The sequence below is a fragment of the Protopterus annectens genome, chromosome 4.part1 (assembly GCF_019279795.1).
Source record: "Protopterus annectens isolate FY-2018-M chromosome 4.part1, PAN1.0, whole genome shotgun sequence".
NCBI lineage: Eukaryota > Metazoa > Chordata > Ceratodontiformes > Protopteridae > Protopterus > Protopterus annectens.
The window spans coordinates 268810700-268882788 of NC_056734.1; positions in this window are offsets into that span (position 1 = coordinate 268810700).

A 72089-nucleotide genomic window follows, 5' to 3' on the forward strand; every position below is an offset into this window, starting at 1 on the left:
CCCAGGACACCATCTGGTACCATTGATGCTGTGTGGTTTGCTTTGTAGATGCTGGCTGTTACCTCAGCATCTGCAATGTCAGGGGGCCAGCACTCTGCTGGGATAGATATTTGGCAGTTTGGTGCTGGTGGGGAGTTTGCAAATAATCTGTTAGGTTGGATGTTGGCAATGTGTGTGGGTTTGGTGTATTGTTTGTGATATTTGAGTAATGCAGAGCATATCTGTGAATTATCACAATGGTTCCTACCATCAGTTAGGACAGCTGTGTGATTATCCTTTGTGACCTGCACAATTTGTATCATCATAGGTTCATAGGTTCATACTAGGCTATCTGCCCTGGCCATGTTTGAGCCTAGACAGACTGTGTGTGGCTTTTGACACCCCTTGCAATGTGCATATTATGCCCATTTAGGGTTTACTTTACTAGATGTGACACAGAGATGGCCCCCAGTGTACACCTACTATCTCCCATGCACTGGACCGGATTTCTCTTGTAGAGTATGAGTGTGGAGCTCAGCCTATCATGGACTGGGATTCTGTTCCAGAGTGTAAGAAGCCTCTGGGTTATGAATCTGTCCCTCCAGCACATCCTATTTATCTATGTGTTGAGGTTCAGATGTCTCACTGTGGTGTCTCTGCTGGATTTGGAGTTTCTGCAGTGGAGCATGTCCATTCATTCTGGATTGGACATGGCCTTGTACATCAGGCATACATCGCCTCTGACTGGGCAGTATGCATGTGAATTGGGCTGGGGTTTCTTCAGCCAGGCAGCAGATGACAAATGTTTGGACCCTTTATCTTCTTGGTGAGGTATGTTTCTGGTCTTTCTAACTGCTGCAGGTGTCAGGTAAGGTACATCCAAAATGGGGCATTGTTCTCAAGTATGGGCCTGATAAGAGAAGAGTATGGGGGCACAGTGACCTCTCTTGATCTACATGTGCATCCTTTCATGTTAAGGTGGGCAATATAGCAGGTCTTCCTGGCCACCTTGGCAATGTGAGTGTCACATGACGGGTTACTGTCCACTTGTGTCCCTAGTTCCCTGATTACTTCTTCCGTACATAATGGATTACCACCTATGTCATAATTTGTGTGTGCCTTGTTTGGTATTTGATGAGACATTCATACTCTGCAGTGTCTTCAGGAAGGCTGACTGGGTTCCTGGGTTTGGGAGGGTGGTCTGTAGCAGGCTGCAAACTGGGACGCAGTTTGACCCACTGTTACTTGCCCGTGGATAGTCCATGCTGCTTCTTGCTGTGGTACCAACCTGGGGGTGTGGTTATCCTTGACAGTTATTGATAGCCACACTCCTAGTGTACTTTGTTCCATGTTTTGGGGCTGTAAAGCATGGTATAAGGCATAACCTGGTAGTATTAGGGTGCTCTTCTGAGCCTTGACCCAGGTTTCTGTTACAGAACAGATATTTCCATTCTCCATGCTGAGGTGGGTTTGGTCTGCATGCATCTTGCAGTTTAGATTTCTGGCATTGGGTAGCATTACGTCCAGGTTGTTATCCCTTGTGCTACCTATGGTGGTGGGTTTGTGTTTCCAGCCTTACCTATTCAAGGCACAGTGGGGGTGACAAAAGCCTTTGCCAGTATCCACACAGCCAGGTGTGCTGGGTGCGTGACATCCCTAGCAGGTGGAGCATCATGTCTTGCTCGGCATGTCATCCCAGGCTGTCAGCCATTTGTTCCCCTTTGACTAACAGCAATACTTCAGCCAATTATTGTACTTGATCTTGTCTTCATAGTGTGGCATCATGCTTGGTGAGGGTGAGATGTTAGGCAGGGTCATCATGTTTGCATATACTAGATGGTGTTACATTGCTTAACACATGGCAATCATGCCTCAGGTGGTGCTGCAGGGCTGCCTATGTCGGATGCACATACTACACTCCCTGTACATGTTTGAAAGCAGGTTATGTCATGTTAGGCGTCCCTTTTACTATATGAGTGAGTCAGAGAGGGTTATCATTCCCAGGGTTCCTACTGAGCCAGTGTATGTGCTATGCGTTGCCTCTTTGCCAAGGCCAGGGCATACTGGGCACGCCTCCTTCTGCCTACTGGGGCAGGCTCAGGTTGTTCCTCCTCCGAGTCACGCTCTGCCTGTGATGGCCTTGGCAATGGTGGGGGGATGTTTGTCCCAGCCTTATGCTGGTCCTGCTGCAGCTGTTTTCGCAGAATCATATTATGTAGCATAGCACATACTATGACAATTTGGGTACATGTAGTTGGTGAGTACTGCAAGGCTCCACCAGATGTGTCCAGGCACCGGAACCGTGACTTGAGCAGCCCAAACACATGCTCTATTACATTTTGTGTTTGTGTGTGTGCCTCATTATGGCATTCTTGTTCAGGTGTGTGTGCTTTTCTGATGGGTGTCATCAGCCACGGCTCCAGTGCATATCCAGCATCCCCCACTAAGTGACCATGTGGGATGTCCCCAGTGGCAAATGTCTGGTACAGCAACATCAGATGCCAGATATGGGAATCATGGTAGCTTCCAGGGCAGCCAGCACACACATTCATTATTATGCCCTGGGCATCACACACGACCTGGCAGTTGATGGAGGGGAAGCCCTTGCAGTTAATGTAGGCCCTACCCCGCTCACCAGCTGGTGCCTTGATGCATATATGCGTGCAGTCTATTGCACCCACTACCTCAGGGTATTCCACTATTTGCTGGAAGAGTCGCATATTGCTGGCCAATGTCTCATGGGAATTGGGGAAATATACATGATCTCCGACATGTGCCGACATGGCATCCAGGAACTGGTGCAGTACCCTGGATGCTGATGCCTGTGAGATCCCCATCATATCACCAGTTGGTCTCTGGAAGGTACCTGTTGCTAGTATTCTTAGGCCAACACATACCTTGGTTTCCCCTGGAATGGGTTCCCCTCTGTTGGTTCTGTGTGTGAGGCGTGGCCTGCACAGCTCAACAATTTGCTGCAGGAGGTCTCTGTCCACTCTATAGCGCTCCACTATCTTCAGCTCATGAAACCCCTGGTAGGTGACCCTGGGCCTGTACACTCTTCTCCATCTCCTCACTGTGGGTTGTCTGGCAGCATTTGCATTGTCACCACCCTCAGCAAGTCTCCTATGTCACCTTATAACAGCTATGGCAGCCCCTAGCATGTTTGGTCTGAGTGCAGCTTTTTCAGTTTTCACTTCTAATAGCTTACTCCTGTCCTGCAGTGTCTCTTGAGAGAAACATACTGCAATGCTGTTTGCAGTGTTTTAAGTGCTGTGCTGGGCTAGTATTCTGCCTGTGTAATTGCCTGCTTCTAATTGTTTTCACCTGCTATCTCTACCAGTATTCCCTGCTAGCTTCCTACTATTTCTTCTGCTTCCTTTTTCCTCTCTGTTTCCTCAGGGGGGAGCAGTGCGCATACCAGCAAAAACACACTCACAGTGGCTACCACACATGCACACATGCTTACACGGACTAGAATCTGCTTATTAAAATGCGAGCACACCAGCGCAAACAGGTTTACAGATCTTTAAACAGGCTCCTACATGCTTTCTCTGCCTTACACGCACGCACTCACACTTACACGCACGCACTCTGTCTTACTCGCGCCTCCCAGCGCGCACACATGCACATGCACGCACAGCAAGAAACTTTGGTGTTAGCCACAGTGTACACCTTCCATTTCTTGACTTTCCTATGCTTATCTGTTGACACTCCCCTTTCTATGCTGTGTGACTGACATCTTTCACATACCACTTTGCTCCAATGAGCTTGATTTCTTTCTGACATTCCCCCTTGTGATGTCACCTATCTCCTACTCTGTTACTCCCCCTTATCTAACTCTTACACTACACAGAATGTGCTCATTTGCTATGTGACAGTGAGATTCATTATCCTACCACTCATTTACATAGGATTGCCTACTAATGCTTAGTTACGTGTCTTACACTCAGCTTCCCCCCTTAGCAACCAGTAAACGATGGCCATGTTGTTTTCGGTCTGCTAGTCCCTGCATTGTAAATCCATGCATTGCATAAAACCCACATTTGTGGGTTTAAAACCTTTATTTTTATGTTTTATATAGTGCAGCCCGTTTGCATGGGGCTGAGCTGCGTTTAAACATCGCTGATCGCTGAAAAAAAGTATTTTTTTTTTCATGTTTGCATCGGGTTACCGTGCCAATGGCCACATATTTGGCCATTGGCATGCTGCCTGATACATATGCACACTTTATTTGGAGCTGACATGGCTCCATTGTGTTATTTGCAGAAACGTACTCAGTTGTCAACTGAGTACATTTCTGCACCTAACACGACTCTTACATGGGCTGGTTTCAGCTTTGTGGATCGCTAATCTACCTCATTTGCATGCCTTTTGGCTGCGAGTGAGGTAATTAGCATATCCACGCCCTTCCTGTGTAAGAGACGTTTTAGCTGGTCTCTTACATGGTATTTTGGGCTGTTCCTGGATCGCTATGGCTGCATGGAGTCTTACACGACTCTTAAACTCCGTGCAAGCCATCGTGAATCCTGCCCTCAGTGTTTTTCTGTGATGTCAGAACTGTACTACTGATTTATTTTAAGTATTTCTGTGTGATCTCTGAGCTCTTGTCTAGCACTGTGTAGTAGAAAGTATTGTCTTGTGGTTTTAATTATTTATTATTAAATATTTTAAAACCTTTCAACTGTGGCTGTTTTGTGTAGAGATAATTTAAGCTCTTTAGAGTACTTGTATGCCATTGGTAAAACTGTACATAGCCACTCTAATAAGCATTGACTGTAGTCATACTACCAATTGGATAATAATATTGCACAGTAATAATTGGATACCCTTTTAAGGGCCTTTGAGTAGCTGATAAGTATTAGCTGGGTGGTGGCAGGGGACTACCATATAGTCTGGGTAAAAGGGGCACAGCTAGAGAACCTGTGCCAGCCTTCCTCAGAAGTGTCTCTGTGGTTGTGTAAACTCTTATCTCAAAGTGTGGGTGTGTCAGCTACTTGGGCAGGGACATGAAGCACTGGTTGGACAGAGAGGGTGCTGGAGATTTTAGCTTGCCCAGCTAGGCTGAGATCTCGACCCTATAGACGTGCCAGTGAGGAGTCTTATTGGAGATCTGGGGTGCAAGGGAGCAACCATCTCCGGACTGACTGTGATCTGTGTGTGCTCTTAAGGGAAATGACACTTTACTGTGTGTATTTGTTATCCTTTCCAAATATATGAGATGCCCTCTCTAGTGTTAGTGGAGAGGTTTGAGGCTACTTGATTGCTGGACCAGGGCACAGGCATCACAACTTCTCCAAAACTATTTCTTTATTTTTTTGGTGGTCTTTCAATTCCTTTTACCTTCTTTCCCAATTTTCTATAAAACTTTTTGGGTCATCAATAAATTGCTTATTTTGTACTTTTCCTTTATATTTATCAGTGTATCTTCTAAGTTTTTCTAACTGTGCTGATATTTTTAGTTATTTATTTGTGACAGTGCATGACACATCCTGATCTGATATAACAATGCACATTGCTTTAATCATGTCTATTTTTCTGAGTATTTTTGTTGCTCTGTTCTCTGTTGTATACTCTTCTAACAGTGACACTTCTTGTCTTAATTGCTTTATAGTTGTCTCTATTCAATACTTCCATGATGGTATTTGATTTCTCCCCTTTCTTTCCCTTACAACCCTGTGTTCTTGTTGTAGAATTGTATCTGTTATTAATTTAGCTGCACAGTAATATATCCTGTTTACTTCTGTTATATCACATGGCTCTCTATGGACAGTCCTAATTACTGTGTTCATTTGTTTTATCAAACTTCTGACTCTTTAGGTTATATTGACCTTAGTTAGCTATATAGAAAATTCATATGTCCAGAAAGAAAAACAGTAAAACAAATGGAAAAGTATTCTAAAGCCTGGAAGCACTGGCGCAAAACCAAAACCCCCTCAATTAGACAGAAATTCCTAGAACTATGCAATAGAGTTTAAAAGCTAATAAAACAGGACAAATTCCAGTACTACCAGTCTGCCCTAGATTCCTCCCAACACAGCCCCTAACAATTCTGGTCCTCCATAAACTCCATCCTCCACCCAGGTAAAGTCAGTACCCCTCCTCCTAACATCCCTCACTCCTCTGAGAATATTGCTACCTCATTCAACACACACTTCACACAAACCATACTATCACTAGCTAAATAACACAACCCCCCCTCTCCTCCAACCCACACCTTCAACTAGTAATCTCCCCACTGCCTTCTCTTTTTCTCCTGTACCTACCTCCAACATAAAAAAACAATTCTTAACTAAACTTAAGCCCACCAAATTAGCAGCAGACAACCTCCCAAGTGAATACCTACAAATCGCAGCTGATGCTCTGGCCTACCCAGTATCCATCTTGATTAACCAATCTCTGTCAGAAAGTTACAGTCCCACACTGTGGAAAGTATCACATATAATTCCCCTCCACAAAGGTGGCCCCTCCACAGAATGAACCAATTACAGCCCCATAGCTATTCTCTCTCCACTCTCCAAAATACTAGAGAGATGCATACATTCTCAGGTCTCAGACTACCTCCTTACTAACAACCTCCTTTCCAATACTCAGTATGGTTTCCGACCAAACCATAGCACCACCACTGCCTTACTCTCCTTTACTAACACTATCCTTCAGTATAAAAACAATGGCTATCTCTCCTCTGCTACTTTCCTAGACCTATCTAAAGCATTTGACATGGTCCCACACAAACAACTAATTTCTGTCCTTAATAACCTATCCTTCTCTCAATCAGTCACCAACTGGTTTCAGAGCTACCTGTCTGACTGCCAACAATCCGTTGTATGGCAGAATGACATATCTCCCCAACTACCTGTCTCCATAGGGGTTCCCTAAGGATCCATCCTTGGACCCTTAATCTTCTCTGTTTTCACCAATAATCTAGCCTCTGCCACCAAACATGGCACACTCATACAATATGCAGATGACTCAACCATCATCTGATCAACCCAGTCCCTACCCAAACTGCTAAAAGTCACACAGGAAGCCTTTTCCTCTGTTGAAACTTGGTTATCTGATGCCCAATTAATACTCAACCCAAACAAAACTAAACTACTCATCTTCCAACCCACCAAACATACTCAAAACAACTCTCACTTTAACATCACAGCAAAAAACAACACCACTATATACCCAACTGAATACACCAAATTGCTAGGAGTGGAAATAGACAATAAACTAAAATTTGACATTCACATATCCATGACCATAAAAAAAGTCCACAAAAAACTAGGAGCATTATACAGAAATAAGCAACTTCTCACCAAAGCAGCAAAAATTTCAATAGCAAATTCCCACCTTATCTCCACCCTACTTTATGTCTCTCCAATATATAACAACCTAAGGCAATGCGATCTAAACAAGCTAAAGACCTGCTACAACAAAATTGCCAAATCGCCACAGTGGCATCCTACCGTAGTCACCACTGTCTCTCACTTGCTGAACTGGGCTGGCTTGAACTCCCTCACCTCCTTCAATGGTATCAACTATCACTCACCCACAAACTAGCAAACCATCCACTAAATGTCCCATCTCTAGAATCTACTCCAACCCTATCGCACCACCAGACCACTAAGATCCAGCAATAAAAATCACTTGCAGATCACTAAAGCCAATAACTCTGCTGGTGAAGCACTATTCTCTTGTGCCATAGCCAAATTATGGAACTCCCTCCCACCCACAATTACTTCTATACCATCATGCACCAACTTCAAAACTTTACTAAAAGTGCACCTAAAAACATGCTGGCTATGCCCTTGCAACTCCCACTCTAATATCATCCAACTCATCCAACCACTACCTTTCCTTCCACCCCACTAACTACCTTGATTATAGCAAGCTCAGATGCTCATAAGCCTAGTACTTATTATACAGTAGGAACTTCTTATTGTAACATTTGTTAATGTCTGTTATGTACTTCACAGATAAAGATTCTAGTTGTCTACTGATGTACTATGTTCTTCATCTGTAAATGTGTTTGTAATTAATTGCTATGTTAAATTGTTAATCGCTGTGTAATCCAATGTAACTACTGTCTGTTTATTTTAACTGTAGAGCTTTTCTCCCTGGGCCTCGGCTGAAAATGGACCTACGTCCAGTCGGACACTCCTGGTCAACAAATGTAAATAAATAAATAAATACATTCATTTACATTTGCGTTAAGTTTTGTAGTTACAAAGTAGAGGTAAAAATGATCAAGAGAAAATAAAGTAGAAGCAAAGAGAGGTGGAAAACAATATGGAAGTACTGATTGTTTACAGCAAGAGAGAAAAGTAAAATTGTACTGAGATCTTTATTATCATCATGACTTCGCAATATGATGAGTTTGGAAAAGCGACAGTAGCCCCATCTCTGGAAAAGTGATTAGAAAAATAACAATCAGTGGAGCTGAATTATACTCAAGGTAACATAAAAACTAATTGAAACTTCTGACAGACACAGGCAGTTCTATGCTAATAAATTAGGGAAAAGAGCATAATTGAGCCCTTTATTATGCTCTGTTGTTTAGAAGGAAGACTATTGTCAAACAAGATTGGAAATTCAATTTGTATTCAGACTTAATTAAAAAAGCGTTTTCTCTCTTTTTGTGTGTGTGTGTGGGTTGCGGGGGGGGGGGGGGTTATAATATATCCACTATCACAGTTAAGTTATTTTGTTTTGTTAGAACTTGTGTTCATTTTACTTTAGGTTTGTTTATTAAAAACCAACAATCCACAAAACAGCCAAAACAAAGACTAAAAACCAAACAACTTAGCTGAGACCATTCCAGAGGTCATGAGGAAGATTAATAAAACTTATTCACATAAAAAACACATAAAATCACAAAATGTGTAAAGATGAGTTAAGCACTTCCGTCCCTCCTATAAGGACTTCATCAGAACTAACAATCCACTGTTTTTTTGTAGTTAAATACAAAATAAGTTACTGTGATCAGTGAACATGATCTGGTTAAAAAACATCTGGGATTTATCACCAGTTGTTCTAAAATAGAACAGGGAAGCAGTAAGGTGTCCTTTGAATACAGTATGGTGCTTAGATATAACTCAGAAAGCAATGTTATAAAAGGTGTTATAAAGAACAACTGGAAGGTTTCAGAGAGTGATTCGGACCTATTTGAGAAGTTGGGACTGCAAGCTCTATTTACATTCAAAAGATGAAACAACTTAAAAGAAAAAAATTGAAAGAGGAAGTCTGAATGCAGGAACCACTTTTTACAGTTCCCAGAAAGGTACTATAAGATGTGGAACATGTAAGCAATGTGAATTTATTTATGGGGAGCCGTTATGTTACCAAGTATCAAATATACATCCTGATTTAACCAAAAGTTCAATTATAAACGCACAGGGGTTGTATTACTTAGCTTTTTGTTATTTTTGTTCTTCATTTTATGTAGGCAAGACTGAGAGTCTGTTACACAAAAGGATTTATGAGCACAGATAAGATATTAAGACTAAATAAGAGACAAATGCCCCATTTAAGCACAGTATGGTATGTAAAGAGAATAAGAAGCATAATTTTTTTTTTATTTTAGAGCAGGTGGTTAGGAACCCTAGAGGTGGCCCTTGGGAACAAACCTTAAAATACAGAGAATTACTTTGCAAGTTTGCTTAAATGCAAGCAAAAAAAAAAACATGTTTAAATGATGCCACTTCTATAGCCTGTGTATTAAAATTAAGGGCAGCTAAGTTGTGAATCAAAATTAGAATTTTTATATAGGGATTACACGTCATTATTATTTTTTTATGTTTTCTATTTATGATAACATAGGGTTTATTTCATCTTACGTATTTTAACATTTTATATCATTAATTCATGTCCTGTAATGTTGCTTTAAGACACAGACAGGAGGGTATGTTTTAATAGCTTTATTAGCTTTTTTAGCCAGATCATGTTCATTGGATAATTAAGTAACTTATTTTGCATTTAAATATGGAGAAACAGTGGATTGTTAGTTCTGATAAAGTCCTTCTTGGAAGGATGGAAGTGCTTAACTCATCTTTACACAGTTTGTTGTTTTTATGTGAATACATTTTATTAATCTCCTTCTTGAGCTCTGGACAAGTCTCAGCCAAGTTATTTGTTTTTTACTTTAGGTTTGCTATGATGTTCAGTTAGAAAGTGGGGCTGCTTATGTATAGTTTAGTAATATTTATGTGCTGAGTATACTAATACTTGCACCCTGCCTCCTGGGTGGACTGAAAGTATAAGTGGATTTGTTTTAGGGAAGGGCTGGAGTCCTCTATTATTGTGCACACTGTAGCCTAGATAGCTACTTGTATACATGCAGACAAACAGTAGCTCATGGGTACATTTTGAAAACATTAACCATACAGTAACTGATCTTTTCCATGGAGGGATATTTTGTGCTTGGAGACAAAAATGTATCTCTGATTGTATTTTCAGTAGTTGTCAGAAATGTGGATGGTAAAGCACTTTTAAATATTTAGCTTACTGTTCTCAGCAGGAAGAGAAAACAAAACCAGACAAAGTAAGAGATTATTTATTTAAAAGGGAAAAGACATGGAGCTGTTTCTAATGTGACACCTCTGCACTGACCCAGTAATCAAGGAGCCTCAATCCTCATCAACTACCACTAGTGAGGGAAGTGCACATTGGCAGGATTATAAGTACACACACAGTAAAGTACAATTTCCCTTAAGAGCACACAGAGATCACAATCAATCTAGGGTTGGTTTCTCCCTCTCTCTCCAGATCCCCATTAAGATTCCCCACTGGCACAGCTATAGAGTTGAATCCTTAGCCAGGGTTCCAAGCCAAGCCCTCCCAACATTCTCTCTGTCCAACCAGTGCTTCATGTCCCTGCCCATGTAGCTGACACACACACTTTGATATTTGATTTATACACAAACACACACTGGGAAAGGCTGGCACAGGTTTACTAGCTATGCCCTTTTACGCCCAGACCATAAGGTAGTTATCACTGCAATCAGAACCTCTTATCAGCTGCTTTAAGGCCCTTCACAAAGGGTGACCAGTCTTACTGTGTAATGTTACTATTATCCAAATGGTAAGTGTGTCCAAGACTTGCAAGACTATTTAAGAGTGGCCGCTACAGTGTCACCATATACATATGTAAGTACTCTAGGGGCTTAAATATCTCTAAACAAACCAACCACAATTAAAAGGTTTAAATATATTTAATAATAAATAATAAAAGAACAAGACAATATTCAATAACCCAGCACTGTGAATGCAGAGTTCAGAATCACAAGAAATATTTTAAAACAACATTGCAGGACAGTCTCAAATAAATACAGAAAACATCTAAACTAATCTGTACTATATTCCTATCTCTAAAAGAAATACTACACCTAAATCTTACTTACAAAGCAACGCAAATACAGATGAGAAGTGCTGAATGGATGTTTTCAGATCCAAAGACAAGATGCAGAATTCCCAGTCTTTCCCTGAGAGATAGTTCTTAAATAATATCAAAATATTACTGCTAGGTCAGCTGGATGACATCATTATTTGTCACCTGATATTTCTGCCTAACCAATTTCAAACATAAGGTGCAATTTGTACATAAAGCTACTCTATTTAAAATGTAAATATTTATATAAGGATGACTGTTCATCCCATTACCAATGAGGGATCTGTATTAAATGTAATTGCTGTGACTCTGAGAACATAATATATCCAGCAATATCTATAAATTGCTGTGTATTCTGTCTGGGTAAATCAAACAGAATTTTAAAGTAAAGAATTAGTGATTGTATGTCCAAAACTGAAAGAAAGGTACACACTAAAGCTCTATGAAACCCCATTTTGGAAAATGGTGAGACTCAAATTTAGATTCACTGTCCTACAAGCTATTTATGAGAAAATTAGAAAATGTGTTCTGGAAGCAAACCTAGAAACCTATGAATATAAGTGGATTAATGTAATTAGCATAGATGGGTTTCCTGGTTTGAATGGATGAGTTAATATAACTCTAATTTTAAAATTAAGACCATTAATGATCTGATTAACATCAGCCTTTGAGGTTATTCAAATTGATCATGTGATTAGACAATTTAAATAGGTTTTAATATTTGTTCAAGCTCTCTTTATGTAAAAGTTTTTTTTAATAAAGCAGTACATATTTATTTTTTTTTTTGTAATCAGGATTGAATTTAATTTGTAATTGAATTAAGTTGGTTTAGAATTAATCTGTTGAAGCTACTTTTACATTTCAAAATACCACAGCGCCAGCATATAACAAATTAGTTTTTTTTTTTGCATTTACTTACCGCTGCAGTGGTGTGAGGGACTAGCTTTTTAGACAGTCTTTGAAAATCGTTCCAGTGTTTCTTTTTCATTACATATGATTTTTGTTAACTCTAAGCTATTAAAATGTTTTCATACCACATTATAATTTCTTTGAGATAAAGTAACTAAAATGACAGTTTTTTTTTTGTATATTTAAAACTATGGTTTCCTGCATATTTCCATATTATTTCTGCCTATTTTTTTTATTTTTTTTTTTTTGCTGTCAGTGCTCAATCGCAAAACTCTGGTAGCTCTACTGAGATCTCCGAGTAAGAGTTGGCACTTCACAGACTTGGCTAAGGAAGCGTCAGTGAAATTCTGTTATTATATACTATCCATTCTATAAAATATTTTCTATAATTACACAGACAGGAGTAACACATCCCAGTCCAAAAAATAAAACTACATATCAGTTTATCTAGTTTTTTAATCTTATTGACTCCTGACCTTCAGAGTAAGATTCTTGTAGCAGCTGACTCTGTGGAAAACGGTCCCTGTATAGTTATAGTGCTTTAAGTACTTTACAGATATCAATACGGCACACCCTCAAGTTGTAAAATTATGTGTTGTTATTAAAAATTAAAACTTCAGGAAGTGTGCTATCACCCCTTTATCATGCAACATTATTTGAATATATATATATATATATATATATATATATATATATATATATATTTTTTTTTTTTTTGTTAAGAAAGAAATGTTCAGGTTTTATTAGCTTAACTTTTCAATGCATATAATTCTGCATATTTGTATGTCCCCTAAGTCTGTTATTTTTACTTGTACTACATACTTTTTCATTATGTAACTTAATTTTTGTGCCTGTGTTGTGGCTAAAATCAGTCTTCAGGCAATTCCACCTAACCAGTTAACATATCGATATTAAATAAACCTCACACACATTCCTTTCAGAAAAAAAAGAAAAGAAAAAATAATTCCTTTCAGAAAGAAAGAAAAAAATGTAAAATGTGTGCACAAGAAAGAAATGGTGTGGCCATTGAGACCTATGGGAAACAAAAACAAATGTAAAAGTTCAAAGATACCAAGGGGTTTCTTAACACTAAATTATATTTAGGTTATTTAAAAAGGAATGGAGCTTACATTTTATCCATCAGACAGGAAAATGAACCAGTGGGTAAGGTAACTAGTACTTATTTGTTTGTTTGTTTCAGTGGCAATGCTTCAGGAGAGTTTATCATGAGCACAGAGAAAAACATTGGGCAGGATTCACGAAGCCTCCGTGTAAGAGTTACAAGGCTTACATGGAGGCTGCAGTTAAAAGGTGCAATGTCAGCATGTCATGCATATGCATGAGGGCATGCTGAATCACACCTAAGGCTTACACAGTCTGTGGAAGACAGTAGGGGGCGTGTCCGTAGGCTGAGCACCGTAAGCGGACATGCCCCCAGAAAAGTAAAAGTGCCTAAAGTAAATCCCCACGACAGAGTACATGGAAATGTGAATAAACACAACACAACACATGCCCCCACAGACTATGAACATAAAATTATATAAATGAACATGTTATATTTTTTTTAAATTGTAAAGATGTTTGCCCGTGAGTGCGCTCATTTGAGCGGGCGTGCCCGTAGCTCAGCCACAGTTAGCAGTAAGTAGAAAAGCATATAAGAACTAACTATGCAAAGTAAGCCAAAAAGCAATAGCGTCGCGGTAGAGACGTTGGCTGAAGAGCAGGCAGTCATGGTTCAAGCCCCCACAACATCAATTTTTATTTTTAGTGAAATAAGCACGAAACAAGTCCCTGACATATATGTACACATATAAACTTATATTTTATGTAAAATGTAATGAAATAGGCCATTTATTTTGAAGAAGTATGAGATAACAAAATAATAACAAATGCCAGATGTGCCTATAGCTGAGCTACAGTTTAACAAGGTGAGTGCATCTGCCCGTAAGTGAGCAGTGGTTTAACAGGTGTAAAATGAGTGCCCGAAGGTGAGCAGTGGTTTAACAGGTGCAAAATGAGTGCCCGTAGGTGAGCCGTGGTTTAACACGCTGAAACTGTGTGCCCCTAGCTGAGCTGAGCGTAATATGCGTGCTGACAGCCAAATGAGGTGTAAACCAGTGTAACCCGTTTGCGCGGAGCTGCACACCGCGCCAACAAGCTAACCGACGGGCAACGTTGAGCAAGCTGTAACAAAACTGCCTTTACACAGACACACCCCCTAGCCTGTCTAGACAGTCATAAAATATAAAAAGCAGTGGCCAGGTTCGAACCCAGAATACCATGCACCATAGTCAAGGTACTGACCACTAAGCCATGACAGCTGTACTTAAAAATGCAGTAATAGCAAATATATAGGAATGAATAGAAAGAGGAGCATGACAAAGCAGGTTTTGTGAAGCTGATACAATTCCAAAATGGCCAATCACAGATAAGTGGGAAAACGGCATATATAAGCCCCATAGGTGGGAATACACAGCATAACCGATTGTAGAACTAACTTGCAGCCAGAATGTCAGGAGTAGGTGAGGGTAGTTGCTTCTGAGCACAGAGGTGGGGCGTTGAGGAGTCCAGATATATGGTCTGGCTCCTTGTCCACAATCATGAGGCCCAACTCATGCAGGGCCAGGTCCTGTGGGGAGCATATAGGGCTGTGGCATGGGACCAGTTGGCTCATGATCTCACCAGTGCCACAGGAATTCCAAGGACTGGTGAGCAGGTCCATCACCACCATGCGGACCTGAAGAGACGTAAGCAGGATCAGCTGAACCTTTGGATCCAGGAGGCCCAGCAATGCCCAATGCCCCACTACTGAGTAAGTTACATCAATTATGTGTGTAAGAAATTAACCTAGCTGATATTATAGAGATGTGTATTCCAATATTACTTTATTTATATTACAGCTGCAGGTGTCCGTTCTGCGTGCCGCAAAGCCTATGGCGATAGGCTGGTGCGGTTGCGCCACCAGACAGGTCAGTAATCCTCTCCCTGTAACTGTAAATAAATATAAACGTATGACAGTTAGCAAAATAGTGCAGTGTAGTCACTAAGTAATAAAATGTGCAAGTAACAGTGTAAGAGTGTTTGCAAGTATTGCTTGATTACAAAAGTGTGTTGCAGTCTGTAATCCAAACAGAAAAATGAAAATGTCTGAAATAAAGTCTGAAATAAAGATGCCCCACCTGTAATATAATAGTACACAACCTGAAGCAGGCTGAAAAGTACAGCTGCAGAAGATGAGCAAATCACATGTGTGAAATATATCCCTGTTGAAATACTGAAACATGACAGAAGTGAGACTGTTGGAAAGGATTATAATAACTACAGGTAAAACATGTCAATAAAGCCTAGAAGTAAGTACCATCCTGAATTGTAAAAATAAAACAAGTGAGAGAGTGTGAGAAAGAATTATGAATCCACCAATAAAGTAGTAATAACTCCTGAATAAAGTATACTGCAGTCAGTACAGAATGAAATGAATGTGACAAGCAGAACCAAACTGCGAAATGTATTCAAAATGTTCCTGCAGCTGGAATGTGTATCCCAAAATCTGGATATGTTGCTCTCAGTCTGCAATATGCAGATAGTATGATTGTCTAAAATACCAAACATCCACAGTTGTCTATAGCTATATAAAGCAAATGTAGCAGGATGATGTAGCTGAACAGAGCCAGATATGAACGTGTATGAATAAAAATGAAAATGTATATTGATGTAGCAGTAACATTTCTATCCTATCACCAACTTGAAGTAGTTATCACATAGGAAACTGTAGGTAGAACTGTAGTGTGTATATATCTGCAGCTATTAGAAATGTACAGCATATGTATTGGTATTTGAAGGTGTTAATTATATTTTCTTCACCCTACCCTATAACCACATATAATCCATTCCACGTGAAAGTGGTATGTGCAATCACAATTAACACCCCTGGACATTTGTCCTGTTGGGTCATACATATTTGCATGTACGTTGATGCATCTGCCCTGTTCATACATCCAAACCTGATGGCCTGTTGCCATCAATCAACCCTGCATGTTGTTGGACTGTGTATTGCTGTTCAAATTATGCATGTGTTATGCTCGCTGTTCAATGGTGTGAATATCTGGGTGTTTGGTTAATGGGAATACTAATGCATGCTGTTACAACTAATTGCGAATGGTATTGTATGTTACTAACCCAAACTGTCATGACATAATGCAAAACATAGGACGACAGGGAAGGCGGGTTCCAGCAGACCCACCTCAGCTGGCGAGTGCACCTGGCAGTAGTGCCCAGTCCGGACCCTCCTCCTGTGGCCCTGTGCCACCTGCTGGTGGAAGCGCTGCAGGGGATGGGGCTCATCCCATCTCTGCAAGTGTGGCCGGAGGAGAACCACCACTCACCTCCGTAGCATCCGGACTGTGGTGCGTAGGGAGATCCAGGAAGCTGTTCTTGGGCCCCTACGCCAGCTTGAGGCACAGGTGGCACAACTAATGGGCATGCCTGTTGCCCAGCCTACACAGTCCCCAGCACAGCCCCATCCTGGGCAGTGAAGGTACAGTGGCAACTGCCCATGGGTGGGGATATCAGTTCCACTGTTGCCATCTGTGGGCTCATGGGCTCTGGATATCCAAACATCCGTCCCCATCAATTGTGTAACCCCCCCACACGTGTCATACACCGCCCCTGTATGCGTCTTGTTTGTCTTGTCTGTTGACCTACCCAACCTACCTCCCCAGCTATACCGACTTCCTTTACCTGACATACCACTCTCACCTGAAAAAAAAAAAAAAAAAAAGGGCACTCTGTACCCACAAAAAAATTACGCCCCATACATAGCTGCCCATTTCGCACACATGTCTGCTGGACATAGAAACTGTCAATTACAATTGGCTGTACAACAAGTATTATTGTTGTCCTTACACCTCTCTCAGGGGTGGAAGGTTTCAAATGTCACACCAAATTACAAACATATGCACAGCTGTTGCTGATGAAGAAATGGGCAGCTATGGGCCTTACCTACATCCCTCCTGCAAAACCCAAGCTTGCTTCCTTACTGTCTTACCCTCTTTGTGACCCCTTTTTCACCACTTTCCTGTCTCCCCATTTTCATTTTTTCAAAGAAAATAGTGCGGGTGTGCGCACGAGTAAGCACTTTTAAGCGGTTGTAAGCGGGTGTGCGCGGAGCTGAATGCCAGTGCGCATGCAGGAGCTCTGCGCAAACCAGCGCTAACCCGGTTACAACTGCTTAAAAGTGCCTTAGTCAGTCTGAATGAAAGGTCCTGTAGTCTGTTCAAAAGCAAAATAAAATCCCACTGTCCGTCCCCAGGACCTTGGAAACCATAGTCTGCATGACTTACCACTAAGCCATGACTGTTATATACAAACATTGTGCTACAATAAATATATCATGTAATAGTAGGAATGAATGTAAAGGGAATATAGGATGTGTAGCACACAAAGCATGTCATGTATATTTACTGTCAAATCTAGTGGATTTCTATAATAGTAGTGTGTGAACAAAAACAGCCATGCTAGTTGGTAGCTAGTAGGTAATAATGTCAGTGTAGCACCTTGCAAGCCACACACCACAAGTCTCACAGGAAAGCACACACACCCATATTAACAGCAGTAGTAGTAGTTGTAGGTGTCAGTTTACATACACACTTAGTACAGGAAACAGGAGAGATGAATGGAGAAATGTTAATCTACAACACAGCCTGAATTATGAGAGAGATACTAACCTTTACACTCACAGAACAGTGTCCACAGCATACCAGCATGGTCCCCGCCCTTACAATCTGAAAGGGCAACGCCTATCTCACATACCCTTTTATAGCACTGTCCTGAAATCACAGTGAGAACTGCAATCAGTACACAACTGGCTGCATGCAATCAGCAAATGCTGGCTAACAATTGGTGCAGAGGCCATCACATGGACATATGCAGATACCTACAAAAGCATCCTGTACTCCCAGTCCACGCATGCAATACTTTCATTGCACCGTCTGGAGGCAGAGAGAGAGAGAGAGAGAGAGAGAAAGAAAGAAAGAAAAAAAGAAAATAAAAACACAAACAAAAACTACACTTAAGAAAAACTAAGTTGAAGCTGTCATCAGTGACAGTATCAAGCTGGACTAGCAGCAGCAGGAACCTATACAAACGGTAACGCAATCAGCTGTGACAAACACAGGTAATGTAAAGTAACAATTGAATAGTCTACATACTGTGAACCCTCCATATGTGTTATTGGTCTGTATCTATATGTATGTCTATGTGATAAGTTGTATGTACGTTTTTTACCCAAAGGGGATGACTATACATTTCATGCCATTCAGTGTTAGGCCATGATTCTGGCACCAGTTGTCCGTTTCAGTGAGGCCTGTCTGTAGGATGTGTGTGTCAGCTGGTGTATCGACTATGGCGTCTAGTTTGCAGTCATCTGGGAACTTTGTCATCCACAGCCCGCCCATGTTTGCTTTCACATCTGAGAAGTAAATGCCAAACAAGAGGGGTCCTAGGACAGAGCCCTGTGGGATACCACTTGTGACTGGCTTTGAGTCTGACATGGCTCCCGCAATTTTGACTTTATGGATTCTGTTGTTTAACCAGTTTGCAACCCATCATGTGACATATGTATTAACATTTAAGCTGATGAGCTTGTCTATGATGCCTGAGTGGGGTATTGTGTTGAAGGCCTTAGGCAAGTCCAGGTAGGCTGTATGGACTGCTTTGCCCTCATCAATGGCTGTAGTGACTGTTTTGAAAAAGTCAACCAGGTTCAAAAGGCAGGATCAGCCCTTCACAAAGCCAAACTGGGTGGGATCAAGTGTCTGTACATCCCCAATGTCGCTGTATATGAGTTCCATAATGAATCTTTCCATAGCTTTGCAGACCAGGCTGGTTAAGCTTATGGGGCGGTTGTTCCCAGGGTCTGTAGAGGTGCCTCCTTTGTGGAGTGGGACCACTGTTGCTGTACGCCAGTGTTCAGGTATATATCCCATAGTAAGGCTAAGGTTAAATATCATTTTTATATGTGGTTGTAGCTCCTCTTGGAGTTCACGTAGCACACATCCAGGGATACCATCAGGTCCCATTGATGCTGTGTGTTCTGCTTTGCTGAGGGTGGCCCTCACCTGGACATCTGAGATGACAGGGAGGTTACATTCAGCTGTGATAAGTATTTCTTCTTTTAGGGGAGAGGGAGGGGGGATATTTGCACTGAACATGTCTGCCAGAATGTTGCCAATATCTGTGGGTTCAGTGAATTTTATGTAGTTGTGTACTAACTCTGAGCATATCTGAGGCTTTTGGTCCATGTTTCTAACAAAACTGAAGAAGACCTTGTGGTTATCTTTAGTGTCCTTGGCCATTTTTCTCTCAGAGTTGGCCTTGGATGTTGTTATGAGAGAACTTAGCTTTTTACTAGTGCTGACCACAGATGCCTTCCCTTTATGTGATTCTGCTTTGTCTTGCAGTAGCCTCCTTCTATCGTTATACAATTTGTCTTTGGCTGGGGTCCACCAGACAGGATGCTTAACCTTTGTGCATAGGGTCTGGGTTAGAATTGTGTGTGCATGTTCCATGCATTCTTGGGGATGTCCGTGGGAAGCATTTGCAAAGAGGTCAGCCTTGTGGGTTGTGGCTTCCACTGGCCCAGTGGGCTGCATGGATACCATCTCAGTCCTAACAAGTGAAAATCTGTCTATTCACATATATTTCAAAGTAGTCTACTGTGCTGGTGGTGGTGGTGGGATATGTATATCCAGGCCGATTAGTTTGTGTCCAGATCACACTAGTGGATGACGTTCCACATACAGTACCTTGTTATGAACCCCCAGAGTGAGGTGGTGCATTGGACCTGTCTCAGTGTGCTGACTGATGGGGCTTGGTACTATGTTGTATGGAATATGGCAGGTATTGTTGCACAGGTGTCGGCTGAGTACTGATATCTGGCCATGTACATGTGTATCCACCAAGAGACACACACGTGCTACATATGGGAGTAGTAGTATATCACTACAGTTGAGTATCATGTATAGTATGTGTACCATATTTTGCTGTCATAGTTTGCTGATATCTTGTTTGTGTTCTCTTTCAGGGACATGGCGCGTCAGCGAAATCCTGCCTACTCTGCTGCAGAAGATGAAGAGATACACCAAAGCCTGGTGCGGGATTATGACATACTGTTTTCCCGCACCAGCCAGAATCAGCAGGAGAGGGCTGCACTGTGGCAAGACCTTGTCCATAGGGTAAATGACATTGGCACACATAATAGGACATATGAGCAGGTACGACATCACTGCAGTGATTTAATCAGAAATGTCCGTCAGTGTGCGTCGGATATCCACAGGCAACAGGTCGCCACAGGAGGTGGGGGGGCCACACATCCCCCCCCTCACCAGACTGGAGGGGCTACTCCTAAGTGTTGTGACCCCAGCCCAGGAACATCAACAGCAACACACCTGCATTATGATGGAGGCTGGAGCTACACAGCAACACGACATGGAGCATGCAAGTAATATGCCATATGTACACTTGACTGTTCTGTACACTGTTAGTTTATGCATGTGTAAGGTGTGTCCTTGGTATGTAGCTGTCAACATAGTATGTAATTGTGCAGGTGTGATATTGCCAATATCAGCAGCTGACATGTGAAAGGCAACTGTTGTACTACTGAACTGTATCATACGCAGTATCAATGGCACAGTTGTGCCCACTGACATTAATCCCCTCATTTCTGCAGGTCCCTCCGGTGTTACAGCAAGGCAGCCCATCCATGCTGGTGAGTTTGTATTAACAATACCTATAATAGTCTTGATAGTGCTAGTAATAATAGTGTAACTCAGTAGTGCTCTGTGTGTATACTGCGGGGTGTGCATGTGTGCGTGTGTCCACGTGTGCACGTGTGCATGTGTGCATGTGTGCATGTGTGCATGTGTCCACGTGTGCATGTGTGCATGTGTGCATGTGTCCACGTGTGCATGTGTGCATGTGTGCATATGTGCATCACTGGTAACATTGTGTAGAAATTGTAAACTGTGTTTCCTGTCTTCCTCCCACAGGTTCTGGTGCTGCTCTGGTGTCCTGCAGCAGGGAACCTGAATCTGGTGCCACAGGTACTGATAATAATGATATCTGTGTAATGGCACAGGAAGGTGTGTCAGGGTCCGTCATTGGTCACCCAATTGACAGTACACAGCTGTCAACCCCATCATTGCGCACAGTCATCCTGCCAGTACATCCTATGTCACCAATGTCCCTAGGTGATGGACAGGATACAGTGGGCATTGACCATGGTAATGTGGTATCTGTGGCACATGCTTCCCCACACAGCAGCCATGGGCAGGGTCCTGAGATGGTACCACACAGACAGTTGCCCATGGGTTCTCGTGGGAGCATCCGTGGGCGTACTGCCTCTGGCAGACGTGCCCAAAGAGGTCTGTCAACCTCAGCTATGTTTTGGGCTGTCATGCAGGCACAGTCACGTATGGAAAGGTACACCAGACAGGGTCTGAGGGAGCTTAGAGCATGTCGCACATCCATGACTGACAGTATGCATGACACTGCGGATGCTATCCGTAATTTCACCAATGTCATAGACAGACGTTGTGGGGACATATTACAGCAGTTCCACAACTACATGTCCATGAGCCAGAGCAATGCTGGACGGTTGCGGCGTCAACGTGGCCGTATGCCCGCAACAGCAGCAGCTGGCAGTCGGCGCGGATGACAACAGGCCTGCGGACGCCCCCATAGCGCCAGCAGCAGCCCCAGAAATGCTGGGTCTGTGCTGTCATCAGACCGCCCCAGGAGACCACGTGCATGTGGCTCTGGACAGTCCCAACAGGGACCTGTGTCCAGTCAATGAACACCTGCTTCTGATGACAGTACTCAGTCTGGCTTAGTACCGGATACGGTCCGTAGCACCCCTGCCAGGCACATGTACCATGTCTGTGGCCACAGACACTGATCTGTATGACCTGGCAGGTGCAGTCTGTGGCTGTCCACAAACTCCAGTATATGGCAGCCATGAGGTAGAACTGTGTGCATGCATACACACATGCGAAATGTTAACACCTAGGGCTACCACATACACGCACACACTGCATCAACAGTGCCCCACCCTGTACTGCTGTCCCTCACCAACACACATACACATACATGTCAATTGGTGGTATCAGTGGCAGACTCAGGCATACCTAGTTCACACCCTGTGCATATGATGAAACTGTGCCACCTCCTGCAATCTCTAACATCAGTGCAGGAACAGGTTAACATGTTGCTGATGCACAGGGTGACTACATAGAAGTGTATTAATAGTATCATGTTGGTAACAGTACAGTGTGCTGATATGATTGTGTGTATATCCCAGCATGCCTGATGCAGTAACTGTATGACTGTCCTGAATTGTTATCTACACCCATAGTAAGTACCATAGTGTAACAGCTGCACATTTTGCATACTGGTGGTAAGGATGTCAACAGATAGCCACATACATAGGTAGCACAGGGAGAAGGTAATGCAAGTAGTGATGCAATGATGGACATGTACACTAATGGTGGCATGTTGCCCACAACGACTATGCAATGTGGATGTTTGCGCATGTTGATATGTGTGCAGTACCAATTTAATTTAAATTAAATTAAATTTTAAATAATTTCAGTTTTACCATGGACATCTGAGCTGTGCATTCCTGGGTACATGTTTATAGTGCCTGCATATTTGCACTGTTACCTACTGGAAGTGGTACCCCTTCTTTGCTGTACAATGGACTACTTCCAGCCCTGCTTACTGTAGCTTTGTTTGCATGCATGTTTGCTTGAGGTTCCTAGGAACACTGATTCCACCTGCAATGCAGATTTACAGAGCTTCTGTGGATTCCTAGTGACATCTGCATAGCTTACTATATGTATGTCAATGTCTCACTTGACAGAACATCACTGTCTGTCCTGTTTGCATGTACGTTGCCTGTGACACATTGCATATGACTTACCTGGCATTTGCCCACGTGTGCAGTCATAAATGCCAGCGCTATGAAATCAGAAGCAGTACACCCACACATACTCACCTTCAGTATGTTGTTCCCCATTGGCCCTATGTGTTGGTAATCACCATGGCAATCACACTACTATGATAGCATGTGCAATGGTAACTTATGAATCACCTCTATGGTCCAGTTGTGGAATATGTGAGTCATGTGGCAATGTCACAGCTGCCACATGTATGCAGTCAACCCTCTCCCCTGGCCAGGAATGTACAACACATGTGTGAGATGCAACCACATAGCCAATCTGGGGACTGAGCACTCTGAACCCAGTACTGGCATACCCTGTCAGGTGGCATGACATACTACAGTGACTACAATACCAGTCTGACATAGACCTGCACTGACAGCAATCCAAACACATGAACACACTGGGGCATACTTGGAGCCTCAGAATAGCATCCTGCCTGAGCATCACACACCTACACAGCTGGCACACAGGCATACGTTAAGTCGGAACAGAGCACATGCCACACATGGCACACACATCCTGTGTGCCAAACAGTCACAGCCTGTAGGGCTACACAACACACTTGCTACAGATGTGTCAGGTACCTCTCTTGGCCGGTGCAGTGTGGTCCCGCTCAACAGGCTGTACATGGTGAAGGTCACAGTGATATGCCCGTGGGGCACTATGGTCCACCACATAACACATGCATACAGGTCAGTCAGAGGCATGGACACATATGACTCAGTCATTGTCCATGCCACTATGGATGACCTGAGATGTACCTCCCTGGACTACATGATAGGGAACATAGAAGGGCTCTCTCAGCATGTGGCACGGGCTGGTATGAGCCTAACCTTGGTTGCCATCATACCCTCACCAGGTATGCTACCACAATATGTAGGAAGGGTGTTCTATGTCTACATTTTGCTCAATCTCCAATGTCATTCATAGGGTATCCAATGGCTGTCAGCGTGTGCTTACATGCTAGGGAAGCCACAATGATTTGCAAGGGGCAGCTTGCACGTGTCACCCATGGGCCATTGTATATTGGTGAAGCCTCTTGATGCACACATAGTGCCTTTTGATGCAGGGCTCAGATTACATAGCCACCTCCGCGGGTATCACACGGGATAGGACACTAACAGTAATGCTACACAACACCAGCAGTGTACACCGCAAGATGAATGCACTGGACACTGTCCTCAGCACGGTAAACTGCAATATCTGTGCAGTAACAGATTCCTGATTCACGGCTCACAGGTGCACCCCATCACTGCCAGGTTATACCTCATACCATGCCTGTCGTCCCCTACACATGTACCACACATGAACAGGGGGGAGGTATCTCAAGGCACCACAGATACACACACCTCCAGGTTGTTGGCACAGCACAAAGCATCAGGGCCTATCCATGTGCAGCTAACAGTGTGTTGGACTGCCTTCTGGTTCATAGCCTGGCACACACAACCCTCCCATACACAGGAAACCCACCTGTCCTCCCTAACAACACTGGGAATATGACGGTCTCTACATATGCCTTTATATGGCTGGACTGCATCCAGCTGAACATTCTGTGTGAGCATTACTGTAGCTACAACACACTAGCTGAAAGGTTTCTAGCATGTAGTCACTGAATTGCAGTGGAACAACATGTTACCACTCCCACAACAGGTGGGAACATGCAGCGCCTGTTCATCGACTACATGTAGACTATATGGCCCAGACCAGATGTGTATCCCCTGCTGTTAGGATGATACCATATACAACTCACACTGTATATACACATACCGCATGCAGCCCCTGCACAGTAAGACACAGTCATAATGTTATGCAGTGCAAATACCATTTATTCACTTGAGGCACGTGTCAGACATGGGAACTACTGAAGGTCACAGGTATATATGTGTATGTGGCACACACATACATCATGTGTGCATTGCCATTGCTGGTTTAAGCAATGGCATGCATTGTTATGAACAACTACCCACACATGGGCATTTTGTGTGACACAAACACACGTGGCAGTTGTGGGTTTCCAAAACATATCTAACTGTGCTCTGACAGTAGTAAGAGACCCAGTAGCAGAACACACTATTTGCATTACTGGGCGATTTGCCCTGTTTGGCTGTACTTATACTGTGGTGACATCACCTGTGTTTACTGGGGGGATATGCAGCATCTGGTGTATTGTAGTAGTTGCCAAGAGGAACTGTTTTCTCACACTTGCAATTACACACACCCTACTACCCCCCCACACACATAGACACACACACTTGCCATTTGTAGGATTCATACCTCTACCTAATTATGTTATGACACTTGAGAGAAACGCATTAGCAGAGCGCGCTATTCAAATTACTAAGAGGTTCCTCTTCTCCGGCTATACTTATAGGGTGCTGACATCATCAGTGTTTGGAAAGGGTAATGTGCATCATTTAGTGTGTTCTCCTAATTGCCAAAAAGCACATATCTTTCATACAGAATTGCACACACATAAACTCCCCTCATCCAAACACGCACACTTGCAGGATTCAAACCCCTACCTAACTATGTTATGACACTTGAGAGAGACACATTAGTGGAGCACACTATTTGAATTACTGGGAGGTTTCCTTTCTCCGGCTGTACTTATAGGGTGCTGACATCATCAGTGTTTGGAAAGGGTAATGTGCATCATGTAGTGTGTTCTCCAAGTTGCCAAAAGGGACATTTCTTTCATACCGAATTGTACACACACTAACACCTCTCCACATACACTAAGCATTTGCAGGATTGAAACCCCTACCTAACTATGTTACGACACTCGAGATGGACGCATTAGCGGAGCGCGCTATTCACATTACTGGGAGGTTTCTCTTCTCCTGCTTTACTTATAGGGTGCTGACATCATCAGTGTTTAGAAAGGGGAATGTGCATCCTGTAGTGTGTTCTCCTAGTTGCCAAAAGGGACATTCCTTTCATGCAAGCTTGCACACACACTAACCCCCCTCTACACACACTGGGCATTTGAAGGATTCAAACCCCTATTTAACTATGTTATGACACTTGAGACGGACGCATTAGCAGAGCGTGCTACTCACATTACTGGGAGGTTTTTCTTCTCCTGCTGTACTTATAGGGTGCTGACATCATCAGTGTTTAGAAAGGGGAATGTGCATCCTGTAGTGTGTTTTCCCAGTTGCCAAAAGGGACATTTCCCTCACACAGACTTGCACACACAAAAACCCCGCTCGGCCACACACACTGAGCATTTGCAGGATTCAAACCCCTACCTAACTCGATTATGACACTTGAGGGAGACGCATTAGAAGAGCGAACTATCCGAATTACTGGGCATCTGCTTTGCACCTGCAGTATTTATAGGATGCTGATACATTATTTCTACAGAGGTATGTACATCTAGTACTACCTGTCAGGTGGGGGATAGCATATATATGCATTTGCAGCCACCTACTTCAGGGTCAGATATGCACATCGCACTGGCAGGTTATGTTCTATACCATGCTTCGTGACCACAGGACCTGTAACACACAACACAACCAGTCCAGACCACCCCTCCCACATCCAGGACACACACTTTGCTTCCCTGGGAACAGTGCCAGGATATGCAGGTGTTCACATACACCATTCCAGTTGTTAACGTCAGGTACAGGCATATTGTGTGTGGGAACTACTCAGGCCTCTACAACATTACCCTACAGCCACTACAATTTGTGAGTCCATGTGTATGGCAGAACCATTCACCACAGCCACAAGGGGGAATACATATTGCACCTGACCATCTGCAACATGGGTACTCACTGTTCCACACCAGAGGTAGACCACCATTGTTGATATCTGACCAGACCCACCTTTCCCTGGACATCCATATCCCATCCCCACCCCCAGGCAAGGTTGTCACTGCAAACAAACTGTATTTATCAAAAGCAGACTTTACACTTGTGAAGACTGGGGTGGAAGACTTCAAAGGACCCATGCTGGGGGATTATACAGGCCACTCTGCATAATCCTTGACAATTGCATTCTATGAGCATGTGGAAGGTTTGCATTGATCATGCTATCCCAAATATACCCATGACTGCTCCACAACAGGACACCTGTCAGGTGTACACCAGCCATATATGAGCTATCCAACAGACAGAGTGAGCTAATACATTGCAGAGCAGTAGCCCACAGAGGGAGGACATCTCTGAACAGTACCAGCACGACACTTCAATCCCTCATAATCATCATGACACAGTGTTGACAGTGACATTGTCCAGACAATGCAGATAAGGCTCCCCTCAGTCTGTTATTGATGCCAAGTTACTGTTAGAGGTCCTCAGCAACCCTTTTCCAGCACACACCAACAACATGGATGTGGCTTAGCAAATTCAAACCCTGGGATCTCCACTGTGTCCCTGCTTGACAGAGGCACAGCACACTAGCCTCACACGGTGCCTTATGTGACCTACTTCACAGTGGCACAGTAGCCTACTGTACTGGGGAGGCAGATGCCAAGCACACTCTGGCTAAGCTGTCATTCCCTAGGGCAAACAGCCTAGTGTTGACCTCTACACCCATATGTTTAATTGCCAGATGTACATTATTTGTTGCTGATAGACTGTTTGCAGGTCTTTATTGCCATAGCATTCCCTGTTTGTATGAACAACTTGTGTATCTGTGGAAGATGTTTGCATATGGGAGGGATCCACTATATCACGTATGTCTCTGTAGTCATTTAACTGTGTGCACTGGGCAGATTGCTGTAATGTGGTTGGTTCCTGGAATAACACGTACAAATACCAGATATGTGTGGCCAACTGCTAAACTGAGATTTGGCCTAAGTGTGTGAGCATGCCCAGTTCAGCCTTCCCATGGCATGTTGTCTGACATATGTCTCATTTATCAAAGTGTGCGAGCATGCCCAGTGTGAGCTTTCCATATGTTGAAATCTGCAGCCCACCACATTTGTGGATGAGTGTGAACTTCAACAATATCTCCCGTTTATGGTTGTGTGTTGTGTGTCATGTTGTGTAGTTACTGTCCAACTGCTTTGTGTGTGAACACAACAGGGATTATACTGTGCCTGCAGGGTTTGCATGGGATACTTTGTATACAGTTGTCAACATCCTTTCATACTGACCTAACACTGTAGTACTGTATAGTGTACTGGTTCAGTACTTTCACTGTGGTGGACAGTATCCTGGGCTTTAGTCCTATCACTGCTTTACATTTCCATAGTGAGCACAACAGGCTGGTTAGGGGCCAGTTGTGCACATCTGACCATATTGCATTATGTTCAGATATGAACTACTTATACCAGGCTTGTCCAACATTGGTAGTGTATTCCACAACATAGGTGTACATTGGCAAACAGTAGCGATGTGCCCTAGGCCATTTCTAATGCTAGTCGGAGAGTGTGTTTGTCCTTCGACACACATTGTAAGTGGAGTTTGCCATGACATATGTCATGGTTAGTATACTGTGCCTCCGTCTACCTGTGACATAACAGTGATACCCAGGGTAAACCTACCATCTCCCATCCACTCATCACGATTCCTCTTGAGGAGAATCGATGAGTGACTCTATGGATAACCTGTACTGGGAGTTTACTCATGAGTGGGGGTGGCTTCTGTGTTTTGGATCATGCAATACAGCTTGTCCTATGTGTGTCAGTGCTGGGCTTCAGGTCTCTCATGTGCATAGCTCACTGCCATTCAGATTGTACAAGGGGCAGCATGTTCATTGATTCCAGCTTGGACATGGCTTTATACATCAGGCACAGCTTGCCTCTGGGTGGGCAGTATGGCAGTGTTTGGAGCTGCAGTTTGTTTAATCAGGCAACACATGGCATCTGTTCAAGCTCTTTGATACTCCTGGTGAGGTACTGTTGGGGACTTTACAATTGATGGAGGTGTCTGCTGCAGTACATCCCACAGGGGCTATTGTAGTCAATTGTAACGCTGATGAAGGATGACTGCAGAGCCACAATGACCTCCCCTTATCTAGATCTGACAACCTTCATGATTAGGTGGGTATATGGTATGTTTCTGTAAACACTACAGCCACATGTTTGTCCAATGCAGGATATCTATCACCTTGTGTCCCCAGGTCTCTCATTACATGTTAAGTACGTAATGGGTTAACACCTATGTGGTAATTGGTGGGCACTTACTTTATATCCACGGGGGTTGACTATACACTTTTCTGCAATTAGCTTGCTGACATGGCTATGGCACCAGTTGTCTGTTTCTATGTGGCCCTTTTGTGGGATGCTTGTGTCAGCTGGAGGGTCAGATATGGTGGGCAGTTTGTAGTCCTCTGCATACATGTTCAGACACAGTCCTTCCATGTTGGCCTGTACCTACGGGACATATATACCAAACGAGGGAGGTCCCAGGACCAAGCCTTGTGGGATGCCACTTATATCTGGTTTGTAGTCTGACATGGCTGCAGCATGTCTGACCATGTCAGTTCTGTCCTTGGTCTGGTTTGCAACCCCTCTACTGACATAGGGGTTTATATTTAAGCTGGTGAGCATATCTATAATGAACACGTAGGGTATTGTATGGAAGCCTTTGCAAGGTCCAGCTACGCTGTGTGGACCACATTGCCCTCATCAATGACCTTAATGACTGCTTCAAATGAGTCAAACATGTTTAGGGGCAGGATCTGCACTTAAGAAAGCCACACTGGGTAGGGTCCAGTGTCAGTAGGTCCCCAATATCTTTATGTCTGCGGTACATGCTGATCCTTTCCATAGCTGTGCAGACCAAGCTTCTCAGGATTCTGGGGTGGTAGTTTGCAGTATCCATTCAGGCAACACATTTGTTGAGAAGGACCACTGTTGTTGTACACTGCTCTTTGGGTACATATCCTGTGGTAAGGCTGACATTGAGCAGTAGTGTGATTTGGCATTCCATTCTTCTTGGAGTCCATGTTGGACTCAGCCCAGGACACCATCTCATACCATTGCTGCTGTGTGTTTTGCTTTGTAGATGCTGGCTGTTACCTCAGCATCTGCAATGTCAGGGGGCCAGCAGTCTGCTGGGATAGATATTTTGCATTCAGGGGGGGGGGGTTTGCACTGCACCTGTCAGGTTGTATGTTGGCAATATGTGTGTGTTTGGTATGTTGTTTGTAATATTTGTGTGATTCAGAGCATATCTGTGAATTCCCAACACGGTTCCTACCATCAGTTGAGTAAGCCCTGGGATTATCCTTAGTGTCCTGTACAATTTGTATCTTCATAGGTTCATAGGTTCATACTAGGCTATCCACCCTAGGGCATTTGTAAGCCTAGCCAGAGTGTGTGTGCCTTTCGCCACCCCTTGCTATGTGAATATTATGGCCATTTATGATTTACTTTACTGTGCCTCTGTCTGGACATGACACAGTGAAGACCCCCAGTGTACATCTACGATCATCCATCCACTTGGCAAGATTCCTGTTGAAGAGTGTCAGTGAAGGGCTCTGCCTAACATGGAGTGGGATTCTGTTCCAGGGTGTGGGGAGCCTCTGGGTTATGTATCTGTCCCTCCAGCACATCCTATTTCATTATGTGTTGAGGTTGACATCTCTCACTCTCACAGCTCCGATGGCTTTGAGTTTTCTGGGGTGGAGCATGTCCATTACTCCTGTGTTGGACATGGCCTTGTACAACAGACATACAATGCCTCTGTGTAGGCACTATGTGACTGCATTCAGCTGGGGTGTCTACAGCCAGGCAGCATATGACATATATTTGAGACTGTTTATCCTCTTGGTGAGGTACCTTTGAGGTCTTTCTAACTGCTGCAGGTGTCAGGTAAGGTACATCCCAAATGAGGCATTGTACTAGATTATGGGTCTGATAAGAGAACAGTACAGGGGCACAATGACCTCTGTTGACGTAGATGTGAATCCTTTCATGATACGGTGTCCAATATAGACAGACATCCTAGCCACATTGGCAATGTGAGTGTCACATAACAGGTTACTGTCCACTTGTGTCCCTAGGTCCCTGATTACTCCTTCCATACATAATGGTTTACCACCTATGTGGTAATTTGTGAGTACCTTGTTTGGTATTTGGTGGGACATTCATACTGTCCAGTGTCTTCAGGACAGCTGGGTGGGGTTCCTGTGTGTGAGAGTGTGGTCTGTAGCATGCTACAGACTGTACAGCAGTTTTGCCTACGGTTAGGTGCACATGGGTGGTCTCCGATGCTTCGTGCATTGTCAGTTACCTGGACGTATGGGTGTCTGTGCTGAATATGGATACTCCCCCTCCTTTTATGTTTTGGTCCAGGTTTTGGGGCCATAACGCATGATATGAGGTATAACCTGGTAGTGCTGGTGTGCTGTCAGGAGGCTTGCAGCAGGTTTCTGTCACTGCACAGACATTGATGTTCTCCATACTGGGGAGGGCCTCAGGAGCATGCATATTGTGGTTTACACGTCTGGCATTGGTCAGCATAACCCTTATGTTTCTTACCACTTATGTTTTCTAGGGTGGTGGGTTAGTCTTTTCAGCCTTGCCTACGTAAGGCTCTATGGAGGTGGCAAAAGCATTATCCAATATCCAGACGCCCAGAGGTAACAGGTGCAAGCCATCCCTGGAACAGCAGCATGGCTTGTGAAGCATGACATCCCATGCAGACAGACATTAGATCCTCTTGGAATGACAGCAGTGATTTTGCCACTTGTTAAAGCTGATCATTCTGTGTTTGTACTGCGGCATCATTCTTGGCGAGGGTAGGATGCTGCAAACGGTCAGTGTCATACCGGCCTGGAGTACATACTCAGAGAGCTCATCTATGTCTCTTTTCATGTAGTCCAGGGAGGTACATCTCAGGTCATTCACGCCAGCATGGACAATGACTGCATCATATTTCTACTTGCTTTGGGGTGACCTGCGTACTTGTGTTATGTGGTGTATTGTAGCAGCCTATAAGCAGCTTACTGTATGCTTTCCCTTGTTCAGTCTGGTGAGCAGGACAGCAGTGTGTCTGACTATGGAGTCACCTATTACAACTGTATCAGGCATGTTGTTTCTCCTTCTGAACTGTGACTGTTTGGCACATCAGCTTTGTGTACTATGTGTTGCATGTGCTATGTTTGGAGGTTGTGGTTGCTTGGAGGTCTGCTTTGGAGGCCTCTGTTGGTGTGGTGAGTTTGTAATTAGGGCCTCCGGGAATGTTTTTCTGTGTTTATGTCTTTGGTTTGCAGTTGTGATAGGTCTATGTGGGACTGGGTTTGTGGTGTGTGTGGTTACCTTCTCCTCCTGACTAGTTTTGACAGTACTGAGTTGAGGGAGCTCAGCCTCCAGTTTGGATAAATGGTTGCATCTCTCACATATATTTGTATTTCTTGTGGGGAGTTGAGGGTTGTCTGTGTACTTGGGGCAGGTGTAACATTGCCTCAGAATTCACAGATTCAACTTGTTGTAGCTGGCCTTAGTGGATTGTATGTGTGGACATATTTTATTGCCATACTACTGATCAGTGATTACTTCCCTTTTTATGTTTGCTCTATCATGTAGTAGCTTCCTCATTCTCTTGCATGGTTTGGTAATGGCTGGAGTCCGGCATGCCAGATGCCTGCGTGTATGGCATTGTGTCTTGTTGTTATTTGTGATTGCATAATCCAAGCATTCCTGGCTGTGTTCATGGAATGCCTGTATAATAGGTTCTGAGGTGTGGCCCATATTTTGCACCTGCACAAGGCCTTTAATGGATTCCACATCAGTTTGGAGGAGTGCAACTTATGCTTTACACATGTTTTTCACTGTGGTTTTCTGGCCAGGGACTGTGGTCAGGATGTGTATATCCAGTGTGATTACTCTATGGTCTGGTCTTACCAGTGAGGGATGCACTTCTCATCTTGCCATCCAGTACCCATGTTGCTGATTATCACATCCAGTATGCTTACCCCTCTTGTGGGAGTGGTACGTTGTTCCTGGGCATTTTGGTTTATGGATTCTAGGAACTTTTCTCCTACAGTGTTGGAGCTAGTATAATGCTCCCAGTCTATGTCTGGGTATTTTTAGTCAACCGATATAATGTGGTTTGGGGGGCTTGATATATTCATGTATTCCAACATAGGCCAGGTGCAGTTCCTGGTGGTAGGACAGTAGTCTGTAGCAGGCTATAAACTGAGAAGCAGTTTTAGCCACTGTTACTTGACTATGGCTAGTCCATGCTGCTTCTTGTTGTGGTACCAACATGGGGGTGTGGTTATCCTTGACAATTATTGCTAGTCACCCTCCTTTTGTAGCTTGTTCCATGTTTTGAGGCTGTACAGCACAGTATGAGGTGTAACCTGGTAGTGTTAGGGTGCTGTTGTGAGCCTTGACACAGTTTTCTGTTACAGCACAGATATCAACATTCTCCATACTGGATGAGTTTAGACTGCATGCATCTTGCTGTTTAGACTTCTGGCATTGGGTAGCATTACATCTAGGTTCTTATCCCTTGTGCTACCTATGGAGGTAGGTTTGTGTTTTGAGCCTTACCTATTCAGGGCACGCTGTGGGTAACAACAGCCTTTGCCAGTATCCATACGGCCTGCACTGATAGGTGCACACCAGTCCTAGCAGGTGGAGCATCATGTCATGCTCAGCATGTCATCCCAGGCTGGCACACATTGGATCCCCTTTGACTAACTGCAATACTTCAGGCAATTATTGCAATTGATCATCTCATTGTCATATTGTGGCATCATGCTTGGTGAGGGTAGGATGTTAGTCAGGGTCCTCAAGTGTGCATATACTACATGGTGTTACATTGCTTAACACATGGCATTCATGCCTCAGGTGGTGCTGCAGGGCTGCCTCTGTTGGATGCACATACTACACTCCCCGTACATGTTTGAGAGCAGGTTATGTCATTTTAGGCATCCCTGTTATTATATGAGTGAGTCAGAGAGGGGTATCATTCCCAGGGTTCCTACTGAGCCAGTGTATGTGCTATGCGTTGCCTCTTTGCCAAGGCCAGGGCATACTGGGCACGCCTCCTTCTGCCTACTGGGGCAGGCTCAGGTTGTTCCTCCGAGTCACGCTCTGCCTGTGATGGCCTTGGCAATGGTGGGGGGCTGTTTGGCCCGGCCCTATGCTTGTCCTGCTGCAGCTGCTTTCGCAAGATCATATTATGTAGCATAGCACATACAATGACAATTTGGGTACATGTAGTTGGTGAGTACTGCAAGGCTCCACCAGATGTGTCCAGACACAGGAACCGTGACTTGAGCAGCCCAAACACACGCTCTATTACATTACGTGTTTGTGCGTGTGCCTCATTATGGTGTTCCTGTTCAGGTGTGTGTGCGTTTCTGATGGGTGTCATCAGCCACGGCTCAAGTGCATAACCTGCATCCCCCACTAGGTGTCCATGTGGGATGTCCCCATTGGCAAATGCCTGGTACAGCTGTGTCAAATGCCAGATATGGGAATCATGGTAGCTCCCAGGGCAGCCAGCACACACATTCATTATTATGCCCTGGGCATCACACACGACCTGGCAGTTGATGGAGGGGAAGCCCTTGCGGTTAATGTAGGCCCTACCCTGCTCACCGGCTGGTGCTTTGATGCGTATGTGCATGCAGTCTATTGCACCCACTACCTCAGGGTATTCCGCTATTTGCTGGAAGAGACGCATATTGCTGGCCAATACCTCATGGGCATTGGGGAAATATACATGATCACCGACATGTGCTGACATGGCATCCAGGAACTGGTGCAGTACCCTGGAGGCTGATGCCTGTGATATCCCCATCATATCACCAGTTGGTCTCTGGAAGGTACCTGTTGCTAGTATTCTTAAGCCAACACATACCTTGGTTTCCACTGGGATGGGTTCCTCTCTGTTGGTTATTTGTGTGAGGCGTGGCCTGCACAGCTCGACAATTTGCTTCAGGAGGTCTCTGTCCACTCTATAGCGCTCTACTATCTCCAGCTCATGTAACCCATGGTAGGAGACCCTGGGCCTGTACACTCTTCTCCGTCTCCTCACTGTGGGTAGTCTAGCACCATCTGCATTGTCATCACCCTCAGCAAGTCACCTAGGTCTCCTTATGACAGCTATGGCAGCCCCTAGCATTTCTGCTCTGAGTTCAGCTTTTTCAATTTTCACTTCTAATAGCTTACTCCTGTCTTGCAGTGTCTCTTGAGAGAAACATCTTGCACTGCTGTTTGCAGAGTTTAAGTGCTTGGCTGAGCTACTATTCTGCCTGTGTAATTGCCTGCTTCTAATTGTTTTCACCTGCTAGCTCCAGCAGTATTCTCTGCTAGCTTCCTACTAATTCTGTTGCTTCCTTTTTCCTTTCTGTTTCCTCAGGGGGGAGTAACGCGCATACCAGCAGAAATACGCTCACAGTGGCTTACACGCGCGCACACATGCTTACACGGTTCAGAATCTGCTTATCCGGGTTAAAACACGCGCACACTAGCGCAAACAGTGTTAAAAAGTCTGCCAACACGCTCCCACATGCTCAGTCTGCCTTACATGTGCGCACACTGCCCTACTCGCACCTCATGGTGTGCACACGTGCGCATGCACGCCCAGCAAGAAACTTTGGTGTAAGCAACAGTGTACACCTTCCATTTCTTGACTTTCCCATGCTTATCTTGTGGCACTCCTCTTTCCATGATATGTGTCTGACATCTGTCATGTAACACTGACCTCCAATGAACTGCATTTCTTTCTACCATTCCCCCCTGTGATGTCACCTATCTCCTACTCTATTCCTCCCCCTTATGTATCTCTTACACTACTCAGAATGTGCTCATTTGCTATGTGACAGTGGAATTCAGTATCCTAACACTCATTTACATCAGATTGCCTACTAAAGCTTAGTTACATCTCTTAGACTCAGCTTCCCCCCTTAGCAACCACTAAACGGTGGCCATGTTGTTTTTAGTCTGCTGGTCCCCGTATTGTAAATCCATGTATTGCATAAAACCCACATTTGTGGGTTTATAACCTTCATTTTTATGTTTTATACAGCGCAACCCATTTGCGCGGGGCTGCACTAAAAAAAATAATTATTTTTCATATTTGCATCGGGGTACCTTGCCAATGGCCACATATTTGGCCATTGGCATGCTGCCTGACACATATGCACCCTTTATTTGGAGCTGACATAGCTCCATTGTGATTTTTGCAGAAACGTACTCCGTTGTCAACTGAGTACATTTCTGCAGCTAAAACGGCTTTTACACAGGCTGCTTTCTGCTTTGTGGATCGCTACTCTACCTCATTTGCATGCCTTTTGGCTGCAAGTGAGGTATTTAGCATATCCACGCCCACTCCGTGTAAGAGACGTTTTAGCTGGTCTCTTACACGGAGTTTCGGGCTGTTCCTGGATCGCGAGGCTTGCATGGAGTCTAACACGTCTCTTACACTCCGTGCAAGCCTTCGTGAATCCTGCCCATTACAAACACTTACAGAGAGTGGCACGTGAGTTTTACTAGAACTTCAGAAAATAATGCAACATGTACAGAAATCGAAATAAAATTAACACAGAAGATAAACTGACAGGCCCTGATATTCAAATTCAAAGGAGTGTGGTGTTTTATGGAGATGCAGTAATACATACAGATAACTATCTTTGCACCCACATACAAATCAACTATTTTTGTACTCCAACAAAAATATTTGAACTAGTACACAGACCAAAATACACTGTGATATATATATATATATATATATATATATATATATATATATATATATATATATAAATATATGTGTCCTATATCAGAGTGCTGAGCAGCAGTGTACTTCTTATATCTGTACCATCTACTATATATATATATATATATACATATACAGAGCTACTTCACAAGCAAGTTTCAAAACTTCAAACTGCAAATAGTCGAGACCATAAGATCGAAGTTTTGAAACTTCAAAATTGTATATAAAAAAGTAAAAACAATTTTATTAATATATTTCTGCAGGGCCTGCACCCCCCCAACACCCCCTGCTAAATAAATATACCAACTCCGATATCGCGCTACAGTGAGGAAAAGAGTAAATATCCCATTCTTCTCTCTATGATCTCCATTCAAAATGTTCCAAGCTTCAAAACTTCAATCTTATGGTCTCGACCATTTGCAGTTTAAAGTTTTGAACTTCGAGCTTGTGAAGGGAATCCATATACACACACACGCACAGATATATATATATATATATATATATATATATATATATATATATATGTATATGTGTATATATATATATATATACATATATATTCACTTTATAATCCCGAAATAATGAAATATCGAATTTCAGAATTTTGAGATGATAAAGCCGAAACCTTGTTGTTGTTGTTGTGTCTTTCAGCTTTTCCCGGTTAGGGGTCGCCACAGCAGAACTCCGGTCCGCTAATGATTGGCAATAGATTTTTACGTGCCGAGTTGCCAGCCCTGACGCACAACCTTCAACGAAGGTACGCCCATTCACGCATGTCTCCACACAGAAGACACTTTAGCTGAGAATCGAACAGGACAACGTCTTACTGTGATGCGACAACGCTACCACAGCACCACCACCGCAGTTATCATAAAGCCAAAACCTGACAATCCCAAAACCCCAGAAGCACAAATTTTAAAATTGCAAACACTACACTAATCATACACCACACATACACATACACACAGCTTCGCCCAACACACAAACACTCAAACCTACACTACATACAAGCAGGGGGGCAAGCCCCCATGCGCCCCCCCTACTTAAATATACTAATGCCACGGTCGCACTACACAGACAAACACACAAAAACACCACCATATAAGCTACATTCCCCTCGCACACACAGATCACAGTAATAAAACACACTGACACACACTAAAGCCCCTAACCAAAACCCTTAAACATAAATACTTACCTGAATTTCCAGCTATCCTTTCACAGAGCACAACAACAGAAGGGCTACTTCAAAATCTTCGTACTTCAGGATTTTGAAATTCGTGCTTCTGGGACACTGTAATTGTTCTGCTAAGGGCACTATATGAATGACGAAATTAAAACTTTGCTCCAAGAAAAAGAGATTGGAAAAGTTGGGTACCAATTACTTGTTGTGTTTTTTTTTTTTTTTATTTTATTTTATTTCTTTCATTGTCAACCATGTTTATTAATATAACCTTCAAAACACAGGAAATTATCACTTCATTCCTTACAGCTCTTACATCAAATATGTATACTTCTATGTGGATATTCTGCTGTCTCCGTGATAAATGCTGAAGAACTGAAATCAACTGGGTAGGTGCTTTAATGGTTAAAAATGGCTATGCCTGTGTCCCGGTTGTACTCATTTTCAGTTTATATATCTGGCATGCAATTTCTCTTCTCTTTGTTGACATGATATAGTTAATGTTCTCAGTTGTATTTTGGAAATAATGGTGTCAGACATTCTGTAGGCATTACCTGCAGTGTGCTGTTTTGATTTTATGCACTGTGTCCTCGTTCACATATGCACTATTCATCCTTATAAATCTGGGTAAAAGGAGATTCATTCATGAAGACTGCAGAATACATGCAGCTGGTGTTCTCATTATGCAAGTGTAATCAAATGTTTTCTTTTTATCTACAGAGTAACTCACTCAGACAGCAACACTTGCTATGCTATGTTTACAATGAGTAGATTGCTGAATGCTTTACTGATTAGGGCATACATTAGGAAATACAGATTAATGAAGATGAAATGCATAAAGAAATAAAAACTTCATACATAATTTACTATCATTACAGTGTTTATCATTCCACAGTAACTATTCCTGTTGAAGTTCAAAATCCTATTGACAGATGCTGGTGGGCCAGTCGGCTGCCTTCATCTATGAGCTATCAGACTAATCTAGGAAATGTTGTTTATTCTCCTTCAATAATCCTCTGAGTCCTTGTGACATCCCCTGATGTTCTGTTGCTAGGCAACAGAATGAGCTCTGCGGCAAATAATGGGGGAGGTGGCTGGCTGAGGAGTGAATACTAAGAACTGCTGAGGCAGTGTTTCATTTTATTTGATTTGCTTCAGAAAAATGGAGTGCTCTGTGTAATCACATTTTCCTTTGTAACAGTGGAAAAGATATATCATTGCATTTACTACTGGCATTTAGAGATGTATTGCTTTCTGTTCTTGCCATTTGAATGGCCATTATAGCCTAGTTTTAAAAGCAAAACTATAGATACACATTTGTTGTTAAATAATTTTTAAACTTCAAAAACATATTTTGATTTATTTTTCATCAACAGGAGCATCAATCAATTCACTTTCACGTCTACCTTCATACCTCTGAATTGTACAGAATTTTTGTAGAATGTCCATATTTTTACCTCATATTTTTGAGTGTTCCTCATAAAATTAGTGGTTTTGTGGCAAATCACTGAGGATTGAAGTCACTAAATAATGACATGCATTTGAACTTCATTTCATTCAAAAAAATATATGCTAACACAAATCCCATTATTCTAACAACTTTTGTAAGTATATAAGAGCAGTATTAAAAATCTCACCCTGTTTTGGGGCTTTTGTCCACCCTCCCTTCCCATCATTTTAAGCTTAGTCCAGATTTCTTGGGCTAGGAGGTTGAGATGTATGCACTACTTTTGATGGATGGGGGTACTATACAGATAAAAACTGTTAGACGTACCCATATTTTTCTATTACTGTTCACTGAAACAATTTCAAAGGGTGCCTCAAAAGAAGAACACAGTAGCTTACTGCTCCCATCTAAACAAATGGGTATTTTATTTATTTTTCTTATTATTCTTCCAGCTTTTCCCAATTAGGGGTCACCACAGCAGATCACCTGTCTGCTCATGATTGGTAGTGGAGTTTTACAGTGTCGAGTTGCCAGCCCAATGCCCAACCCTCCACAGAAGGCACACACACACACACACACACACATGCACTCATGTCTAGGGCCAATTTAGAGTGTCCAATCCACCTACAGCATGTCTTTTGGAGGTGGGAAGAAACCGGAGCACCTGGAGGAAACCCACGTTACTACAGGGAGGACATGCAGACTCCACACAGAAGGCACCCCAGCTGAAGATTGAACCGGAGAACCTCTGTCTGTGAGGCAGCAACACTAACTGCTGCACCATTGTGGCTGCCCATTTTTCTTATTATTATTACTACCATGAAAGTCCAACTGAACCAACGCCCATTGATAAAAGCTGCTTCATATGTCTTAAATCAGATGACAATTAAAAACTTGAAGCAGAGTGGTACAATATATACAATACATACAATGCAATATAGGCAATTATTTATTTACTGGCATTTGTTTACCAGGAAATTGTGATAGGGTGCAGGTGCCCTTTCTTCAGTAGATGCCCATCAGGAAAGCTTCAAAGTATCATATGTAATGCAATCAGTATTGAATACATACCATAATAGTAAAATAAAATGTGTATTGATATTTACAAACAGTAAATTTACATGCCTTGTACTGAGACTTTACAGATAGAAGACTGGTGAATAAGACAGGTAGGACTGATTGAAAAAATACAAAATAGTGTGGTATTAGAGGAGATAAGTGAGTCTGAGGGTTTAGAGAGAAGCAGTGATGGAATAGTAATTTGGTTATGCTACTTACTAGTAGATACAGTAGTGTAAGAAGCACAATAAAGTGAGGTATTAGAAGGTGATAGGTTAAGTGATATAGTGCTTTAAAGAGAGGTAGAAGAGGGATGACGAAGGGTGTTAGATAGCTATGTCCCCAATGAGGAGCAGGGACAAAACCAGGAGGGAGAGAGGAAGTATTTTAGTAATGTTTGAAAATACAATAGTGGTGTTATAGACCTGATTAATATAGGAACTGTATTTCAAATTCTAGCTACACTACTAGAATAGAGACTATCCCAGCAGCCCTTTCTGGTTTGTAGATGGTAAGCAGTTGTTTATTATTTGATCAAAGGGGATGATTTGGAAGATAATGTAGGGATCTAATTTCTTGGCAGGAAGATGGGATATGAATAATTTTATGAGTTATGGTGAGATGAGTATAAGATACATTGTGAGGAAGCTCGACCCAGTTAAGTGTTTTTAGTGCTGAACAGTGATACATTCGGTAAGGTCTGGTGCAAGCGAATCTGGTAACTTTGTTAGAGCACTGTTCAAGTTGAGAACTAAGTGAGACTTGTAGGTTGGTGATGATAGGGCATCCATGTAGGAGAAATTTATTTTTATAAGGTTAATTATTTTAATCAAATAATTTTTAAGTATTTTATTAATTAATATTTTAAATATCAACTAAGTATTATTAATTATTACTTATTAATTGATTATTATTAATTGTTCTAATTCTAATGCTTCAGGATAGTAGATTAGATGAAACACAGAAGACACATATTATTTACTGTATGTATAAGACAGTCATGAATATAAGGAGCAGTTCTGGAGTTAGCATAGGTAGTTAAGAAAGTTGTGAATTCTGGTAATGTGTGAAAAATGATAGTTCTAGTAGTTCCAGCTATGGGGAACACATTGTTAGGAGTATAAGGTGGAGATGGATTCATGCAAAACAAAGCAAGGTATATAACAGGAATTATATACACTATATTTATTAATATTGCTGAGGGTAATGAAAGAAGGAATGACAGGTAAGTAGAAAACAGATGTATTGAGATTGGAAGTTATCATCCGTATCACCGCTAGTCTCCCTTCATTTAAGAAATCACTTCACTCTCATCTAATACTGAAGTGGGAATGCTCCTGCTCCCACCCCACATAGCCTATTCCTCACTTCATACAGGCAACCGTCCCATATATTTCTATACACCAACTTCATACTTGCATTTAGCAAATACTAAGCCAATGGTAAATAACTTGTTATAATTCTCAAAATTGACTATTCCTTTACAAGAAACAGTATATTTACTAATGCAATGTTTTGTTTTACTAAATGTAATCTAAAAATTTATTTGTAATAGGAAAAAACCTTGACTTGTCTTGAAATCAAAATATATTTTGTAAATTAATGTAATCTTTGTTTTGTTTCGGAGCTTTTCTCCCCAGGACTCCATTGAAAACAGGTTCTTATTGGCCCAATGGACTATTCTGGTTAACCAACTGCAAATAAAATAAATAAATAAATAAATCAACAGTGAGTGTTAGAGGTGGGATAGTGATGATAAGAGTTAGCATATATAAGTGTCAGACAGAGATTATATAGGACAGTGTAACATATAAAGCAGCTGACGTGACAAGAAGGTGCTCCAGTATGCAGTAACTATGAACGCGCCTATTTAATAATTAAGCAAATGTAATAAACAGTTAATATTATCAATCCACAGAAAGAACTAACAAAACAAACTGCAGTATTCACCTGAGCGATTTAGTATGCTGCACTGCCTGAATAATCAAGCATCATCACTGAATGGGTGATAGTCGACACTTAATGTAAATTGTCATAAGGTTTTACGATATCAGTTAGTTAGTTATATCTAATTAGAGGGTACAGGGGATGATGCTCTCTGCATGTGGGTTATGTGGGTGAGTTTGATGTGCGGCATTTTTTTATGATTATATGTCAATTATTTAAGCTTGATTGGGTGTAACTGAAAAGCAACTCATTTTTGCAAACTATTCCTTAAATTACTAGCTAGGGAGATGGGGCAAAAGAGGAAAACAGACAATTTATGCTAATTTCTTAACAGCATAAAATCAGTAAATACCTAGAAATAAAAAATGGACTAATGAATGTGAGTAATGTGAAATTAAGTAGAAAATAAATAGGTTCATAGATGTATACTGAGCAATCAATCTAATAGATCATTTGAAGTCTACCACAGAGTATCCATTTGTTCATTTCATATGTTTATAAGGGGCCACTGGGGTCAGCCAAGGGATAAATGTATGGATCCTTATCCACCAGCTGAAGTCTGTTTTACAAAAGCTATGGAACTGGTTTGCTTGACATAGAGTGGGAATGTCCTCCATAAGTAGGGTATCCTTGTGAGGGATAGCTGCCCTATCAGTAAGTTTTCTTAGTACTACAGTACACATTTAGATCCCCTGATAATAGTGCTGGTAGTGTTATCAATTTTACTGATATGTAGAAGGTTGAGAGTATAGGGGTCATTTCTGGTCCTAAAGATGAGGCAGAGGTCACCATGCACGGTCTGCATGACAGCATCAAATTTTCAATCACTGGTGAACTTTGTCAGGCAGTGACCCTTAACATTAGATATATAATCCAAGTGGAGGGGTCTCAGTACAGAACCCTATGGTATGCCCCTTATAACATACCTCTTTCAAAAACAGCATGCCACCAGCCCCTCACCTTATGGTTTCTTTCAGCTAGCCAGTTTGTAATCCACAGATTACCTAGGGACTGACATTCAGTTGATTGAGCTAATTTATGACACCTGAGAGTGGGACAGTGCTGAAACCTTGTTCTAGATCACTGCAGTAGGTGCATGCTGAATTGTCATTATCCAGTGCTTCGGTCAACCTCTCAGAGAAGTCTATTCAAGTTCATCACCATCAAACATGATCTACACCTCACAAAGCTGAATTGGTTGGGTCGAAGAAATTGCAGGCTACCTATGTTGTTCTTTATGAGCATCATTATAATTCTGACCATTATCTTGCAGACAGTGCTATTGAGACATGTCTCTATAATTCTGAGTGTCAGTGGTACCCCACAACCTCCTACTTAAGAGATACCACTGTGGTTGTTCCCCAGGCCTTAAACGCATATTCAGTGGAGAGGTTCAGGTTAAATAGGTTGATGAGGGGATCAGTTAGGGTGCATTTAACATTGACTAGGAGACAACAAGGTATGTTGTTAGGACCTATGGAAATGGCAATAGTAGTGCCATTAGAAAATACTTCAGTGATCTTCTCGGTACTGATATAGACATTTGTAGAATAAATAATGATGGTTTTCTGATTATCTTTAGCAAAGGGTGCAATACTTAGTTCATATTAGACCTTCAGGGTTTGATCTTATATCTATGCTCTTTACAGATATTTTTAAAATTACTGTTGGGGAAGGGGATTTAGGAATGTGCCTTAAGACTAGAAGTTTCATCCTTTTGTTGCATGGTTTGTTTATGGCAAGATTCTACCAAAGGGTTATTTTTAAATTTGTCATTGTACTTGCAGCAGATGAGGATGGATCTTTTATGCAGGAACTCAAGTGGCCATAAAAGTCAGAGGAATGAGTGACTGCCTTAGAGAATGGATCCCTGATAAAGAGAACTTGAACTTTGTAATGTCACCTAAAAGGGCAAAGAGATTGTATTTAGAAAAATCTGTGAAAACATTGTCATCTTTTTGTGGATTTGGATTGTACTCTAAAGGAAAATGTAATGACCAGATGGTCTTATTTGATTACAGATATAAATATGTTAGGTGTGGACCAGATAGGTGAAGTATTGATAAGAACAATTCAGTTCTCAGCTGGGGTGTGTTCTATGTGGAGTCTGCATGCCCTCCCTGTGTTAATGTAGATTTTCTTTGCATTCTCCAGTTTCTTCTCATATTCCAAAGATCTGAATACTGCATAATACATTAGGTAGATTGGCAACTTATTGATTGTCTGTAGGTATGTACGTATGCTTGTGTGTGAAATATGAAAGAAAGGCCTTGCAAACTTCTTTGGTTTCCCTCCTTGTATAGAAAACTCTGTGTATGGTGGTGGATTTCATGTGCTTGATATGGGAGTCTGTTGTAACCTGTAAAGAAGGATGCATGTATGGATGTATGGGGTCACAGATGAATATGGATGAATATGGACATACGTCTGCCATCACCAGGAATTCTGATCTAATGGTAGGCACTAAACCTAAACAAAGATCTTAGTGTTTTCACAGCACTGGAATCACATTTTTATGGTTGAACAAATATGTATTTTTTTTAAATGTCAGACATGTTTCATCTGAGTATTTCCTTGTTAAGACTTCTAGAACTGAGCAGTACCACGTTCAAGTAGGCTTGATCTAAATTAGCCAAGCTGGAAGGACAAACATTACCTTAAAAAGACACTATTTCACTAGAAAAAAAGTGTTAGCCAATATGTTGAGACAATATGCTGATGCCCTGTGAGGACAGGGTCAGTCCATCCTTGGCAAGGCAGGCAGAACAGCTGGCCATCTCCTGCCAAACTGACACACATTGGGTCCCCCTGGAATGACACTAACTATGTGCCAAATATGAAAGTCTGCAGCATTGGGCATCATAACACCTCTGAGCGGGCATTAATTACACATTAACACACACCCTGTCAGGCATTATTGCTTACTTAAATAACGACAGACATTTGAGTTTCAGACCTTATAGCTTTCAGAAAATACATAATAATGCAAAACCTGTTATTCTGACAACTTTCTAATTTCTGTTCCTATTTTTGGGTATTTGTCCCCCCATTATTTATGGCTTTGTCTAGATTTCTCCCACTGAGAGGTTGAGAGGTATGATTCCTTAGGAAACTTAAGCTGTGACATATTCAGGACCTTTGCATATATAAGATTTACTGCAGTGTTAGTTAGCAATGAAGTGGTAGACACATGGACACTGACTTACTTTGCAGAGCAGTCAGCCATCAATTTCAGTAGATATGTGCACCTCCCTCAAATGGTCTGTGTGTATGGCAACAGTAATTTGTTGTTAGTGTAGTGCTAACAGGAAATCAGCAAAGTGAAAATAACCCGTGGTTCCAAAGTATTTGAGATACAATGTTGAAATACGTTTGTTAGATATTCATAGCCTAGAAGAGGACATATGAGTGTACAGAATATAGAGTATGATTAGATAAAACAATTCAGTGGGGAAATAGTAAAAGTTACAGTAATTAAGTACAAAAACAGTCAACAGGCCACATAATTTGAATTATTCACAGACACAAAGTGTGCAGTTATTCACAGAGAGAGATAGGTAAAATATCATTCACACCCTGACAAAACCAGCTTTTACCAAGGTCCAAAAAAAAGTAAAACAGTAAGGTCTGAAGAAGAAAAAGGTGTCTTATAGTGTGATATAACAATCAGGCCTGGATGCCACAGAAACACTAGAAATCCAAAGCTACATGACAAGTATTCCAATGTTACGACAAAAAAAAGTGCTTTAGCGAGACAACATTTTAGTGTAACAAAACAATCAGTCTTGAATGCCATAGTGTCATGGGATCTTTTGCATCCACCTGAGCTACCACCAGTTCAGGCAGAGTTGGCCTTAGTTTAACGTCTCATCCGAAGGGCAATATCTTCCTACAAGCACACCCTCTGCAGCTAAGTACACTCTTACAGCTCAGTACCACAGAAAGTAGAGTTATGCAAATTTGGATGAAATCATCTTTAACAAAAGTAGCTCTGTGAAGTAACACAATATAGTGTACAATACACTTGGGTTTACAAACCAAGATCACACAGTAAGATAAATAATGCCATACAGAAGGGAAGATATGAAACCAGTACAGGAACTTTTTGGTGCCATTTATGGTGCATCATGTAAGAAACCAGCACTGTGGTTTACTGGCTCAGTGTACGACAGCTGTGCACAACCCTGTGTAACCAACACAAGAAAGCATATATGGAAACACATGCAGTGCTTATCTGGTCCCAGCTGTAAAAGATATTTAGTTTGCAGAGGTGTAGATAGATAAGGCACTTGACATGAGCACATATCTGCTATTACCTAATACAATGTTCAGCCTCACCGTACCTGTGCACAGATCTCCTTAGTTGTAATGGGACTGATTTTAAGGTCATGTCCAGATGGAGGATCCCAGTCTAGTATGAATATTGTACAGCACAAAGCACTTCAGCCAGATAAAGTGCAAGTCTGTGCAGCAATTCACAGTTTAAAAACATGTAACAAAATGAAACACTAACTGTTCAAACAATCAGTAGTATCTAGATACCAACAATAGTAGTGATCATCTCTGTTCTCAACAGAAAAAAAAAACAATTTGGAGCTTCTGCAGGAAAATTAACAAAGAAGTATCAGTGGTTTCAAATTTAATAGTAGAAAATAATTTCCTTGTTGTAGTGGGACTTATTTTAGGGTCAGTTTAAGGTGTCCAATTCAAATCCAGTAGGAGAGTTGCACAGTTCAGAGCAATCCAGCTAAATATCCTAAGCTGATAAATATCAAAATGGACCTACCCTCATAATTCAGGGGGAAAAAACAATCCTGGCAGGATCATCATATTAGGGAATACAACTGAAGGAAGATTGAGGAAAACAGATTGTGTTAGGGAAATCTGCATATAATGGGCAACTTGAATATATAGAAAATCTGCATTTTTAAAAAAGATGTACACCCCTCCCCCTCCCGAAAAAAACTGCATCAAAAGCTGGAGAGCATTTGCTACACAGGTCAGAGGTCAGAGAATCTTCCAAGAAGGCAACCCTAGATAAGTCATATGCCAACCCTATTCCATCATACTAAGGGAATAGCTAATGGAAATAAACAAATCCTAAGCCTGCCCAAATAATTGTAGTGTCTGAATCAAAGAAAGAAGGATCTAATGAAGTATTGGTATCTGGCTTCAGGAATGCTGAAATTTCATGCAAACCAGTTTACCTTGTCCAACCACAATTAAACAGCAACAGTTGTAGGCATATGGAAAAACATCCAAGTGACACCTGGCAGTGATATATGGAAGTTTGACATGATAGTGAGTACAAGAAGCACACTTTACAGCAAGTAGAAATAGAGGTAAAATTGCAGACAGAAATAAAAACCTTCACTCATATCAGGAGCAATACTATTCAAAAATCAAGAAAAAAAACTAGAATATCAGCACTTGCAGTCAAAAGAAACAAAGGAAGAAGCAAAGCATGTCTGCTAGAAGGACAAGTAATGGAAACAGAGCTAAGAGGGGAAGCTATGACTCATAACAACAGAGCACAAGAAGAAGGAGAACTTTGCTGGATGACCAAAGGGACCACACAACAGGAAGAGCCCATACCAGGGAGGCATATGAACCAAGACCACAGGCAGCATAAGGAAGCCTACAAAGAAACAATTATAGTAGAGTTGGGCAAGTCATGATGAGGTGCTTCTGACCAACCTTAGCCATTTAAACGGATGGAATCACTGAAATCCAGGTTACCATCAGGACCCTATCAAAGACAGACATGGGTCTACATGTTCATGAAGTATTAAAATCTGTACCCAGATTGAACAAGGAAACCATGAGGAGTAGAAGCAATTAAAAAGAAATAAGTAATTGTTTTTTGGGTCATATTATACAGTAAGTTAGATAAATGAAGGGCATGTCCTTACTAAATCGCTTTACCAGACTTCATCTAAAACAGAAGGATAAATTAAGGGAGACTTCTAGACCATGGTGCTTAGTACTAATTGGGAGCTAGAAAAAAACATAACCTGACAACTGTAATGTCTTTAAGAAGATTACATATCATCATAATAACTTCCAGGTTTTGGTGAATTGGATTTTAGTAGACAATAATAGGTTCAAGTTAGTGTAAGTACAGTATGCATGATGGAATCCATTTACTACTGTGCCACCGTACATTATACTGTGCATTCTATGTAAGATATTCGCTTGTCAAAGACTGTTCAGTCTTTGTATCCAGCAGGCACAAATAGATCTTTGGCATTGAACTACAGGTGTCAGTTAGTATAATTACATCATATCCAATTGGATTCGGGTTGCTACTCTTTCCAAATGCTGTACCATTCACTAGAAATCTCGCACAGCCTCTCTAGATTAATTATTGACATCTTACTGTATAGCGAGGTTAGTTCATAGTTGTGTATTTGGTATTACCAAGTATACAATGCTAAAATTCTTCACACTACATGTTGTTAAGTTTTTAGTAGTGTACAGCTCTGATATTCTCTGTATGCAATGGAATTTACCAGTTAACAAAAATAAATAAATACAATATGCATTAAGTGTAGTGAGTGTGTGCGTGTGTGTGTGTGTGTGTGTGTGTGTGTGTGTGTGTGTGTGTGTGTGTGTGTGTGTGTGTGTTTGTGCATGTTGATGATTATAGCAATAACCCACGCCTGGGTGTGGGTAATGCTGGATTTACCCACGGTTGGTGGGTTTGGTCACGAGGGCGAAGCCCGAGTGGCCAAACAAAGCCAACCATGGGTAAATCCAGCATTACCCACACCCAGAAGTGGGTTATTGCTATTATACAATGACATTATTTAAGAAAAAAATTACTTTTCTTAAATAATGGCATTGTATAATGCCTCCTTGCTTCCCTTCTGCAGCTGTCTGGTATTCTGTGGCAGTTCTGATGGACTGCGCATGCGCATGCCTATGCAGTACATCAGAGCTTTGGGCAAAAGCAATGGAGAAAGCAAGATCTCCGTTGCTTTTTACAAACCGTTTCGCAATGTTAAATGGGTTTAACATAGCGAGACAGCTTTAAAAAAAGCAACGGAGAATCTCCGTTGCTTTTTTAAAGCTGTCTCGCTATGTTAAACCCATTTAACATAGCGAGACAGTTTTGAAAAAAGCAACGGAGAAAGCAAGATCTCCGTTGCTTTTTACAAACTGTCTTGCTATGTTAAAGGAGTGTGACATAGCGAGACAGCTTTAAAAAAAGCAACAGAGAATCTCTGTTGCTTTTTTTAAAGCTGTCTCACTATGTTAAACTCCTTTAACATAGCGAGACAGTATGAAGCAACGGAGATCTTGCGTTCTCCATTGCTTAAAAAAAGAGTTATAATAATGGAAAAAGTCTGGGCGACCGGACCTTTTTTCCATTACTATAACTGATTTACAATGTGCACGCTGACCAATCAGCGTGCAAGTTTTTGAATATTAATGGGGGGGTCATTGTATAATGTTAAATATAGCATCGCCTTTGAGATGATTTAATTCACTTAATTTAGAAATAGCAAGCTCATCAATCATTTAGAAGAGCTGGATTATAGTCTTAATGTGAGCCTTGAGCTGATTAGGTATGTAAGAAAAGATGACATTTTTCTATTTCTGAAACTCCTTTATCAAATGTATTATTAATAACTGATGTCGTAATATCACTACAGACTATTTTGATACACAACCAGTTAAGCAACTGGAAGGATCACAATTCTAAATAATTAAACTGCATATGGGTGCAGCTCAATCAATATGTACTCAGGTAGCAAACACCTAGTAAAAGAATGCTGTCATGTTAAAAATGTTACATATTTAAGAAACACATTTCTGCTGAAATACAAGAACACTCTAAGCTACTTTTCCTGAAGCAGTGCAATTATTGTCATTGTAATGCACTAAAATCCCTTACCAGCGAGTTAGATAAAAAAATGATGTGCTTACATGAAGCTAGTTTGGCTTGTCTTTTTGTATTAAAGAGTATCATAATGCACTATTGCACAACAGTAAATGTTTGTGTGCAGGCAATGCAAAGATGTGATGCATTTTTACACCATTATTTGAATATGTGATAACGTACATAAGCTACTACTCATGTTAGCAATCCATTTATATTATACTACTAGACCTGCAAGGGTAATTGACCTATCAGGGACTTGATGTACGAGAATGGATTTTCTCCAGATAATCTGGGAGCAACTTAATAAAAGAAAAATGAAGTTTCATTAAAAAATACAGCAACTCAGAACTAGGTATATCACTGATTCTGTTTTTTTAACAAATATATCAGTTATAGATCAAAGCTGAGGACCACTCCAGCTTGTGTCCCACCATTAAACCCAACAAGGAAATTACTCTGTGAAGTAATGCTCATAAGACAAGTGCATCACAAAAAAAGGAGTAGCTTAGGTCACAACCCTTTTTCTCTTCCAAAACACACACACACACACACACACACACACACACACACACACACACACACACACACACACACACACACACACACACACACACACACACACACACACACACACACACACACACACACACACACAGCAGTTTCAAATTAAAGATGAGAATGAGAATTTTTTTCTCTTCCAACACACACACACACACACACACACACACACACACACACACACACACACACACACACACACACACACACCAGTTTCAAATTAAAGATGAGAATGAGAATTGCTGTGTCAGGTAATACCCACAAGAGACCAGAGCAGGTAACAGATGTATTATTTATTTGTTAGCATTTATTTACAATGAAATTCTGACTGAGCCATGACAAGCCCATTTTCAGCAGAGGCCTTGGAAGAAAAGCTCCACCGTTAACAAATCTTAAAAGATGTCAGTGAAATCGACAATATAATGTAATACATTACAAGCCAAAACAGCAAATGTTATCTGTCACGTACAAAATACAAAAATTAGTATATATAGAAAAAAAATAAGAAGAGACAGATCCTGGAAATCCTTATATTCTACAAAGTTGCATTTCAGTTTTACTACAGCAATGAAAAGTTACTGAGGTTTCAAAATATAAGCGCAGAAGCTTGGATTATGCAAGAAGATGTAAAGGGCACCACATCTATAGGACAGAGCTGCAGTGGCATTTACCCAAGAGAAGAGTAGCAGGATCATAGTTTGGAGTCCAAGAGGTGAGTCCTAATATTTGCTTTGAAATAATTTGGATTTATGGTTTGTCTTGAGTCTTGCGGGAGAGTATTCTAACATTTGAAAACATATAAGGAATACATTGCTTCACTGTGTTTCCTGTTTAGTCTATGGACTTGGGCAAGATTTGTGTCCTTAGACCTGAGAGATCTAGTTGGGGATTACCATAACATTACAGTCTTCAGTGTTAAACGTTTGTTTGGGTGATGAAGTATATTTGAGACAGTTTAAGTTGACTGAATTTTTGATAGTTGAGAATTCTAAAGGTTTAGCTGATTGAGTGTTATGCAATGATGGGTTTTACTTGGAAGGTGATTGGAAATGTTTCTGTTTTATTATAACATTGTTTATGTTTTGTTAAAAGGGGGGCTTGACATTTGTTAGTAAGGGAGAAGCATAGGAGAGAGCTGGTAATAGAAATGGGAAGTAGAGGTCTTTTTAGATTGCAAGGTGAAGTAGGGAGATGCTTTACAGAGGAGACCTATTACTACATTTTTTATAGTATTCTGATGTGCAGGCCAAATTTTAGATCATCATCATCTGTGGTGCTACAAGTAATTCTGTATGTATGACAATCTCAGGTTTACTGTTTTGTGTGCATAATACAGTGAAGGCATTTTTGTGATCAGAGTATTGTTTTGGGACAAAAGGTAGATTTTTTGTTTTATTTTTCTTCAGGAGAAAATTAGATCTGTTAAAAAAGATTCAATAGAGGAGAGGGATTGTTTCATATGTTGTAGTGATGGCATGCTTGAATCTGAGAATATTAAAGTGGAGTCATCTGCATACTGAACCAGAGAGACTTGCCCAACTGCAGTATGAAGGTTGTTTATAAAGTATTGATGAGGAGAGAGGAGAACCTAGGCCTGAGCCCTGAGTGACACGAATGGTTATGGGTACATAGGATAAGTAGCATCTTTGACATTTGAACCACTATGTCCCCTTTAAGAGATTTTTAAACCACCTTAGGTTAGAGGTGGAGAGGTCGAGGGAGAAAAATATTTGTAGTCATTTAGTACTGGAGGCTCTATCAAATACTTTTTGTCAGATTCAGGAATGTAGAAGACACTAGTTTACCTTTTTTCTACATTGTTTTATTGTGTTGTACAAGAAGAGAAGAGCTGTAGTGGTGCCATTACCTAGGAGATACTTTAGCTGTTGGGAATGCACACATCTTTTTAAGATTTGAAGATTTTTTACAAGGGTATTGGTTGATAGTGGAATAATTCCACTAATTTTAATCCTTTATGTGCTGGATAATATAATATTTTTCCATAGTCTGGGTACATATGATTTGTATATGGACTTGTTAATTAGGAACAATGTGGGGTAGGCTGTGGCATCTGTGGTAGATTTTAAGTATTCAGCAGGAAGTTGTCTGAATGGTAGTGTTGTAGGTTTCAGATGTGATGGCAGTTTTTGTATTATTTTAGTCAGGACTGGTTGAAGAGAAAATGCTGTGGTATTATTCTAAATAAACTAAAGGGTATTATCTAATGAATTGTCTAAAATGAAAAATAATACTCTATTTAAAAAAGTAACAGCTTGGTACAGGGTATATCCATGGTTCTTTTTCTGTACATGAACTCACAGACACACACACTCTCACACACACACACACACACACACACACACACACACACACACACACACACATATATAGAAGTTTCAAATACAATGCACGTGTAGGGGGAGGACTGTTGACTTCATCAGAAGTAAATAATTTTTGCTCCCCTTGCAGGCTGCAGGAAGAAGGATGACTCATAACAAGAACATTTCTCAACACTGCCAAATGTTCTGGCCAAGATTCTCTCAGGCAGACTTGGAATTTGTAAGGCGAGACTGTTGTTTCATTTGTTTATTTTCACTGCATTTCAGGATGTTTGATGGGCTTGCTGTAGTCCTGTCAGTTTGAAGAGTTGTGCTGCCATGGTTTGATTCTCAATGTACTTTTACATCCATGAATTAACAACAAATTGTGACAAACTACTACATAGCAACTCTGGTTTCCTGGCTGCATGGTATCAATGCTAGCAGGAAACAACATGATACCAGAATGGGATCCTTTTAATAATGAAATCTCATGAAATATCATCAGCACAACTAAAGAACTGGCAAACTTTCCGAACAGTAGGAAACTATGTAAGTGCCATAATAGGTTCCACCAATGATTTTAATGGTATTTTAGTATGGTACAGATTCAAACAAATGACTGATGAGAAAGAAGGTAAAGAACACAAAATCATAAATGAGAACATGCAGTGCACCAGATCCATTTGACTTTGCACAACAAACAAACAGCAAGGTCACTATGAAATCAAAAGTCGGTACTCTAGTGCCTGCAGCAAAGTTGGGCAGAGGCAATTATGATATAGGTAAACTCATTACTTCATACTATTGGGAGAGATGTTGCAACTGTTATTGTTGCTTTCAGGTATGCTGACAGACTAGCCTTAATATATGATACAGTTATAGCAAAGATAGCCATATATTTTGTGCCTAAAGGAAATGTAATACATGAATCAGCATTATATAGCAAAAATAGCCATATATGTTGTGCCTAAAAGAAATGTAATATATGAATCAGCATTATTCCACAAATGTATCTAGGAAGAAGGCAGAGCTTGTTGAAGCAGCATTTTTGAGAAATCAGCCTTAACTGGAGGAATACCATGAGTCTGTTGGCAATAAAGATGAGCAAATAGCAGATAAAATTGCCATTGGCATTGCAGATTGAGGTTCCACAAGTTACAGCTGAAAACTAATTTAACGTTAGAAAAAAACTACACAGATTTCTCATTAGCCTGACCAAATTTAAAAGTAAACAGCAAATAAAAGACAGCTGAGAAATGTAAGTGAAATTAGGTAGAAGCCATGCAATAAGCAGGGAACACATCTGGAAGGCCAGTGTAAATATATTAGTGAAAAAAGCAAGCAAGCAAAAGACGCAAATAAATGCAAACATTTGGATGAGTCACAGCTATGTTGGCACAAAGCTGAAGGTGGCACAAATGTAATAAATGGTTAATTTTGCTGTTGCTTGAAGACATTCATGTTAGCACTTTTCGCATTACTATTTGGTCTGGACAGTTTTAGTAACAAACAGATCATAAAGTGCTGATACTGCTCATAAACTCATATGACTTGTAAAAGGTTCCCCCAAGATTTCACCAGCTCTTAATGATGCTCAGACAATTCAATGTAAAAGTAATTCATGATTTGGTGAACAACTGGAAGTGACAGATACACAATCCAGAAATTCAGTTATTCACATAATCCAAGAAAAAACAACAACAGCTCAATGCCAAACACTATTTTAATGAGGAAAGTAATAAAACACTGCAAAGCTTTTAATAATACTTAAAGTATGTAACATATTCTTTATATTTGTATTTTATTATAAGTTTATTTTTATTTGGTCGTGGGCTTGTTTCTATATATGTGTGTGTTCCTTTTACTATGCTGTTTTCTTTTAACTCTATCTAGCTACTTAATAACCCATGTAATTTTAAGAATGTGTATGATTGGCTGCTGTAAATATTTGAACACTGTGAAGATAATGAGATGTGTAATTGCACTGAGAAAGAGTTTTGTAACTCGATAGCTTTGCTGTGTTTTATTATTTTACTCAATAAAATAGTGTTTGGCGTTGAGCTCTTGTCGTTTTTTTCTTGGATATTCCTGCTGCTTTGTCTTCAAGAACCCTTTGGACACCAGGAATGGCTGGTTTTGTGTTACTGAAATAATCCAATGAGATGCTGAACATGATGTAAGTATATATCTACAAGCCATAATATGTATAATTATGGCTGCGATTGTAACAAGTGGCCATGTAAATGGGCATAGATAATTAATTTAATGTGTAAATACTTTCTTGTGTGATGTCACTTGTCAGAGTGTAAGGTTCTGTTGTTATGCTCCAAATCCTTCCCTCTGTAGTAAGCACGCTGAGTACATATTTGCCCTGAAGATTCCTGCTGCAAAAGTGTTAGGAAAATGTAACTACCAATGGAATTTCCACAGCTGAATTTCAGTCACATTTCTAAAAGTGCTAAAATGACAATCCCTTCAGTTATACTAATGTAAGACAGTACCCATGTATCAAATAAAACTGATGAAATATCTTTAGAGCTGTTGATACTTTTTTCCCTCACTTTTGGTTTAATTTCTCAAAGTGTTTTGGGTTTCTAATACCATGATGGGAACATACCCCATTTCTAAGTCAAAGTACGATTAAAGTTCATGAAATTAGTATTGCTTCAATCTTTGATTTTAGCCAAAAGTGCTCTTCGCAGCACCCACAATGTTCCCAAAATTGCCTTCTTTTGCAATTCAAATGGAATTACATGTATCAGTAGCATGTCTAAATAAGACTGTCATTTTTTTTTTATGAGACCCATTGCCCCTACTACTATTGGAACTGTCTGGGTATCCTTTTTCCAGATTTCACTCATTTCTGCCTGCAAATACTGCTATTTTATGACTTTGTGTCACTCTGTATACATGACACAGTAATCTATGGATATAGTATTTTCAGTGATCAGTGCTACATTTGTCTTCTTTTCATGGACTACTATATCTTGTTTTCTCTTGTCTATTTTGTGAACTATTGGTGATGGTTAATCCTATGTGATATAAACTTCATCATTCTCTGTAATGCTTTGTGACTCATGTTTGCAATGATTCTCAGCTACTTCAGTGTTGTAATGTTTACACAATCCCCAGTGCAACAGTTTTGCCACATTAATTATTCCTTTATCACACCCAGCAACAAGATGTGCTATTGTTTCCAGTTCTGTTTTACAGAACCTGCATTTGTCTGTTTCTCCCACATGTGCACTGGACTTTGGAAGCTAATATGTACATAATTCACTGTCTTGGGCTAGTAATATTAACCTTTCACCTTTTGGTTTAAATTCACCTCTGCATAACCATTCCTGTGTCAGATCCTGAAAGCGGTCAGTCCTGTGTTGTGAAATTATTTGAAGGCCTCCATAGCTCTCAGACTTTATATTGCTTTAGCTTAAGCTTATTTACCACATTAGCATAATTCCTTCAGCCGCTAACTTCTGCTGAGACTCTTCCAACCTGTAAGAAACAACACTGTAGCAGTGATTGGCCTTCAGCTATGGGAACATAATGCTAGAACAGTACCCATCTGGTAAACGTAACAGGCCTCACGTAAATACTGCTCCCATAAAAATAAAATTAAATGTTGTGACTCAAGTCAACAAGCTAAAAGTAAAGAACAAGTCTTTCTGTCCCTCCACATTCTACTTCATTGATTGTTTTAGGTGGACAACTATCTGAGGGGGAGCAACATCATTCCATTTAATTACTTTATTGCTCCTCACCTTAACTCTGGTGGTCTCCAGCTAGTATAGCTGTTGTGGCTCCAATTATAAAATTACTTTGCCACTCTATGACCCAAGTATCACTCCCTGTACCAAGTGACTGTAAAACTTCATTGATTGTTTTTGAGACTGGCTTTGAGGGGGGACTAGTGATGCACTCCATTTCCTCTAACCTACCCCCAATTTCTCGTCACCTCCCCCCTTATTCTACCTTTATTTTTGTCCTTAATCCTATCCACTGAGAACATCACCAGTCAACAATAACATATTTAGGAGTTCCTCCTCTTAACCAATCATCTAACCCCTCCAACTCAATCTTTCTCACCCAATTATCATGTCTTCCCTACTTCATCAACTTGTAATGACCCCCTCTCTCTCTCTCCCCCTACAAACCCCATCACCTGTCATCACACCTCCACCCATAGTTTTATCACTGTTTCTATTTCCATAATCACTACCTCACCTTAAAGATGACAGAGTGCACTATTGAGGATAAGAAAGAAATTATGCACTGTTATTATTGTGCAAAAAGTCCAGAATTTCCAGACAGAAGATATAAAAACAGATTAAGAGAAAATTATAGGAAAGAAAAAATACTTGCACAAGATAAACTGTCAAAAGCTTCAAATGCATATTTGTGTTCACTAATACAACAGATTTATGAAAAATATTATCTAGACCAAGAAGGAGCATGAAACATCTAATCAGTTGCCATATGAAGATACTTTGGAGCCTTCCAAAGGAAACCAATACAAAAGTTCAGTTGGAGTTGCACAGCAAGGGAAGGGACAGGAAACTATGGCAACTCTGACACAGTCAATGTTGTGGAGTGATAAGCCAGGGAGTTCCCATATGAAAGATCAACAGATGGCACCGGAAGATGCTCTGGAACTTTCTGTAGAATTTCTGCAAGAAATGGAGAACAAAAATGTTCCCTCAGTTTATCAGAAATGATCTAAGAGAAGAGTTGCTTGATTTAATAGAGATGGACAGACATATTAAGATCACTGAAAGAAATAAACTACAGAAAGTCAATAAACCCCCAAAAGTTAAAAGTTTGATAAATCAAAAGAACACTGTAATTAGGATTGTTTACAGAATTTCATATGATATAAGCTAAGTTAATATGATATATTACTGTGCAGCTACATTAATAACAGATAATGTTTTACCACAAAAACACAGAACAATAAGGAAAAGCAAGAGAAGAAATCAAATGCCATCATAGAAGTATCAAATAGAGAAAATTATAAAGCGATTAAGACAAGAAGTGTCACTGTTAAAAGAGTACAGAAGAGGGAGCAGATCAACAAAAATATTTTAAAAAGACACAATAAAAACAATGTGCATTATCAGAACAAATCAGGACCTATCATGCATTATCACAAATAAAAAACTAAAAATATCAATCAGAAGCAGAAAAACTAAAAAAAAAATGCAGATAAATATAAAGGAAAAGCATAAAATAAGCAATGTATTGATGACCTAACGAAGTTTTATGGAGAACTGGGAAACATGGCAAAAGGAATTGAAACACCTCCAAAAAAAAAAAAGAAGAAATAGATTTTGGAGAAATATCTATGAAGATCCTGTGGAACATAACAAAGATGTTGAATGGATAGAAGTAGTAAAAGAAAAAAATAAGAAGTTTAACTGTATAATGTCACTCATCTGGTCAGGATAAAACAGATGACCTTCTGTGGGTTCTGTTCAAGCAGCTTTATTATGTATAAACACATCAGAATTGAGGCTTAATAACTTTAACTTAGATAAACCTATAAACAACTAGCTGTCACACTCATACATGCTCACTCTCTGGCTGGACTCTCAAAATAGCACTGAAGCTAGCACATGCTTGCTATTTATATGCACGTGCTGTCCTTGAAATGCTTCTTAAAGGTATAATCCACACATGCTATTCTCCATCCTCTCTCTTTGAGAAATGAGACACGCATTATTGACAGCATTAATTGACATGCAATTGATACAAATAATTCTTTGCCATGCAGTTATACAAAACTAAATACATATAGACAATTCTGTCCAGGTTGCTGTATATTTCACACTAGGTCTGGAAATATGACCAAACCCCTTATGTGCTTTCCTGATCATTGTTTTATCAAATATCTTAATTTTAAACATTTCATTTAATTAAAACACAAGTCAAATAAGCAAAGGTGTGGCTCCAAGGTAAACTGTTATATGAATCCAGAATAACAAAAGTAGAAACAATTCCGTTGCAACTCAGCTTTAATGATAACACAAGCGCTTTCACGTACAGCTTCTTCAGGTGAAAAGCTGAGTTGCAACAGAACTGTTTCTACTTTTGTTATTCTGATTCATATAACAGTTTACCTTGGAGCCACACCTGCTTATTGACTTGTGTTTGGATTTTACTTTTTATTGTGAAGGTGTTAGGTGTTTGTTTGGTGAGTTTGTCTTCACATTTCATTTAATTAATAAATCTTTTGTGCCTCTTGCTTGTTAATAATGCATTCTGTGTTCTTGTAATGCTCTGTTGAATCTTTCTGAACAAATAAATAATTCGTGCAAGTTTTCATTACCTTTTTAGCTCATTTCTGGCCCTTTTTTGTACTCGGTTCTCTTAGTTTACCTTCACTGTTAACTCTACACCTCATAGCTCTGAAAAGCAGCCTCTGGAATCCTGCTTCTGATTCCATGTTGATCGTCTAGTCAGGATAAAACATACGAACTTCTGTGGGTTCTGTTCAAGCAGCTTTATTATGTACAAACATCAAAATTGAGGCTTAATAACTTTTGAATTTCTTCACCTCGATAAGTAACAAGTTTTGCACAACTAACTGGCCATATTAAGTTGCTCACCAGCTCTCACCTTAGCAAATGTGTCTGGTGACATAATATTACACTTTGAACCAGTGTCTACTTTGAGCCCGGTGGATTTACCATTGATCTGGACAGTGCAAAACACTTTGTTCTTTGCCAGTAAATTTACTGCATCAACCTTTTCACCAATTACCAATGCACCATCTATGTAAAAAGGAAGGTTGCAGCTCTCTATGTGATCAACATGCTTTTTTAAGTGACCCTTTTTTATAACTGTGTGAGGTTTACTTGATTTGCAAAACTTTTGAAAATGGTTCTATTTTTTACACTTGTGGCATTGCTGACCAAATGCTAAGCACTTTTCTCTTTTAGACTCATGATTGGCACCAGAATTGTGACAGTTAATAGTAAAGCTTGATTCAGGTTTTGCTGACTCACCCTTGTACTGCACTGAGCATAGCCTTTTCACTGAACTAGTCTTAGAACTTGTAGGAAAACTATGGGCAGGATTCACGAAGGCTTGCACGGAGTCTAAGAGTAGTGTAAGACTCCATGCAGCCTTTGCGATCCAGGAACAGCCCTAAAGTCCGTGTAAGAGACCAGCTAAAACATCTCTTACACGGAGTGGGCGTGGATATGCTAATCACCTCAATTGCAGCCGAAAGGCATGCAAATGAGGTAGATTAGCGATCCACGAAGCCCAAAGCAGCCCGTGTAAGAGCCATTTTAGCTGCAGAAATGTACTCAGTTGACAACTGAGTATGTTTCTGCAAAATCTAATGGAGCCATGTCAGCTCCAAATAAAGGGTGCATATGTGTCAGGCAGCATGCCAATGGCCAAATATGTGGCCATTGGCAAGGTACCCCGATGCAAATATGTTTAAACGCAGCGCAGCCCCGCGCAAACGGGTTGCTCTGTATAAAACATAAAAATGAAGGTTATAAACCCACAAATGTGGGTTTTATGCAATACATGGATTTACAATACAGGGACCAGCAGACCAAAACAACATGGCCACCGTTTAGTGGTTGCTAAGGGGGGAAGCTGAGTCTAAGAGATGTAACTAAGCATTAGTAGGCAATCTGATGTAAATGAGTGTTAGGATACTGAATTCCACTGTCACATAGCAAATGAGCACATTCTGAGTAGTGTAAGAGATACATAAAGGGGAGGAATAGAGTAGGAGATAGGTGACATCACAGGGGGGAATGGTAGAAAGAAATGCAGTTCATTGGAGGTCAGTGTTACATGACAGATGTCAGACACATATCATGGAAAGAGGAGTGCCACAAGATAAGCATGGGAAAGTCAAGAAATGGAAGGTGTACACTGTTGCTTACACCAAAGTTTCTTGCTGGGCGTGCATGCGCACGTGTGCACGCCATGAGGCGCGAGTAGGGCAGTGTGCGCACGTGTAAAGCAGACTAAGCATGTGGGAGCGTGTTGGCAGACTTGTAACACTGTTTGCGCTAGTGTGCGCGTGTTTTAACCCGAATAAGCAGATTCTGAACCGTGTAAGCATGTGTGCGTGCGTGTAAGCCACTGTGAGCGTATTTCTGCTGGTATGCGCGCTGCTCCCCCCTGAGGAAACAGAAAGGAAAAAGGAAGCAACAGAATTAGTAGGAAGCTAGCAGGGAATACTGCTGGAGCTAGCAGGTGAAAACAATTAGAAGCAGGCAATTACACAGGCAGAATAGTAGCTCAGCCAAGCACTTAAAACTCTGCAAACAGCAGTGCAAGATGTTTCTCTCAAAAGACACTGCAAGACAGGAGTAAGCTATTAGAAGTGAAAATTGAAAAAGCTGAACTCAGAGCAGAAATGCTAGGGGCTGCCATAGCTGTCATAAGGAGACCTAGGTGACTTGCTGAGGGTGGTGACAATGCAGATGGTGCCAGACTACCCACAGTGAGGAGACGGAAAAGAGTGTACAGGCCCAGGGTCACCTACCATGGGTTACATGAGCTGGAGATAGTAGAGCGCTATAGAGTGGACATAGACCTCCTGAAGCAAATTGTCGAGCTGTGCAGGCCACGCCTCACACAAAGAACCAACAGAGGGGAACCCATCCCAGTGGAAACCAAGGTATGTGTTGGCTTAAGAATACTAGCAACAGGTACCTTCCAGAGACCAACTGGTGATATGATGGGGATATCACAGGCATCAGCCTCCAGGGTACTGCACCAGTTCCTGGATGCCATGTCAGCACATGTCGGTGATCATGTATATTTCCCCAATGCCCGTGAGGTATTGGCCAGCAATATGCGTCTCTTCCAGCAAATAGCGGAATACCCTGAGGTAGTGGGTGCAATAGACTGCACGCACATATGCATCAAAGCACCAGCCGGTGAGCAGGGTAGGGCCTACATTAACCGCAAGGGCTTCCCTCCATCAACTGCCAGGTCGTGTGTGATGCCCAGGGCATAATAATGAATGTGTGTGCTGGCTGCCCAGGGAGCTACCATGATTCCCATATCTGGCATTTGACACAGCTGTACCAGACATTTGCCAATGGGGACATCCCACATGGACACCTAGTGGGGGATGCAGGTTATGCACTGGAGCCGTGGCTGATGACACCCATCAGAAACGCACACACACCTGAACAGGAACACCATAATGAGGCACACGCACAAACACGTAATGTAATAGAGCGTGTGTTTGGGCTGCTCAAGTCACAGTTCTGGTGTCTGCACACATCTGGTGGAGCCTTGCAGTACTCACCAACTACATGTACCCAAATTGTCATTGTATGTGCTATGCTACATAATATGATCTTGCGAAAACAGCTGCAGCAGGACCAGCATAGGGCCGGGCCAAACAGCCCCCCACTATTGCCAAGGCCATCACAGGCAGAGCGTGACTCGGAGGAACAACCTCAGCCTGCCCCAGTAGGCAGAAGGAGGCGTGCCCAGTATGCCCTGGCCTTGGCAAAGAGGCAATGCATAGCACATACACTGGCTCAGTAGGAACCCTGGGAATGATATCCCTCTCTGACTCACTCATATAATAACAGGGATGCCTAAAATGACATAACCTGCTCTCAAACATGTACAGGGAGTGTAGTATGTGCATCCAACAGAGGCAGCCCTGCAGCACCACCTGAGGCATGAATGCCATGTGTTAAGCAATGTAACACCATGTAGTATATGCACACTTGAGGACCCTGACTAACATCCTACCCTCACCAAGCATGATGCCACAATATGACAATGAGATGATCAATTGCAATAATTGCCTGAAGTATTGCAGTTAGTCAAAGGGGATCCAAAGTGTGCCAGCCTGGGATGACATGCTGAGCATGACATGATGCTCCACCTGCTAGGACTGGTGTGCACCTATCAGTGCAGGCCGTATGGATACTGGCAAAGGCTGTTGTTACCCACAGCGTGCCCTGAATAGGTAAGGCTCAAAACACAAACCTACCTCCATAGGTAGCACAAGGGATAAGAACCTAGATGTAATGCTACCCAATGCCAAAAGTCTAAACAGCAAGATGCATGCAGTCTAAACTCACCCAGTATGGAGAATGTTGATATCTGTGCTGTAAGAGAAAACTGCGTCAAGGCTCACAACAGCACCGTAACACTACCAGGTTACACCTCATACTGTGCTGTACAGCCTCAAAACATGGAACAAGCTACAAAAGGAGGGTGACTAGCAATAATTGTCAAGGATAACCACACCCCCATGTTGGTACCACAACAAGAAGCAGCATGGACTAGCCATGGTCAAGTAACAGTGGCTAAGACTGCCTCCCAGTTTATAGCCTGCTACAGACTACCATCCCAACACCAGGAACTGCACCTGGCCTATGTTGGAATACATGAATATATCAAGTCCTCCAAACCGCATTATATTGGGTGACTGAAAATACCCAGACATAGACTGGGAGCATTATACTAGCGCCAACACTGTAGGACAAAAGTTCATAGAATCCATAAACCAAAATGCCCAGGAACAACGTACCACTCCCACAAGAGGGGTAAGCATACTGGATGTGATAATCAGCAACATGGGTACTGGATGGCAAGATGAGAAGTGTATCCCTCACTGGTAAGACCAGACCATAGAGTAATCACACTGGATATACACATCCTGACCACAGTCCATGGCCAGAAAACCACAGTGAAAAACATGTGTAAAGCAAAAGTTGCACTCCTCCAAACTGATGTGGAATCCATTAAAGGCCCTGTGCAGGTGCAAAATATGGGCCACCTCAGAACCTGTTATACAGGCATTCCATGAACACTGCCAGGAATGCTTGGATTATGCAATCCTAAATTAAAACAAGACACAATGCCATACACGCAGGCATCTGGCATGGTGGACTCCAGCCATTACCAAACCATGCAAGAGAATGAGGAAGCTACTACATGATAGAGCAAACATAAAAAGGGAAGTAATCACTGATCAGTAGTATGGCAATAAAATATTTCCACACATACAATCCACTAATGCCAGCTACAACAAGTTGAATCTGTGAATCTTGAGGCAATGTTACACCTGCCCCAAGTACACAGACAACCCTCAACTCCCCCCAAGAAATACAAATATATGTAAGAGATGCAGCCATTTATCCAAACTGGAGGCTGAGCTCCCTCAACTCAGTACTCCCAAAACTAGTCAGGAGGAGAAGGTAACCACACACACCACAAACCCAGTCCCACATAGACCTATCACAACTGCAAACCAAAGACATAAACACAGAAAAACATTCCCGGAGGCCCAAATTACAAACACACCACACCAACAGAGGCCTCCAAAGCAGACACCCAATCAAACAACCTCCAAACATAGCACATGCAACACATAGTACACAAAGCTGATGTGCCAAACAGTCACAGGCCAGAAGGAGAAACAACATGCCTGATACAGTTGTAATAGGTGACTCCATAGTGAGACACGCTGCTGTCCCGCTCATCAGACTGAACAAGGGAAAGGGTACAGTAAGCTGCCTGTAGGCTGCTACAATACGCCACATAACACAAGTATGCAGGTCACCCCAAAGCAAGTAGAAATATAATGCAGTCATTGTCCATGCTGGTGTGAATAACCTGAGATGTACCTCTCCGGACTATATGAAAAGAGACATAGATGAGCTCTCCGATTATGTAGTCCAGGCCGGTATGACACTAACCTTTTGCAGCATCCTACCCTCACCAAGAATGATGTCACAGTACAAACACAGAATGATCAGCTTTAACAAGTGACACAATTACTGGTGTCATTCCAAGGGGATCCAATGTCTGTCTGCTTGGGATGTCATGCTTGACAAGCCACGCTGCTGTTCCAGGGATGGCTTGCACCTGTTACCCCTGGGCGTCTGGATATTGGATAAGGCTTTTGCCACCTCCATACAGCCTTTTAAGCGAAGGCTGAAAAGACTAATCCACCACCCTAGAAAACATAAGTGGAAAGAAACATAAGGGTAATGCTGACCAATGCCAGACATGTAAACCTCAATATGCATGCTCCCGAGGCCCTCCCCAGTATGGAGAACATCGATGTCTGTGCAGTGACAGAAACCTGCTGCAAGCCTCCTGACAGCACACCAGCACTACCAGGTTATACCACATATCATGCGTTATGGCCCCAAAACCTGGAACAAAACATAAAAGGAGGGTGAGTATCCATATTCAGCACAGACACCCATACATCCAGGTAACTGACAATGCACAAAGCATTGGAGTCCACCCATGTGCAATAACCGTAGGCAAGACTGCTGTACAGTCTGTAGCATGCTACAGACCACACTCTCACACACAGGAACTCCACCCAGCTGTCCTGAAGTCACTGGAGAGTATGAATGTCCCACCAAATACCAAACAAGGTACTCACAAATTACCACATAGGTGGTAAACCATTATGTATGGAAGGAGTAATCAGGGACCTAGGGACACAAGTGGACAGTAACCTGTTATGTGACACTCACATTGCCAATGTGGCTAGGAAGACTGTCTATATTGGACACCGTATCATGAAAGGATTCACATCTACGTCAACAGAGGTCATTGTGCCCCTATACTGTTCTCTAATCAGACCCATAATCTAGTACAATGCCTCATTTGGGATGTACCTTACCTGACACCTGCAGCAGTTAGAAAGACCTCAAAGGTACCTCACCAAGAGGATAAAGGGTCTCAAATATATGTCATATGCTGCCTGGCTGTAGACACCCCAGCTGAATGCAGTCACATACTGCCTACATAGAGGCATTTTATGTCTGTTGTACAAGGCCATGTCCAACACAGGAGTAATGGACATGCTCCACCCCAGAAAACTCAAAGCCATCGGGCTGTGAGAGTGAGAGATGTCAACCTCAACACATAATGAAATAACTAGGGGGAAAATCAAAAAGGGCCCCCCCAACAAACCCCCTTTTGGGAGGCCCCCCTTAACCCCAAAGGCCCAAAGGGTGGATAGCCTTTTTTGGGATGAACCCTAAAAAAAAACCTTTTAAAAAAAAAGGGTAAAAAAATTGGCAGGACAAACCCCAGGGGGTAATCCCAAAAGGCTTTAGAGTGCACTATTGAGGATAAGAAAGAAATTATGCACTGTTATTATTGTGCAAAAGTCCAGAATTTCCAGACAGAAGATATAAAAACAGATTAAGAGAAAATTATAGGAAAGAAAAAATACTTGCACAAGATAAACTGTCAAAAGCTTCAAATGCATATTTGTGTTCACTAATACAACAGATTTATGAAAAATATTATCTAGACCAAGAAGGAGCATGAAACATCTAATCAGTTGCCATATGAAGATACTTTGGAGCCTTCCAAAGGAAACCAATACAAAAGTTCAGTTGGAGTTGCACAGCAAGGGAAGGGACAGGAAACTATGGCAACTCTGACACAGTCAATGTTGTGGAGTGATAAGCCAGGGAGTTCCCATATGAAAGATCAACAGATGGCACCGGAAGATGCTCTGGAACTTTCTGTAGAATTTCTGCAAGAAATGGAGAACAAAAAATGTTCCCTCAGTTTATCAGAAATGATCTAAGAGAAGAGTTGCTTGATTTAATAGAGATGGACAGACATATTAAGATCACTGAAAGAAATAAACTACAGAAAGTCAATAAACCCCCAAAAGTTAAAAGTTTGATAAATCAAAAGAACACTGTAATTAGGATTGTTTACAGAATTTCATATGATATAAGCTAAGTTAATATGATATATTACTGTGCAGCTACATTAATAACAGATAATGTTTTACCACAAAAACACAGAACAATAAGGAAAAGCAAGAGAAGAAATCAAATGCCATCATAGAAGTATCAAACAGAGAAAATTATAAAGCGATTAAGACAAGAAGTGTCACTGTTAAAAGAGTACAGAAGAGGGAGCAGATCAACAAAAATATTTTAAAAAGACACAATAAAAACAATGTGCATTATCAGAACAAATCAGGACCTATCATGCATTATCACAAATAAAAAACTAAAAATATCAAGCAGAAGCAGAAAAACTAAAAAAAAAATGCAGATAAATATAAAGGAAAAGCATAAAATAAGCAATGTATTGATGACCTAACGAAGTTTTATGGAGAACTGGGAAACATGGCAAAAGGAATTGAAACACCTCCAAAAAAAAAAGAAGAAATAGATTTTGGAGAAATATCTATGAAGATCCTGTGGAACATAACAAAGATGTTGAATGGATAGAAGTAGTAAAAGAAAAAAATAAGAAGTTCAACTGTATAATGTCACTCATCTGGTCAGGATAAAACAGATGACCTTCTGTGGGTTCTGTTCAAGCAGCTTTATTATGTATAAACACATCAGAATTGAGGCTTAATAACTTTAACTTAGATAAACCTATAAACAACTATCTGTCACACTCATACATGCTCACTCTCTGGCTGGACTCTCAAAATAGCACTGAAGCTAGCGCATGCTTGCTATTTATATGCACATGCTGTCCTTGAAATGCTTCTTAAAGGTATAATGCACACATGCTATTCTCCATCCTCTCTCTTTGAGAAATGAGACACGCATTATTGACAGCATTAATTGACATGCAATTGATACAAATAATTCTTTGCCATGCAGTTATACAAAACTAAATACATATAGACAATTCTGTCCAGGTTGCTGTATATTTCACACTAGGTCTGGAAATATGACCAAATTGTGCGACATAGAAATCAGAACTAGGTCTAGCAACTGGGACTACCGATGCTGAATGTGCAACTTTGGGGAAATAAGGAACATCATCAGGAATGGAAGTAGAAGTTAAGACACATTCTGCAACAGGAACATAGGTTCATAGGTGTGTACTGGGCTAATGGCCCTGGATACTATATAAGCCTAGCCCAAGAAGATTCCCTGGCATCATGCCGCCCAAAGTTAGTTCCCAGTGCCCTTGTTAAGCAAGGCCACTGAAATAATCCCTGGGGTAAACTTCCTATTGCCCATCCACTTGTCAAGATTTCTCTTAAAGAAGGCCAGTGAAGTGCTCTGCTTGACGTGAATGGGAAGTTTGTTCCAGAGTATGGGATATCTCTGGGTTGTGTCTGGATTGCTCTGAGATCCAGAGTCTGTATCACAGGAACAATGCTGCAATATCGATTCTGCTACAGGAAGAAGATATTTGTGATTTCTCTTATACTCCACACCCTCAGATTCTACAAAGTAGGATCTCAGCTCAACACATATACCTGTTACTTGACCTATCTGGTCGAAACCTTTCACCGTTGCATCCTCACTATCTCTCCTTCTTTAAATGGACAAGGAACTCTGCTCAATTTGTCATAGCTGGAGTTCTGGAAAGAATGCTTTCTGAATAGTTGGGCTCTGACTGTTTTGTTGTTCTTAGCTTTAGGCCTCAACAAACTGGAACTGATGGGCAATGTTGTTATGGTTTGCCTAGATAGAAGTCTCTGAACAGGTGAGCCAAGTATATTGTCACGGGTATGTTTCTGAGATGAGTCATTACAAAAAGACATCGGTATTATCATGCTTTGACTTCTGTAATAATTGCTTTGCACTCTGTACTGCATGTTCAGCTAGTCCATTTGACTGTGAGTATTCTGGACTACTAGTAGCATGTACAAAGTCCCATTCTTTTGCAAATTTCTGAAACAACTGACTGGTAAATTTGGTACCATTGTCAGAAATAACTTTGTGTGAGCTACCATGGACTGAGAAATGACATTTCATAGGTTCATAGGTGTATACTAGGCTAATGGCCCTGGAGCCTTTACAAGCCTAGCCCATAGGATTAATCTGGCATCATGCCACCCGACCTTAGTTCCCAGTTCCTGTGTCGAGTAGAGCCACTGGAGTGATCCCTGGGGTGGATTTTCTATTTCCCATCCACTCATGAAGATTTCTCTTGAAGAGGGCCAGTGAGGTGCTCTGCTTGACATGTATGGGAAGTCCATTCCATAGCATCGGCAGTCTCTGAGTTATGAGCCTGTCCCTCCAGCATGTTCTGTTGATTGTGGTAATGAGGCTGAGGTCTCTGAAGTGTGTGGTGTGGAAAGATTGGGATTTCTTTAGATGTAGCATTTCTAACAGAGCTGGGTCAGACATGGTTTTGTAAGTTAAGCAGAGATCGCCTCTAAGTAGGTGATATGAGACAGAGAATAGTTGGAGTTTTTTGAGTCTGTCCATATAAGGCAAATGTTTAAGGCCTAGGATCCTCTTTGTGAGGTACTTTTGTGGCCTCTCCAGTTGTTGCAGGTGTTTAGTGAGGTACATGACAAATGGGGCATTGTAATCAATGATTGGCCTAATGAGGGAAGAGTGGAGGGAGACAATGACCTCTTTCTTCCTGGATGCAAAACCCTTAGTAATGAGATGTGCCACATAGAAGGACTTTCTGACCACAGTGGCAATGTGGTAGTCAAAAGAGAGGTTGCTGTCAACTTGTGTTCCCAGGTCTATCATAATGCCTTCTGTGTTCAGTGGACTACCATCAATGTGGTAATTCATGGGAACTGGGTTTTTCCCCAAAGGGGATGACGACACATTTTTTGGCATTAAGCTTAAGCCCATGGTTCTGACACCAGTTGTTGGTCTCAGTAAGGCCTTTCTGTAGGATGTAAACATCACTTGGGGAGTTAATAATAGCTCCCTACTTGCAATCGTCTGTGAACTTTGTCAACCAGAGTCTCCCCATGTTGGCCTGGACTGCAGAGAAGTAGATACAAAACAGGAGAGGACCCAGCTTTATTATGTATAAACACATCAGAATTGAGGCTTAATAACTTTAACTTAGATAAACCTATAAACAACTAGCTGTCACACTCATACATGCTCACTCTCTGGCTGGACTCTCAAAATGGCACTGAAGCTAGCGCATGCTTGCTATTTATATGCACGTGCTGTCCTTGAAATGCTTCTTAAAGGTATAATGCACACATGCTATTCTCCATCCTCTCTCTTTGAGAAATGAGTCACGCATTATTGACAGCATTAATTGACATGCAATTGATACAAATAATTCTTTGCCATGCAGTTATACAAAACTAAATACATATAGACAATTCTGTCCAGGTTGCTGTATATTTCACACTAGGTCTGGAAATATGACCAAACCCCTTATGTGTTTTCTGATCATTGTTTTATCAAATATCTTAATTTTAAACATTTCATTTAATTAAAACACAAGTCAAATAAGCAAAGGTGTGGCTCCAAGGTAAACTGTTATATGAATCCAGAATAACAAAAGTAGAAACAATTCCGTTGCAACTCAGCTTTAATGATAACACAAGCGCTTTCACGTACAGCTTCTTCAGGTGAAAAGCTGAGTTGCAACAGAACTGTTTCTACTTTTGTTATTCTGGATTCATATAACAGTTTACCTTGGAGCCACACCTTTGCTTATTTGACTTGTGTTTGGATTTTACTTTTTATTGTGAAGGTGTTAGGTGTTTGTTTGGTGAGTTTGTCTTCACATTTCATTTAATTAATAAATCTTTTGTGCCTCTTGCTTGTTAATAATGCATTCTGTGTTCTTGTAATGCTCTGTTGAATCTTTCTGAACAAATAAATAATTCGTGCAAGTTTTCATTACCTTTTTAGCTCATTTCTGGCCCTTTTTTGTACTCGGTTCTCTTAGTTTACCTTCACTGTTAACTCTACACCTCATAGCTCTGAAAAGCAGCCTCTGGAATCCTGCTTCTGATTCCATGTTGATTGTCTAGTCAGGATAAAACATATGAACTTCTGTGGGTTCTGTTCAAGCAGCTTTATTATGTACAAACATCAAAATTGAGGCTTAATAACTTTTGAATTTCTTCACCTCGATAAGTAACAAGTTTTGCACAACTAACTGGCCATATTAAGTTGCTCACCAGCTCTCACCTTAGCAAATGTGTCTGGTGACATAATATTACACTTTGAACCAGTGTCTACTTTGAGCCCGGTGGATTTACCATTGATCTGGACAGTGCAAAACACTTTGTTCTTTGCCAGTAAATTAACTGCATCAACCTTTTCACCAATTACCAATGCACCATCTATGTAAAAAGGAAGGTTGCAGCTCTCTATGTGATAAACATGCTTTTTTAAGTGACCCTTTTTTATAACTGTGTGAGGTTTACTTGATTTGCAAAACTTTTGAAAATGGTTCTATTTTTTACACTTGTGGCATTGCTGACCAAATGCTAAGCACTTTTCTCTTTTAGACTCATGATTGGCACCAGAATTGTGACAGTTAATAGTAAAGCTTGATTCAGGTTTTGCTGACTCACCCTTGTACTGCACTGAGCATAGCCTTTTCACTGAACTAGTCTTAGAACTTGTAGGAAAACTATGGGCAGGATTCATGAAGGCTTGCACGGAGTCTAAGAGTAGTGTAAGACTCCATGCAGCCTTTGCGATCCAGGAACAGCCCTAAAGTCCGTGTAAGAGACCAGCTAAAACATCTCTTACACGGAGTGGGCGTGGATATGTTAATCACCTCACTTGCAGCCAAAAGGCATGCAAATGAGGTAGATTAGCGATCCACGAAGCCCAAAGCAGCCCGTGTAAGAGCCATTTTAGCTGCAGAAATGTACTCAGTTGACAACTGAGTACGTTTCTGCAAAAATCACAATGGAGCCATGTCAGCTCCAAATAAAGGGTGCATATGTGTCAGGCAGCATGCCAATGGCCAAATATGTGGCCATTGGCAAGGTACCCCATGCAAATATGTTTAAACGCAGCGCAGCCCCGCGCAAATGGGTTGCTCTGTATAAAACATAAAAATGAAGGTTATAAACCCACAAATGTGGGTT